Source organism: Moschus berezovskii, chromosome 26 (assembly GCF_049115385.1).
Source record: "Moschus berezovskii isolate FMDL1 chromosome 26, NW_MosBer_1.0, whole genome shotgun sequence".
Lineage (NCBI taxonomy): Eukaryota > Metazoa > Chordata > Mammalia > Artiodactyla > Moschidae > Moschus > Moschus berezovskii.
Window position 1 is genome coordinate 12219733 of NC_142485.1, and position 69926 is coordinate 12289658.

Genomic DNA, 69926 nt, shown 5'->3' on the forward strand with positions numbered 1-69926 from the left:
GAGGGAGACCCTCTCCCTACCTACGTGCTGCTTGAGGGGAGGGCAGATTAGCAAAAACTGTCTCGTGGACGGTTGGATGCTTTCGCCCTTAGTCACGAGGCTGATGTAATAGCATTCAACTGATTTCATGGTAAAGACAGCCACGGCTCCCAGTGCGGATCAGCTCAGTTGCACCGCTGCACTTCCAATCTCATCGAAGCCCTCTAGGAACAGGGGGGCGAGGCGGCCCCCTTGGTGCTTTGGGGCCACTTCTCGTCTCAAGGACAAGGAAGTCCTGGATTTTCCGAATGCCCCATTTGACCTCCTTCCTTCTGGCCCAGCCTTGGGGAACAGAATTCAGTGCCTGTCTGGCCATGGGGGCTAAAGGGCACTATCCACACACTCTGAGCCCTGCAGCCTGTGACACAGTTTGCATCTACGTGAGTGAAACAGGGTAAAAGAAAGCGAAGGGTGAGTCCAATCAGGCTGGGTTTAATTCTCCTCCCTCCCTCCCATCCACTCTACTTGGGGTTCCAAAGTTTGTTCTGCATTAAGACTTGTCGGTTCTCAACAATGGCTGCAGGCTGGAAAACATCCATTTCTTTCATGGTAAGAAGTTTCTTTTATATGACGTTTATAGGGAGGCCCTTGTGGTTAGGACTCGGAGCTTTCACTGCCGTGGGCATCGGTTCGATCCCTGGTTGGGGAACTAAGATCCCACAAGCTGAGCGGTGCAGCCAAAGAAATCAAAACAATAGTAAACTAAATGGAGCATATAAATCTAAGGATATGCCGCTCACTAATTATTAAAGGCTGAGACAGCAGAGGAGGCCAGGGTGGTGTGGTGATCAAAGTCTGGACCAGGAATCAAAGGTCTTGAGTTTCTTTCTTGTCCTGCCACCAACCCACTCTGACCTCAGGGAAGGAGCACACAGAATCTTCTCTGGGTCTCGATGCCCCAGGCACAAAGGGACACCGCCCAGCAGCCTGATTCACCCTACTGGCTGCCGTGAGGGCAGAATCAGAGGATGTAGGGATGGGTAATTTGTGTACCATGAATGATTATAAAAGAGGGTGGAGGAGGACCATTTGAATATTAAGAGGTTGCTTAAGAGATGTGGTGAATCTGTGAGGACCTTCCCCAAGACAAAACCTTGAAGGATTCACTGGGGGATCTCTGCGTGTCCAGACCTTCTGGGGCTGGTACCAGGCCCACCAGGGTCCAGGGGCTGGACAGCATCATCACAGACAGGCTGCATGGGTGGGTGTGATCCAGGACGGCATGCGGTTGTCACTCAGGAAATCTGCCATGGACGCTGTCAGGGTTTTGATGGAAATCTGAATACTCATGCCTGGCCCATATAACACAAGACAAAGTCACAACTTGGCTCTCTCTGTGAAAGGTCCCGGCCTGTAGTGGGTATATTGGACTTCGGTTTCCTTTAGTGATCTGGGTTTGAGTCAGCCTCCCAGGGTTCCCCCAGGATCCGCTCCTTAGTTTTTCTTGATCTGCAGACACGCACAAGCCTGAGGGGTCTCTTGTTCCAACTATGTCTCTCCCAAAGTTTCCACGGAACCCTCAGAACCCTCAGCTGAGTTTGCAAAGAAATGAGGTATCTGGAGGAAACTTGTGATTCTGCAGAAGTCGGCCACATCGCTTGGGAAAATCGTGTCTTCCTTGTCTTCTCTTTTGACTTAAAAAGAATGGGTGAGGGGTGACTGGAGAACCCCGGAGGGCAGCCAGGGGGAGATGGCAGATGGTGTGAGTGTGGTGGGCGGGGTGCACTCCCGACCCCGCTCCCCTCTCAGATCTGTACCCTCTCAGATGAAGTTGAAAAAGAGAAGGGGTGGGACTTTCTCTGATGGCCCAGTGGCTGAGACTCCATGCTCCTAAGTCAGAGGGACCAGGTTCAATCCCTGGTCAAAGAACTAAATCCCCCATGCCACGCAGCCAAATAAATAAACAATCTCCACTAGAAACCATTCTCCTGATGGATGAATACATTTATTAAAAACAGGGTGATGCTAGATGAGTCTCTCCCAGAGTAATTTGCCAACAGCAGCACCCCAATGCCTGCCCCTCGGGTTAGCCAATGTCGCCACCTAGAGGTAGCTTTGAGTCTCTTAACAGCAAGAGGCCACCTCTTTTCATAATTCCTGAAATGCGAACATTTCACTTTCTGGCCTTTAGAACTTCAGAATCCCTCCTTTTATCTGCAGTTTGGCTTTGGCTGCATCTGTGGCTCTTGAGAGTCCCTTGGACTTCAAGAAGATCCAACCAGTCAATCCTAAAGGAAATTAGTCCTGAATATTTATTGGAAAGACTGACGCTGAAGCTCCAATACTTTGGCCACCTGATGCGAAGAACCAACTCATTGGAAAAGACCTTCATGCTGGGAAAGATTGAGGGCAGGAGGAGAAGGGGACGACAGAAGATGAGATGGTTGGATGGCATCAAGGACTCAACGGACATGAGTTTGAGCAAGCTCTGGGAGTTGGTGATTGACAGGGAAGACTGGCATGCTGCAGTCCATGGGGTTGCAGAGTTGGACACGACTGAGTGACTGAACTGTGGCCTAAGGTGCACCCTTCTCAAAGCTGTGCAATGCCAGGATGGGTGTGGTGGCTTCCAGTTGGGTCCAAAGCCCCCTCCTGTTAGGCTCACTCACTACACCAGATTGCAGAAAATAAATCTTTTAATTGCTTTGTAATTAGCACAGAAGGTGTAATTCAAACTTACATTTTTATTTAATAGATGCTGAATTATCACGAGAGCTTTGATTGAAACAGTATAGGAATCGCAATGGTTTTACAAAATTGCATTCGGCAGCAGCATCATGGGAGTTGTTTTCATACAATTAAAAGACTGGGGTTTGAATAAATAAGAAAAACCCACCTAGAAAACAAGCGACGACCCAGACTACAGCCGTCTGTCGTGACTGCCCGAGATTTGTGCTTTCTGGGTTTTGAACTGTTAACAATCTAGAGTTGCAAAATCCTGGCTTATAAATACGGTCGGGAAGGGAAGCTATAAATGCGCCTAAAAAAGCACTCCCAGGACCCTCAAAGCCAAGACTCGTTGAACTGTGAGCCTGAACTGGCTTTGGGGGAAATCTTTAACTTCTGGGGAGCTACTGGAGATCCACTGGTGTTTGATATGAAATCACCACAGCGACGACCATGGTGGGGGAAAAATATCATTGGACTCTCATCTCCACAGGGCCCTGGGGAAAAGCTCAAAGTCCTGTCTCTGGAGGGGATGGTAGGAAGGCCTGAGGCCCACTCATGGTAGTCGCCCTGTAATTTTCAGGGTCACAGGGTGGTTGACGGATGACTCAACTCTCATCAGCCACAATATGGGTGTGCAGGATTAACTTGAGCTGGGTCCTGAAGTTACCCGAACCGCCTTCTGAAGTAGAGACCGATGTTAACTGGGAGGGATGGAAACAGGGGGGGACACAGACCATGCTGCTCCAGCGTGGCAGAGGTGACTGCTCTGTGGGGTCTGTACGGAGTTGGCAACAGGGATTTTCTATCCAAGTGGATGACGAGTGGGAATCCCTGTGACTGTGGCGATTACAGGCAACACCTGGGAAACGCATTCCTGGGCCGTGGCCTAGGCATCTGATCTGCAGAAATGTCTGGATTCCTCAAATCCAGTCCAAAGCCACTGCTTGCAGTGAGCTTCCTGTGTCAGACACTATGTAAGACGTCTCCCATCCACACACATCGCCCTGGGCATGCTCTTGCCAGGTCCCCAGGAGGGCGTGGTGGTGCAGTGACTCAGGGCTCATGGAAGGTGGAGGCCCAGGTGAGCGCACAGTGAGTCTTCCTGGATCTGGCTTCGGATCAGTGTGCCTGGGCCACCTCCTTCGGGGCCTTCAGCTCTGCTGCAGGCTTGTCCAGGGCCGCTTTCTTGGAGTAATCTCGCTCTCCAAAAATGGTGCTTCCGATGCGGACGTTTGTAGATCCCACTTCAATCTGTGGGGAAGAAGGAGGGGCTAAGTTTAAAAAAATGAGATGCAGCAGATGCTGAAGCTGTGTCTCATACGACAATGCAGCTGAAGGACTGTGGGGCAGTGGTCCACCCAAAGGGGTGGTTACGAAGTATGTAAGGATTCCCTCCGCTTCTGCAGAGACTGGGGAAGGCGACTGGCACTTAGTGGGCCAGGTGACGGGGTGGCAGCCGTGTGGGACACAGCAGCATCACAGAGAGCCGTCTTGTGGCCCACACGCCCTTTTCATATGCTGGGGTTTCAGAGATGAGCAACCCTCCCTGTGAGTGAGTGAGCACAGGATTGAATTCCATTTTACGTAGAAACACCAAGTGTTTTTGCATCATGTTAATATACTTTGTCTTCCAGTTGTGTGACTACTGCAGATCCAGAGGAAGGTTTTACAGTGTGGTTCTTGGAACTTGATCAAGTTAGCCTCCGCTCTGGAAGATCGTGTATGTGAGTCGCTAACACGGCACCCCTATCGGTGTGCTCTCAGAGCCGCTGCATCCTGGGGGAGCTACGCAGACCATCAGACATCAGACACTTCATCAGGACTCGGTGTCATGTGACCATGCCCAAGCATGAACACAGGGAAACGCCTCTTTAAAAAGCTGCAGTTTAATTTCTTTCGATTTTCCTTTAGATCCCACTTAGGGAATTAAACTGAGTTGTTGTATATATATATTTAATGAGGTGTCAAGCTATAATTTTTACAGTTCATTTGAAAAAAAAGAAGGGGCTGGGGACATCAGCATAGGTGAGAGACATGGCTGTGTGGAGCCTCGAGGCGATGGTGAGGCGTTGCCTTTGGACCCATCCTGGGGGCACCCGAGAGACACTCACCGCGTGCTGGAAGTCCACGGACATGCCCATGCTCAGCTCCACCTGCTCGGGAGGGGCGCCCAGCTTCCTGCACAGCTCCTCCCGCAGGGACAGCAACACCTGATGGAGAGACAAGTGTGGCGTCATTTTACCCCTGCCTTCTCCGAGGACGGCTGAGAGGGGCTGAGTCTCAACACCTCTGACAGAGACTACTTCTTTATTCCTCATGTCTTCGAGGCCTGTCAAAATCACCAGAAGCCACTGCGAGGGTTTGTAGCGAACTCTCCCACTTTCAAGAAAACTGTCACTTGTCGGGGAGGAAGCCAGAGCTCCTTTTCTCTGAAGACCGTGTGTCAGGCAGGTTCAGGCTGAGTGGAGCAGGGTCTGTGGGGGTTCGGGGGACCTGTTCCCATTTTCCATATGAGGAGACTTTAAGAAGCGGGTTATCAAGTAACATGACAAGAGACACCGGACAGCCTGCGGAGCTGCCGGCAGCAGCCAGCCCCGGACACCCCCGCCAGACGTGAGTGGTGCCCCCACCCCGGTCCCCGAGTACCTGGAAGTCCGGGTTTGGTCCCTGACTAAGATCGTGCCCGAAGCTCCCGATAGTCATCAGCCCCACGAACTCCAGGCCGGGGCACTTGGTGTTGATGTGTTCCACCAGGGCCGCCGCCTCTGCAGGGGGCAGGCCGTGTTTGCCTTCACAAAAGAGACAGAAGACCGAGAGGCTCTAGGAAGCCAGAGGAACACCCTTCCCTAGGACAGGGGAGGCGACTCTCAGGCAAGAGGACCTCATCCTCTTGGAGAACTCGTCCTCAAGACTGAGATGGTGACTTCACACTGAGGTGTCTGTGTGCGCTGCTCCCCTTCTGACCCGATCCTGAGTGTCTCAAGGGAAGAGCTATAAACTGGATTCTCTTTATTCTGTCTCTGAGGACAGCTAGAATAGAGGGAAAAGGAAAAAAAACAAAAACACAGCTTTTCTTAAAATAGAAAAAAAAATTAATCTAAAAAAAAAATTATCTGGAACTTTCCTGGCGGTTCAGTGGTTAAGATTATGTGCTTCCAGGGGGAAGCCATTGGGTTTGATATCCCTGGTCAGGGAACTAAGATCCTGCATGCTGAGTGTGCAGTGGAGCCAAAACATTTAAAAAGAAAACCAAAAAAACACCAAGAAGACTCACATTGCCCAAATGCCAGATTATCCAGAGAATTATTTTTCCAAATCTGGTACTGCTACATTTCATTAATTTATTAGTGGAATTGTAAAAACAAATAAAAATGAAGTATATATCATCCAGTTTTTACTAGAAGATTGCAAAATTTACCTGATCTTGCTCATTAAAAACCAGAGAAGGAGTCTGTGGCAAAACATGACTTGTTATGCAGGTATGAGGACAGATTCTGTCCTTCCCTCATTTAACTGAGAGAGATGCTAGTAACACTCCAATCTTTAATTAGGGCAAATGATAGCCACTGATCAAGAAATGCTGTCATGGACTCCATCTGGAATCTGTTTCAGGTTTACTTATCCAGATAAAGTAATGTATAATCTAGGTACACGTGCTGCTAAGTCACTTCAGTTGTGTGCGACTCTGTGTGACCCCATAGATGGAAGCCCACCAGGCTCCCCCGTCCCTGTGATTCTCCAGGCAAGAACACTGGAGTGGGTTGCCATTTCCTTCTCCAATGTGTGAAAGTGAAGTCGCTCAGTCGTGTCCGACCCTTAGCGACCCCACGGACTGCAGCCTACCAGGCTCCTCCATCCATGGGATTTTCTAGGCAATAGTACTGGAGTGGCTTGCCATTGCCTTCTCCGAGGTACACGTGCTGCTGCTGCTGCTGCTGTGTCACTTCAGTCATGTCCGACTCTGTGTGACCCCACAGACAGAAGCCCACCAGGGTCCCCCGTCCCTGGGATTCTCCAGGCAAGAACACTGGAGTGGGTTGCCATTTCCTTCTCCAATGTGTGAAAGTGAAAAGTGAAAGTGAAGTCGCTCAGTCGTGTCAGACCCTTAGTGACCCCACGGACTGCAGCCTACCAGGCTCCCCCATCCATGGGATTTTCTAGGCAAGAGTACTGGAGTGGCTTGCCACTGCCTTCTCCCAGGTACCCGTGCATATAATGCTAATTGTTGAAATTTAGTGGATGCTTACGTACCAGGCGCACATGCCAAGTCCTCACAGTCTTTTATTTAATGCAGTAGCTCTGTGAAGTAACTGCGCTCACTCTCTCCAGTCTATAAAAAGAGGAGACTGAAGCTCTGGGAGGCTAAGGGCCTTTCTCAAGGCCACAGGAAGTGTGGAACTGGGACGTGCATCCCAGCAGCCTGACTCCAGGCCCCAGGCTTGTTCCTTTAGTTTAAGCTCTATTAGCAAACGACTGGTCTGTGAACACGGATTCTTAGCAAACAGCTAACAAGTAAGACACACAGGGTCCTGTACCAACAGCTTTACCGCCATCTCCACATTCAAGCCTCCCAACACCCTCGGAACTACCGCTCTGCTATCACTGGCAGGTAAGGAAAGTGAAGGGCAGAAAGGTCAGGTACGTCACTCAAGGTTCCAGCGCTGGAGTGTGGTGGAGCTCAAACCCCAGGTCTGCCTGGTTTCAGGCCCAGGCTCTGATTTCTGTGCTACACTGCTAACCCAAGCCTTGTCAACATATTCACTGGCTGGTGCCCACAGTGAGTTTTGTTCGATTCTCTCCCAATAATGGAAACATGATTTCTTTAAGGTTTGAGAAGTATTACACATATAAATTTGCAATCTCTTTCAGGAGGGAGGGTGACCTCTGGGAATTTTCAGGATCAAAGTCACACAAGCCCCTTCTTGAGTCTCCTAAGAATGCATTAAAGAATGAGACGTGGACTGGCTTGGAGGTCCTTATGCCAATGAGACCCTACATACGACAGCTTATTTAACGGCCCCGCGAGCTCCCTCTGTGACCTCCTGCATCGGTTGTTCAGGCCTGCCATCCGTCCTGCGCTCCACCATATCCTAATGGGTAAAAGTCTGCCATCCCCGTCTGCTCACTTACTCTCCTCTCCACTGGTGTTTATCTGGATCATAACCTTTAACCTTTCGGGGGAACCTTTTTTCTGCCACGCACTGTTCACTTTGTCGGCCAGCTTCACAGAATCGACCGTCTCCAGCATGGAGAGGTTGGGGACAGCTGTAAATGAGAGGGAGGCGAGGTTATAGTAGCCACAACTGCTGAGCCTGTGCTCCACACCAGGAGCCACTGCACCGAGAAGCCCGTACGACGGAATAAAGAGTAGCCCCTGCCTGCAGCGACGAAGGCCCAGCACAGCCAAAAACAAATAGATAAAAAGAAAATTATGTTCATTACACAATAAAATGAACCTCAAACAACAACAACAACAACAAAAAAAGTAAAAGAACAAAAGTGTTTCCTTTGCTAGCCAAAAAATGTTATGGGCTTCATTCCTTCTAGTTTATTTCAAAAACCGCCTCCAAAATACATAATGTGTGGTACGGTAGGTTTCCAAGTATATAATACCCAGCCAACTGTGAGTTCATTTTGTTCTTATCAGGATGTTTTCCCTTTAATCAAGAACTAAGATTTCTTTCCCCAAGGAATCCCCGAAGCACAAATAGTGACTGAGCAATAATCTAAAATATTTTCTTTTCCACAGAAGGGACTGTATGTGATACAATGATGAAAAAAACCGTGTCTTCATATTTAGAGTTTTATCTTACCCATCAATTTGCTGACATTCTGTTTCTGTAGATGGCCAATGAAGTGCCATTTGATCTCAGGACATGAAGACAGAATCTGAAGAGAAAGAGGTGGTCGCGTTTAACTCAGAGTCTGTGGAGGGCTTGCCAGCTCAGACACTTCACACGTTCCCGTCTCACCATTCCGGTCTAAGCGATAAACCACTACTGCATCTTCACTCAGGCCCTTAAAGACACTTAGAGAAAAACTGAAGACTTCTGTTTCTCTTCCGTGTTCCTGTCAACTCTCCCCTTTTTTCAGATACTTCCCCTTGAGAAGAAACTGATCAAAGCTTTCAAATCTCAAAAGGATCCAAGGTTACAGCAAGCTTCTAAAATCACTATCTTCAAAAAGCCACAAAGGAGAAAACGATGGTCTTAAGAGAGAAAATCTAGATGAGAAATATTTGGGGCTCACGGCGAATGCATGAGTTTCTACCATCAGCCTGGCCTCCTGCTCTGAAACTCAACTACCAGTTCAGTTCAGTTCAGTCGCTCAGTCGTGTCCGACTCTCCGCGACCCCATGAATCACAGCACGCCAGGCCTCCCTGTCCATCACCAACTCCCGGAGTACACTCAAACTCATGTCCACAGAGTCGGTGATGCCATCCAGCCATCTCATTCTCTGTCGTCCCCTTCTCCTCTCGCCCCCAACCTTTCCCAGCATCAGAGTCTTTTCCAGTGAGTCAACTCGTCGCATGAGGTGGCCAAAGTATTGCAGCTTCGTCTAATTTCCAACTGAACAGTCAAGATTTATATTTTTAAAGTATTTCCCCGGCCGGCCCAACCTCCCCTCCCTCTCCCCTCCTGCCTCCTCCTCCCGCCTGGCCTCCGCTGCTCACTACCGGCTGGACCCCAACAGTCAAGATTTAGATACAAAGAATTCAGATTCCACTTACTTGAGGATTTGATGCTTTTTCAAGCAGTTCCTGAACCTACAGGGTGAAAAATAGAGTAAGTCAGGGGCCTGGCACATCTGACTCTTCCGAGGCAGCTTACGGGCAGGAAAAGGGCCCTCACATACATAATTCTCCCCAAAAGTGCGTTGCCCGTGACTGTAGGCCTCTATCACCATGTCTGCAGGTTTGGTTTTGCTGACCGCTACTAGACGGGGCTGGATGGCTGGGAGATCCTGCAAAGAGGAAAAGAGCCAGATGAGTCAATGTTTGGACTTATTATCCCGATAAGTCCTGTAGGGCATCCTGTAGGATAGATTGGCAGAGATCTTTACTTGGCATTTGATAAGATCCACTTTTCCAATACAGCAGGGCTATCAGTATCAAATGATGTTGATGAAATGTCTTTTGTATGCATGGCATCTAAATCTAATATGTTAACCACCTTAATATCTAGCAGAGCAGAAGGGACTACCCTGGTGGTCCAGGGGTTAAGACTCTGTGCTTTCAGGGGGCGTGGGTTTGATCCCTGGTCGGGGAACTTAGATCTCACATGCTGCACTGCATGGCCAAAAAATAAATATATGTAAAAACTAAATTAAAAAAAAATCTAGCAGAACATCTTTCTCTCAGGAGAGCTAGGCAGGTAAGTGAAAGCTTTATTTCCTAGGAGTGTGGTCTTTAACCAATATTACCAGTATCCTCTGGGTCCCCTCCTGACCCACTGGGTCCAAATCTCAGGATGGAGTCTGAGAATCTCCTTTAAAACAAACTCTTCAGCTGAGTCTCTCGCATGGCAAGGTTGGAGGTTTAAGAATCACTTAGTTAAGAAAAGGCATCACTCTCTGACTAGAAGGGAGGCCACTTCCAGCTCCTAAAACCCCAAGGTCAACAGTTTTGGAAACTCATCGGGATCCTGGGGTAATTATCAATACTGCCTACAATCTCGCCTCTCAGAAGCAGCCTTAGGGTAACTCTGCAATTTATGTGACAGAACCAGTGGCAGAGGGGCTTCCCTGGTGATCCAGGGGTAAGAATCCACCTTCCAATAGAGGTTCCATCTCTGATCAGGGAACTAAGATCCCACATGCCTTGGGGCAATTAAGCCCACATCACAACTAGAGACAAGGGGGCGTGCCACAACGAAGATCCTGGGTGGTGGACTAAGACCTGATACAGCCAAATAAATAAAATATTGAAAAAAAGGAAAAGACCAGTGGCAAAACTGAAGTTTCCCTCCCTCAGTCGATAAAGAATCCGCCTACAATGAAGGAGACCTGGGTTCGATTCCTAGGTTGGGAAGATCCCCTAGAGAAGGAAATGGCAACCCACTCCAGTATTCTTGCCTGGAAAATCCCACGGACAGAGGAACCTGGCGGGCTACAGTCCGTGCGGTCCGAGTCAGACTGGTCTGAGTGACTTCACTTTCTTTCAAGGTAACATCTACTTAACAGCCAAGCAAAGGCTACGTTAATGCAGGTCTTCTGTTTCCCGGCCAGCACTCTGAGCTCTGATACCATAAATGCTTGAACAAAGAACTTTGACTTCTCTCCATTCAAGCCTGGCTCACTCCACACCATTCAAAAACTTGCACTGAGGGAGGCAGGTACTGACCTTCAGTCTAAATAAATTCCAAGAGAAGACTAAATATAAATAAGGGAGGAAAAAACTCCCCCATAAACTGCTTGGGATTGGATGTCAGTTCCCTACTGCCTCAAACGTGCAAGAGCAGCTCTGGGTGCTCCTCAAGTCGGGTCAATTCACCCTCTCCTTCGCTGGCGGGGGCACTGACATTTACTTTATGAGCAATCTACCGGCTGAGACGCTGCCACACACGTGATACCCGGCAGACCTGGGCTCCTTTGGGTGCTCCTGTAGCGGGCGTCTTCTCCTGCAGCTTCTGGACACAGGCCTGGCCCCTCTCCCCTCCGCCAAGGCTGCTGACCCCTACCACGAAGCGGGATGGACAACGGTCGCGCTGTCAAGAGACTGGTCTTTTCCTGGGATCGCTAACGTGCAGAAAACCTGACAGGAGCTGGGGAACCCCGTAGTCTTCGCTAGCCTTTTTGGGGGGCTCCGCAGCTTGCGCCAATGCCAAGGCAGCGGGCAGGCCCCGCCCCTGCAGGAGCCCCCTCTGCGTCACCGTGACGACCCGTTCCCACGCAGGTGTCCCCCTTTCTCGGCGCGGCCGCCCACCGTCCCCGCGCGGCCCCCTTCCTCACCCGCGGCCGCCGCGCCACCGCCTGCTGCACGCGCTCGTTCACTGCTCGCAGGGCGAAGCCGATCCCCAGCTCCGCCGACATGCTGCCAGCTTTCCACATGCCCCAGGGACCAACGTAGAGCCCCGGGCCCGCGCACCCCGGGCAGAGGCCCCTTCCGGTCCCGCCCAGCGCGGGTCTCCGTGAGGCCCAATCACCACTAAGCACCGAGTCGCTTCAGCCAATCGCCAGCGCGGGGTGGGACGGAGGCGGTGTGGCGGGCAGCCCCGCCCCCTCGGCGTCGCCATCTTGGGGAGGTCGCCGCGCAGGCCCCGCGAGACTCTAGGGTGCCGCCGGCGTCCTTTCGGGTTCCGCCGCCGCCGCGGAACCCAGGGGGTGCAGAGAAGCTGGCGTGCTACGAGGTCTTACTCCTCTAGCGGGGAGACGTGACTTTTATCTCAGATGATTCTTGGGAGGAACCGTTAAGACAGAGAAAGCTGTTACTGAAGAACTTGGCAGGATTTACAAGCATGGCTCTTTTCCTCTGGTTATCCTTCAACTCGGTGCTGCCCACTGTAAGCCACATATGTAATTTAAATTTTTCGAATAGGCACATAAAAAATACATTTGTCCTCTAAAGATGTACAATTTGAGAGTTGCAAATTTATCTGGGGCAAGATGAGGTGCCCAGGAGATAGCTGAGCTGCTGCTGCTTCTGCTAAGTTGCTTCAGTCGTGTCCGACTCTGTGCGACCCCATAGAGGGCAGCCCACCAGGCTCTCCCGTCCTTGGGATTCTCCAGGCAAGAACACAGGAGTGGGTTGCCATTCCCTTCTCCCAGATAGCTGAGGGACTGCTCCAAAGAGGTAGTGGGGGAAGGTCAATATATAAGATTTTGGTGAAGGGGAAATTCAATGCAATCAGGTGGTTACTTTGTAAGAGTTTTTTCCCCTATTCAGGAGGATCTGATGCCACCATGAAGGGATTTTGTGCTTTTCTAGATAAGAGGAGATGCAAGGATCAGGATCATAAAACCTGTTCCTGAAAATATCCACCTATCTAAAGACCTGTGCCAGCAGATTCCCTGCAGTACAGAGTACCTCACTCCACCCTGAACTCCCTTGGGTGGTGAAGGTCAACAGCATCTCATCCTATCCAGACAAGCACTAAATCCCTTCATGATGACAACAGACACTGGCTGAATATCTTTTGTAAAATGAGTGCTAAATTGTATTGAACTCCACAAAATCTTATATATTGAGCTTCCCCCACTGCCTCTTGGGAGCAGTCTTTCAGAGCTATCGGAAGTACTGCCTCCCAGGCCTTAGTCCTCATTTTGCCCCAAATAAAACTCAACTTGTAGCTCTAGAGTTGCGTGTCTTTTTAAGTTGACAATCACAACCCTTAGAAAGTCAAGTTACCCTAATTTGGAGTGACTGTATTAGACGGACATTCCTAAAGCATAATTATTCTTAATAGAGTTTATCTAACAGCTCATTGTTGCTGTTCAATTGTTAAGTTGTTAAGTATCCAACTCTTTGCCACCCTATGGACTACAGCACACTAGGCTTCCCTGTCCATCACTAACTCCTGGAGCTTGCTCAAACTCATGTCCATCGAGTCGGTGATGCCATCCAACCATCTCATTTGTCATCCCCTTCTCTTGCCTTCAGTCTTTCTCAGCATCAGGGTCTTTTCCAATGAGTCAGTTCTTCTCATCAGGTGGCCAAAGTATTGGGGTTTCAGCTTCAGCATCAATCCTTCCAATGAATATTCAGGACTGATTTCCCTTAGGCTCGACTGGTTGGATCTCCTTGCAGTCCAAGGGATTCTCAAAAGTCTTCTCTAACACCACAGTTCAAAAGCGTCAATTCTTTGGCCCTCAGCTTTCTTTATCTCACATCCATACATGACTACTGGAAAAACCATAACTTTGACTAAAGGGACCTTTGTTGGCAAAGAGACATACAAATAGATTTAAAAGATACTTCACAGCTTTGTTTTCCAAACTTAGTTATGAATCAGATATCACAATATAAAACTCACTAGTTGTGAATAACAGTTGGAACAAAAAATTTTTTAAAAAGCTTCCTTCCCTTTTTTTCTCTTTTGGTTTCAGGAATTAGATGGTCTAAATAAGTAATCCAGAGAGCTCTGGTCTCAAGGCGTGAAAGTGAAGTCACTTAGTCATGTCTGACCCTTTGCGACCCCATGGACTTTATGTAGCAAGCCAGGCTCCTCTGTCCATGGGATTCTAAGAATACTGGGGTGGGTTGCCATTTCCTCCTCCAGGGGATCTTCCTGACCCAGGGATCGAACCTAGATCTCCCACATTGCAGGCAGACGCTTAGCCATCTGAGCCACCAGGGAAGCCAGGTCTCAAGGCGTCAGTTCATTCAGTTCAGTTCAGTCGCTCAGTCGTGTCCGACTCTTTGCGACCCCATGAATCACAGCACGCCAGGCCTCCCTGTCCATCACCAACTCCCAGAGTCCACTCAAACTCGTGTCCATTGAGTCAGTGATGCCATCCAGCCATCTCATGCTCTGTCGTCCCCTTCTCCTCCTGCCCCCAATCCCTCCCAGCATCAGAGTCTTTTCCAGTGAGTCAACTTGTCACATGAGGTGGCCAAAGTATTGGAGCTTCAGCTTCAGCATCAGTCCTTCCAGTGAACACCCAGGACTGATCTCCTTTAGAATGGACTGGTTGGATCTGATATAGTTTCAAGCAATTTCTTGTGGTTCCTGTGAGCTCAGTTGCTTTCAGTCGTGTCTGACTCTTTGTGACCCAAGGACAGTAGCCCACCAGGCTCCTCTGTTCATGGAATTCTCCAGGCAAGAATACTGGAGTGGGTTGCCATGCTCTTGTCAACTACAAATTGGCACTTACCAAGAGCATTGCCAAAGAGTGAACAACAAAGGCATTTGCCATCTGCCTCTACGGAGATTGAACCCCATGCTGCTATAGCTGTTGACCTTCAACAACCCCAGAGCAAGTTCAGGGTGGAGTGAGGCTCTCTGTGCTCCAGGGATTCTGGTGGGTCAGGTCTTTAGATAGTTGGCTGTATTTAGGAACAGATTTTATAATCTCAATCCTTTCATCTTCTCATATCTAGAGAAGCACTGAATTCCTTCATGGTGACATCAGATCCTCATGACTAAAAAAAAAAAAAGAAAACGTTTCGTAAAATGAGTGCTTCATGGTATTAAACTCTCCCTTCACCCAAACCTTATATATTGAATTTCCCCCACTGCTGCTTTGGAGCAGTCTCTCAGAGCTATCTGAGATGCTGCCTCCTGGGCTGCAGTCCTCATTTTGCCCTAAATAAAACTTAACTTGTCACTCTCAAGTTGGACATATTTTTTTGTTGATAACCTCCTCCAGGGGATCTTCTTGATGTGGGGATTGAACCCATGACTTCTGGATCTCCTGCATTGCAGGCCAATCCTTTACTGCTGAGCTACAGGGGCAGTTGGTTTCCTTCAAAAATGTTACTCTATCATTTCCTCTTTTAGCAACTTCTAGATATCAATCAAAGTAAGCAGGGCCAGGCTTTTCTAATTGTGTGCGCAAAAGTATCAGTTTTGAAATATCAAAGAGCCCCAAGTTAGCCGTTTTAGGTTGAGATCTCTTTTAGGTATAGTTTCCCCAGTTAACTAGGTACTTGCAAGTACGTGCACCATATGTACTGTATGTAAATCTGGTTGGAGTGTGGGTTGGTTTTCTGATCGTTTCTGTTTTTGAGAGATCCTGCTCCCCACTTTAAATTGATTGGGGGTAAAAGTCACTAGTGAAGTTCTGTAGTGGGCCTGTGTGCTTCTTGTGAGCTTAACTCCCCCAGGAGTCACCCCAGAATCGTTGCTGCCTGTCTTACGTGTCTTGAATTCTGCCTCCAGCAGTCTAAGACCACTGTCGCTGCTCAGATGGCTGAATGGTCGGTTCTTATGTGTCACCCCTGGACGAGCAAGTTAGATTCATTAGTGAGTGGGTTTCCTTATGGGACCGCTGCACAATATGAGGACTAGGCCTCCACCATCCACATAAATTTCTCAGTCCCCTGAGAAAAGCGCAACCAGCCAAGAGGAGTCTTGTTCCTTTTTTTCACAGCAAAGCTCTCATACATTCTCATTTTTATCCCAACAGATTCTGTAAAGGCAGTTGAATTGAGGTAGTCAGATCAGCCTCTTATCTCCCCACTCAGCCAAGACCACTTAGTCCCCTACAGAGGAGTGACCTTGGCATCTTTCAGCTGAGCCCTGGGTATTCCTCGATTTTTTTTTTTCAGTCGAGCAACCCCCTCCGCCATACACATGCCCAGTACTTTTCCACTGGGTGGGTAATTCCCCTGGCATCTTTCAGCCAACCTCCCACTCAGAACCTCTCCACTGGGTGGGAATTTCTCAGTATCTTTCAACCAAGTCCCGCTCAATGTCTAGACCATGAGTGGGTAAGCCCCGGATGTTTCACCCGCTCCCCGCTCCCCCAGTATCTTTCCAACTGGGAGGCGGCAGGTAACCTGCTCCACTGCCAAATGAAACTCAGCATCTCAACCAACACGTGAGATTTGAGAACCAGGAGAGACTTCCCCAAGTTTGTTTGGATTCCCCGAGGAGGCGGATGGGCGTAAGAGGCCGCTGCTGGAACCAAAGCTCCAGTTCCTCGTGGAGTCCAGGCCAAGGAAGGCAGTCCACTCTGGGTCGCTTTGTTGGTCGCTCTAACTGTTGACTTAAAAAAAGATGCACAATGTGAGAACTGTGAATTAAGTTTTATTTGGGGCAAAATGCAAACTGCAGTCCAGGAGGCAGCACTTCAGATACGTCTCTAGAGCAGTCTCGCAGAGCTGTGATGCCTCCCTGACGGCAGTCCGCATCTTGCCCCAAATAAAACTTAACTGGCAACTCTCAGGCTGTGCGTCTTTTTTAGTCGATACATTCTACATAGTCCAGCAAATCCAAAGTAAGGTTTCAATATGTAACCAATAGAAAATGAGATATTTGGATTCTTTCTTACTGTACTTGATTTACAAATCCCAGTGTGTAGTTAGGACTTAAGGCTCAGATCTGACTGTCCACACCGCAGTCTCCCCAGTGGCAGGAGCCAACTTCTGGGAGGAGGGCCCAGACAGCTTCAGACAGTCCAGCCTGGGCCCCGCACACATTCAGCCTATTTCTTAGGTCTGTGTGTCCACATCTGGGTTATATGAAGGTAAGAGACAGGATGAGGCGCCAATTGACACAGAAGTTGACTCCATAAAATACTAAGTTTAGTAGTCGGATGGTGAAATGCTGGGTGCTTTGGGCAAGTAGAAAGAGATGGATTTTGTTAAGGAAAATACTCTTGGCTGTATGGCTGGACTGTTGAAAGGTTCTTAAACATTAATTCAGCTTAATGAATGAGATGCTATTTTGTTGGAGAAGGGTCTAGAATTTGCTCTCCAGGTTGTCTTGTGACTGGGCTTACTTTGAGCCTTCTGGAAAGAAAGGGCAACATTCATTCTTCTCTGTCTTCCTGGACCCTAGGAGACTAAGGTAGTTTCATGTCTGCTCTGGGAAGATTTCTTTAAACAAAACCTAGGGTCCTTGTCATCAAGGACTTCTTTTGGGGAAGTTTCCATTTACCAGGTACAAAAAACTGGGTTTTCTGTAAACGGGGGGTTGCAGTAATTGTGTTCAAGTAACATGTCTCTGGACTTGATAATTTCTCCTCCTGCCAGAGTGATAAAAATTAAAACATGACTCAACTAGCCCTTCACGGGGTGAATATACTTCTAGATGCTTGTTGTAGAGATGCAAATTTAGAAGGTGCTAGCCAGCAGTCAGTGGTGGGAGGAGCATAGATTACACGGTGATGAGGGTTAAGGGTTGTATGGAGGAAGGGTTGGGTGAGCATAATATACTTAAATGGATACGCTTTTTATTTTTATTACTCATTTTTTGGGGGACGTTCTGGGTCTTCGTTGTGGTGTGTGAGCTTAGTTGGCTTGCAGCATGTAGGATCTTTGTTCCCTGACCAGGGATTGAACCACCCTGCATAGCAAAGTGTTCTTAACCACTGGACCACCATGGGAGTTGAAGATATGCTTTTTAGAAAACATTTTAAATACCATAAATACTCAACAGACCGGGTGATAGGTCATCATGACACTAAGTAGAAGAATCTTCATTTAATAGGTTGGGTCTTTGAACTGCAAGGTCAGCCTCCCCTTCTCAATGGTGTATGTGAGTGTGGCTCCCCCAAAAGTATCAGAAGAGTGATTTAAACTTTGGAGTTAATGAGGAGAGTGGTGGCAAGACTGGGCGGCAGCGGCACAAGACTGACCGAAGTTGAATCTTGGTTTCATCACTAAACTGTGATCTTGGGTAAGCAACTGAACGTATGTTTTTCGTGAATAAAATGGAGTCCGTCTCTTCTTCAAAGTTGCCGTCAGGATCAATCAAGGTAACCCACGACACAAGCTTAGCAGAGTGCTCCCTCAAGCGATTGCTCGATGAACACACGTCTCGCCCCTACACCTTATCCATTAGACAACCTTTTTTGAGACATTTTCTCTGTAGAGGAACCAGAGAAGACCAAGGTGAGTAGGACAGGATTTCTTGCGGATTCATTTCTAAGGGACTTTTCATCTCTAACATTTTGTGACCTTATAAAAACAGAAGTAAAGACAAAAAAGGATTGTAAAGACAAATGAGGATTCCAGTCTCATTATCATTTTAGTGTCCCTTTTTTAAAAAAACCGCTGTATTTTTGAGTGAATTTTATTCCACCTTTTCCTCCTCCTTTTTTTTTTTTTCTTCTCTTCCTCTTTCTGGGACTTCGATCATCTAATTTAACCTTTCATTTTTCCCTACTATGTGATCCTTGAAAGTCACCTCATCACCAGTAACTGTCTTTAAATCACTCCAATGGTTTGCAAGGACAGAGGAAAAGAGATTAGAAAATCAAATACCCAGAGGAATAGGTTTTATAAACAACTTTACAAAAATCTAGTATATGTTCTTACCATCAAGCTTTTAAAAATTCACCTCTGTAGTCAAAGACCCTGAATTCTGGGGGGAAAATTACGGGTTTTAAAATTGTTTCCCTTTGAGTTTACTGTGATTCTTTTGGGAGGATTTTTAAAAAAAGATAACAAAATTTGTTGTTGCCTGGTTACTTGACGCTGAAGAGAAATGGACAAATAACGCCCGTGTTCTGGTTTAAATAAATTCAGGGAGAGAAGCTGTGACAGCAACCCCTCAGCAAACATGCTGTCACATTTGGCTTTTGAAATGGCAATACAGACTCTAGAACCCGAGGCCTGGGGAGGAACCTTTAGAGACCATGTGGTCTTTCCTGTGGAAAGGTGGATATTTAAACCATCCCAAACAGCATAGAATGACCCCAATTTCTCAGACCATCAGAAAAGATAATGATATCTGTGTTAATCTCTGGGTTTGTTTTCTGTGTGCAGATAACCGCTTCTCCGTTTCAGATATTGTTCAGTTGCTAAGTTGTGTGTCCGACGCTTTCCAATTTTAGCCAGTCTTAAGTAAAATCTTTTAAAATGCTCTATTCTGTGAGCCAATTTCCTCCTCTTCTTTGGTTTCTGAGGAGCTGGAGATCACCTAGCTGACAATGATGCAACTTTTTTGGACTCTCAGCATGTCATGTGGGATCTTAGTTCCCTGACCAGAAATTGAACCCAGGCCCCCTGCAGTGGAAACTCGGGGAGTTTTAACCACTGGACCACCAGGGAAGTTAGCGCTGCAACTTTTAGCTGTTGGACAATATTATTTGTTACAGGTGTATAGTATAAGTGATTCACAATTTTAAAAGGCTATGCTCCATTCATATTCATTTTAAAATATTGGTTATTCCCCATATTGTACAATGATGCCATTTTCATAAATTAGCTGTGTTTATTATTTCTACATTGATAATGGGAATAGATATTCATCAGAATATATTTTGGGGTCGTGACTTAACTCACTAGGCAGAGATGCTTTATCTCTTTGTACCTCCTAGCCTAATACCTGCTACTGCTAAATTTCACTGCAATAAAAGAAAAATAAATACAAAGACTCATTTTATTTAGCAAGACTGAAAATAAAACTAACACATAAAATCACACCTTTAGGGCTGTCCAAAACAGTTCCTCCATCTATCAACCCAGGGCAAATGAATCCAGCATATTGTCTGTAGAATGATTAATGTAACAGGAATCATTTCTCAGTTACAAAGGGGGTCATTCAGTCCTCAGGGCTCTCTGCCAGGAGAATTGGTTTTGACCGTTCAATTATCAGCGTGCACAAAAGCAGAAATAGAGAGGAATGAAAATACAAAGTGATTGGCTATCACTTCTTTTAAAAGGCAACAGAAACAGTGACGAGAACCTACCGAACAGAACTAAAGCAGCAGTGGTTGGTGGACAGAGTAGCCACTAGTCAGGATTCACTTATCCTCAATCAAACCTGGGTAAGTCAGTAAATACGCCAATCTCACTTCCACCATGTACTCTATAAATGGTGAAGTCATGTGTTGAAAGATACAGAGACCCACAAACTGCAGCAGATCATTTAAAAAAAATCCCACTTTTTTTTCTTTTTGGATCAATACAGTCAGCCCTTTGTAGCTGTGGATTCACGGGTATGGAGGGTGGTTGTACGAAACCGTTTTATATAACGGATTTGAGCACCCACAGATTTTGGTATCCTCGGGGCTCCCAGTCCCCTATGGATAACGAGGGATGACTATATTGTTAAAGTTCTTCCAGTAATTTCTGCCCTCCCCTCAATTTATTATGATCACAGATCCCTCCAGATTTAGTCAGATAAACAAACCGTGGCTTCCTTTCATTCTGTCCTGATATTTAAAAAGTGATTAAAAACAGGTACTGAATATGGATCACTTCTGCAAAGTTTAATGAGTGAGAAACATTCAATCAAGGTGACTTTTCCTTGGAAAATCCTACAAAAGCTGAATTTTAGAAACAGTTCCTTATTTTGATAGAGGTTCCATTTATCAATAGCAGCCATGAGTTTACTGCCTACCAAATGGCAGGCTGTCATATTTTACATGTTTAGAATTCAAATGTTTTCACATCAGTTTCTCTAGTAAGCATTTCTGAAACGAAGTCACACAGACAGACTGGTTAGTTGTCCTAAGCCAAGGAAACAGCCTATTCTCATGATTTTCCTATTCAGGCAGGTACAGACAACCATTGGAATTAAACGAATGGGAACTGCAATACTTGTATTTTTTGCTTACAGAAGAAGGGACGTTGACATTGGGGGCAGGTGTAGCAGGACTTCACTGGGGCTCTCCTGTGATCTTGTGCGAGGGACAGGCCATCACGGGACGCCAGTGTTAGAGCAGTGCTCCGGTTAGCCACCCAGGCAAATGCGCTACGCGGACAGGCTGAGATGCCCATGCTGCGCATCCCTTTGGAGAGAAGTGTGCTGAGCTCAGGCAGCCAGTCTCAGAGCAGAGAGCAGGCAAACATGTACATCAGGGATGCCGGACGTGAGGGTGCTCCTGAAGTGGCTCATGGCACTGAGGTGAGAGGAGGGTGAGTGTATCTTAATGATGGATGCTCTGTGTCGGTCTCAGGAGACTAACTGCCTTCTGCAAAGACGCCTGAACACATTAACATCCATCACTCCTTGGACATTCTGGATCCCTGCACAAAGTGTGACCAGGACTGGTGGTTTGAGAATTCAGAGTTCCAGAAATTAGAACAGAGAAGGGCAACATTTAAATTAAGACAAGTTAACCCTTTGTGTCTTCCTAGGCCGGCTGAATGCTCCCCCAATTCCCAGCTTTTGGGACCATCCGATAAATCAGAAGTCTGGGTGTGGGGTCAACAATGACATGGAAATCTGCCCCAGATATCACCATGATCTACCAAGAAGAGGGGCGCACAGTGGGAGTTTCTCTTGGTGTGGGGGTATGGGGGCGGGGGCAGCTAGTAACAAATCCTAAGCCAGGGCTTGTCGTGGATGAAATCAACAGGCTTGCAAGTTCACTCCAGACAGCTGGCCTCCATTTGGTGAACTGGTACACGACCCCGCCCCTGACTCCAACTCCACAATGTAAGGAAACCTCTGTTTCTGGTTTGTGCTCCTTCAGCCAATTCCCCAAATTAGTAATGAAAACACATTTGATTGGATTCTGATGTGGCCCTTCTGATGCAGGGACTTGGGCAGGACTCTGACTTGAACCCAAACAGCTGTCTCTCTGTGACCCCTGAACCCTGGATCTAAAGATGCGAGTTGCTCAGAGAATAGGTTCCCTCTTATCACTGTATCAGATGAACTCTCAGCACAAGTCACAGGCGCTGAGACTGGGACAGCTTTTGGACAACCCATCCTTCTCACCCAGAGGAGCTCTTCAATGCAGAATCTCCACAACAATACAAAAAGACACTTGATCTCAAGGAACAGACACTGTTTGCCAAGCAGGGACCACAGAGGCGAATGGGTATTGTGGTCCCACTTCAGCAGCTTTTAAGACACCGGAGAGTTCTTTGTTCCTGTCTTCTTGATGCTGAGTGGAACCACAGGTGGAGAAACAAAACAAAACAAAATCACGGAATAGGTGAAAAGTTTTAAAAAGAACTGGGGGTGGAGGCCAAATCCTGACTCAGAAATGAGGTCAGAAGCCACCATGCTCTGAGCCCTGGGGCAGGGAGGGTGGTGTGTAGAAACGCTTGCAAAGCTAGCACCAGATCACCCTCACCTGGCCTGAGGAGGCGCGCCTGGGTGGTGACTCACGGATACTTGGCCGGAAACGCCAGGAGAGCCAATATCCTTCAAGGCCGCTTCTCTACTCTCTGCTGGCAAACTCACAAGCACGTGTTTGCTCAGGAGCTGGGCCTCACCCATGAGCATCTCTCACTGTGGAGGCGGCTCAAGACGGCTTTGCTGCCTTTTCCCACTCCAGGGCAGTCAGATCACCTGCAGGCGACCTCCTGCACTTCTCCCACTTGTTGTTGATAGCATCCCTAATTAAGCCAGCCTCAGAAGGGCAAAAATCAGTGCCTGGAGGTCAGAGATCTAACCCACCTTTTCCAAAGCTTAACCTAAGTCACATAACCTACTTACCTGAATAAACCCCAGTTCATCAGTCCTTGCCCTACCCTTCCCAGGAAGGAAAATAGATTTAGGTCCGTTTCTTCTTTTTTTCACCACGGTATGTGGAAGAGAGTCAAAGAAGGTAGTGTGGAAGGGAGGGGATGTCCTAGTTCCTTATTAAAAAATAAAGCTCTCTCTTGGCGTGTCATCAGAGGTTGTGGACATAATATTCAGTTCTCGGAGTCTGCCTCCATGGGCTCATCTTCCAAGTCAAAGCTCAGTTTGTCAGCTAGTCCCTCAAACTGCTTGCCCACGCCGCCTGCGGAGTCCATGAACATGTTAGGGATGTCTTTGCCAAAGTAAATCTTGCTGTTGGAAGCAATGGCCTTGTACTTCATCAGCTGCAGATACTCAGGGGTCAGCTTCAGCTGGAAGCAAAAACAGGAAAGAAGACAGTGGTGAGGCCAGATCAGGGAAAAGCCTGGGGGGCCACCCCTTGACTTTTCACAGGGACAGGATCTCCGTGAGAACCACACCCCGTCTCCTCTCCCTGGTCTCGCTGTTATATTAGTAACCACGTAAGCACGTAAAGACCTGAAGTTAGGAAAGATGGAGTGCAGGAGAAGGGCGCGACAGAGGATGAGATGGTTGGATGGAATCACAGATTCAACGGACAGGAGTTTGAACAAACTCCGGGAGATAGTGGAGGACAGAAGCCCGGCGTGCTGGAGTCCTTGGGGTTGCAAAGAGTTGGAGATGACTGAGTGAACAGCAACGATTGCATAACCACTTCTCTGGGACAGCGTTAATCGCAGGTATTCAAGGTAAGAACCGTGAGAATTTTAGGAATTTCTGTGTTTAACAGCAAAATTAAGGCATTCCCTGATGGTCCAGTGGCTAAGAATCTGCCTTCCAATGGGGATGAGGGGGCATGGGGTTCGACCCCTGGTCAGGGAACTAAGATCCCACACGCTGCGGGGCAACAAAGCCCATGCACGGCAACTACCGAGCCTGAGCACTCTGGAGCCTGAGCGCTGCAACTAAGGCCTGATGCAGTCAGATACATAAATCAATATATTTTTTTAAATCAGCACAATTAAACTTCTATCAGGGTCCAAGGGAAAGGGAAGGCCCTGGCCCACAGGGCCAGGCTGGAAGCAGTGGTCTCCCGCAAACAGTGTAGCACACTTTCTCTTCGCCAGGCGGCACTGGCCCTTTACCTTATTTGCTTCGGCTATTTTCATGGCAGTGTAGCACTCGGCATCCGCCTTGGCCTTCTCCCGGGCCAGAAACGCAGCATCTTAAGGAAAGAATGCAGAGAATCAAAGCACAGAGGCCATCAGAAAGCGGGTCCCTGCAACTTTGCCCGACTGGCCCCATGATCGTGGACACACTGCTCTGGTTTCTCTGGGCTCTGATCCTCTTATTTACGAAACTGGAGAAAAGGCACTTTCTACTTTCTCCTGTTTTGCAACTTGTGAAAATTGTCCAGGATGCAAAAGTGCTGTGCCAGCATCTCCCGGTGGCCGGGACTAGCTGACCACGGGCAAGACTGTTGCTGTGCCTGACAGAGGCTTCTCTGATGGCGTTATGGAAGCACATCCTCTTTCCACCCGCTTACCCCTTCTGGGGCCCCACCTCGGCCTCCCGTCTCTGAGCTCTCTGCCCAGGCCCTCTCCCCCTGTGCCACACAGCAAGAGCCAGAGAAGCCCGAAAAAGGTTCTGGCTGCGGCCCGAGGTGGAGCTGCCCTGAAACTGACTGGTGTAAACAAAACAGTACAGCTCATTTCCAACTTCACCTCTCTATTTCCATTGGTCATTTCAGAAAGGCTCTTGTTAGCAGTGGTTAAGCTGGCCCAATTCAAAGAGAATTACAGGCCATGGTCCAGACTAACACCTGTTTGGACTAAGACGGATTTGAACTTCTAATAGGTAAACGATCCCCTTCCTTATCTACTGAGACCAGCTTTAGGTCAAGAACTGATACAGGTTGTTGATATTTCCTCCTGTCCTTGGGGATGAGGCCAACCTCATGTGAGCAACAGCTGCACCGAAACTGGGGAAGCACGGTGGGATCTTGCTGTGCAGCCTCAGCAGGGCCCGGGTGGCGGGGGGCTGCAGGGCGGCTGGGGAGCAAGCGGCCGACTCAACTGGCCTTAGCACCTGCTGACTTGTGTTTATGAGAAACAAAAATGTGCTGCTCGGCTAGGAGCTCCCTGTGAGGAACCACTGATCCATAAAATCCTCACTGGCTTCTCCATGGGCCCGCTAAGCCCGACAGGCCAGGTCAGGAGCGTAACTGGGCACCGCGCTGTGGAGCCTGGGGCTGGGCCCTGAGGTTGTTTTTGGCCTACAGTTTGCTCGGGGAGGAGGAGGTGGGCGGTGGGATGAGGGGAGGGCTAAGCGCAGGGGCCAGAAAAGCCAGCAAAAAACACCTTCTTCCAGCTCGTGATTCCGCTGCTGACAGGTGTTTTCTTCACACTTGGCTTAGCGTCTACAGGGGCCCCGAGAGGCCAAAGCGACAGAGTTCACAGGCCTCTGGGATGAGGGTCGGGGCAGGCCGGGGGGAGCGGGCTGCTGCTCCGACCTGGCTTCCTGGTTTACTTCCGGGCCCAGACTGTGGGTCCAGAACAGCTGGGACCACGTGCTTCCCCTTTTTCCGAAGCCCAGCCCAGCGGAAGGGTCCTGAAGGCACCCAACTCAAATCTGATGAATGACTGAAGTGGAAAATTAATCCCAGGCTGGCCTGCATCTCCCCAAAACTTGAGTCAGAGCACAGAGAATGAGGGATGTTCGAAAGAACCCGTGACGTCTGAGAACAGAGAAGGCAGAGCAAAGGAAAGGACTCCTGGGCCCTGGGCCGCACGGTGGGGTCTGAGGGAGGGGGAGGCAGGGGTTTCAGGCATGCTCACCTTCGATCTCTGAGATCCTCTTCTCTGTCTCCTTCTCCATCACCTTCTGCCCAAAGGTGATTTCCGCCACCTGCGCCACCTTCTCTGCCTCTGTGTTAGTGGAGAAAAGCCTCAGAGCTCTGATACTTCAAAAGCGCGCACCTTTCACCCGATCCGAGGCCCTGAGGCAGGGCAGTGGGTGGGCCCAGGTGAAGGGCCACTGGCCCAGAGGGCAGTCATGCAGGTCCCCCGGGCAGCGGTGGGACACCCTAAGGAGCACAGGCCCACGTATCAGTGCAAGACGGTGAGTGGGGGCGCTCGGCCCCAGGGGGAGTCACTCCTCTGACCAAAGGGAGGAGCCGGCTCCGACCTCTCTCCTAAGTCACAGGGTGTTCCTTCCAAAGGAATATTTTCCGGGTTCAGGTACGAGTTCCCTCCTGCCGCTGCACTTTTAGAAGTGGCCACGGCCGTGGCTGGCAGTCTGGAGCAGTGGTGGAGAACCCAGGGTCGGGAGGTGAGTCCCTGGATTTGAACCCCATTTCCCTCGCTCCCCTACCATGTGATCCTGGGCAGTAATTCAACCTCTCTGAGCTTCGGCTCAGTGAGAGAAGGTTACGGATGGTGGCTTCCTCACCCGGGGAGTGGGAAGGGGGTGTGAGGAGTGGGATGAATCGCACACAAGTGTTTAGAAAAGCCCGAGGCTCATTGTAAGGGCTCCTCAGCGTTACTATCTCTGTGCATGAAGGGTGAGCAGGAAGGGCTCCTTTCTTAAAAGGCTTGTGGAAACACGAAGCTCGGCCACGATCGGACCATTTCAGCTCTGCTCCCGGGGGACGAAGGCTACTCCTGCGTGGGGAAAGGCTTCGGGGGACCGTGTCCCAGGCTTCCTGAATTGCCCTCCCCACCCCACCAGCCCCTCTGTCGCCTGGACCCCAGAGGCACAGTCAGACCAATGAGGGCCTTCTTCCGCTCTGTCTCGGCTTCCTTCTCCACCACCTTCTGCTTCTGGGCTGCGATCAGGAGCTTCGTCTTCTCGCTTTCCCTGAAGGGGAGAAAAGTGTGCAGCCGTGAGGCCGCTGGGGACGAGCTTTTTCAGAACTTCCCTGGCCCCCGGGAAGCCAAGCCCCCTGCCCTGTCGTGAGAGGTAAGCTGTCATTCCTTCCACCCTCGGGAGGTCTGGTCTTGTTTGTAAATCTGCCTGTGCCGAACGGCATGTGGAATCTTAGTTCCCTGACCAGGGATTAAACCCACGGCCCCTGCACTGGAAGTGTAGTCTTAACCACTGACCACCAGAGAAGGCCCTGGAAGGCTCCTTAAGGTCCCAGGTGAAGGTGAATATACTGCAGACAGTAACACAGCTAGCCTTCTCCTTCAAAACCCACTTATGAGAAATAAAGCATAACTGACTTGAGTGAAAGGCACCCGCCTGCCCACTCAGTCTCCTTCCCATCTTCTCTGGCTTGAGCCGTGAAGGGAGCACAAGACTCCCTGACCCTCTGAAGAGCATCTGTGCCCTCTGGTCACGGAGCTCAGTGAGTGGCCTGACATGCCTGCCCCGCCTTCCAGGGCGACGGCTGTATAGACACTCCAGAGGGGACCACGCGCGCGGCACAGCTCGGTCAGCCCTGGGATGGGATGAGCGGGAGGCGGGCAGGGCGGTGGTTCCGCCCAGGCGCGGGGCCCACTCACATCAGCTCGTAGTTCCTGCGGATGGCTTCCGGGATATTGGGCTTTGTCACCCGCACAGCCTGGAGAGAGAGAGACACAGCACCTGATGGGGATGTGGGAGCAGAGGGACTGGCTCCCACGGATCCCTGGTCTTCCTGCATAGACAGGACAGCCTCTGGAAGAGGGGCAGTGCCTTCCTGGGGGTGGGGGCGGGGTGGGGGGTGTCCCACCAGGGTGGTGCTCACTTGGATGACGAGCCCGGGGGCCATGGAGGTCAGGTCTTGCTGCAGAGCCAGTTTGAGATTTTCATCAATCTGATCTGGAATCAAGACAGACACAAAACACAGCTGAGGTGGGTGGAGAGCACTGTGAGACGCCAGCTCAGGATTGCGCCCAGCGGGCCACAGCTCTCCCCGAGGCAGAGCGCTCAGCGGGGCTCCAACGCCTGAAGACTCCCTGCAGGACTCTCATGGTGGACGCCCACTGGGCCCTCTCTGTGGCCAGATGGGTGTGTCCCTTCCCTGGGGCCTCAAGAAAACATCAACCTTGCCCTGAAGGGAACCGAGCTTTAAAAGAACAAACAACAACTCCAGCACATTTCTTGAGTCAGGAAGCAGTCCTTCCCTACAGACAGCAGCCAGAGAAGGTGGCCGCCCATCTTTCACAAAGAAGGAAGGTGGGACGGCCACGTCAGGTATTTTGAAAGGAGTCAAACACACTAAATCTATTAATAAATTTCTAAAACAAAACCAGACTCTGACATCAAGAGAGGCCCCAAGGAAGACTAATTCCATCAGGAACTCCATCAATGAAGGGGAAAAGGACAATGTACAGTTCTGAAAAGGAGTCTTTTTTTTTTTTTTTAAACATTAAAAAAACATAAAAAGAAATTTTTGGCTGAGGCACTCAGCTTGTGGGATCTTAGTTCCCTGACCAGGGATCGAACCCACGCCCCCTGCCCTGAAAGCGCAGTCTTAACCACTGGACTGCCAGGGAAGTCCTGAGCCCGAGTCTTCTGATGTGTTATTTGCCTTGGTCCTGATTCTTCTGTCTGTGAGTAATTCTATGGGTAAGTGTCGGAAGACCTGTAACTGATCTCTGCTCTGGCTGTGACCCCAGAACAGGCTGGAGGCATTGGCCTGGGCCTTCCCTTCCCTGCCCCCACCCACGAGATCCTCAATAAGGTCCTCGAAGGGCCCTGAGAAAAGGACACCCTGAAACTAGCCTGGGACAACTATATGGTTTACTGTCAGCGGCCAGCTGCTTTACATGGCCATTCTTGGTCCAGGAGCCTTTAAGGAACAGCAAGTTTAACTCCCTGCCTGTTATAAATGCTCAAACTGAGGCCCACAGAGGTTTGGGCTTAAGCTAATCAGTAGTCAAGATAAAGAACTTGTTTAATTATTATGTTTTGATCGTTAGGGTTTAGAACAGTACTTTCTTCAATAGTCATATCGCTAAGCAAGGGGTATTAATGTTTCGACATATGCATATGCTCCCACCAGCCTCTCAGCACTGAGGCAGAAATGCCCAGAAGAGCAGCACCTCACACCAGACATGGGTGTAACAATTTGATGGCTAGAGATGAACATGACATTCCATATTTTCTATTTTGAATAAGAAACTGGCCAAACTTTAAGGGAGATAGCTCATACCCTCCATAAGCTAGTAACATGGTTGTTTCTCAGATTAAATTCTATCTGAGTCAAGGAAGACACCCATGGCCCTGGGCTAGTAACTTCCCAGGAAAATCTAGAAGAAATATTTTACAAGATACTTTTACTAACAAATTTACACCAGGACCAGGTTGTTTATGGGTGATGGTTATGCTGACAGACGCTGATTAAGTGACTCACTGGAAAAGACCCTGCTGCTGGGAAAGACTGAAGGTGGGAGGAGAAGGGAACGACAAAGGATGAGATGGTTGGATGGCATCACTGACTCGATGGACATGAGTTTGAGTGAACTCCGGGAGTTGGTGATGGACGGGGAAGCCTGGCGTGCTGCAGTCCATGCGGTCACAAAGAGTTGGACACGACTGAGCGACTGAACCGAACTAAGTAAACACAAAGTACTGGATAACATTTTCATCAAACGGGAAAACATGGATGCCTCGGAGTAAGTGGTGATAAAAACTGCATGAAGCCAAAGTTTGGGCTACAAGTGCTGGAAGGAGGGGACCAGAGAAAACCTCTTCATTATCAGGACCCAGGATTAGAGACGTGAGTCTCTCCTTTGCATATGCAAATGGATGCTAAGCAAAACAGTGCTTGCTGGCAAGAACGAACTTTAAAAAGGAAAATATTCCAAGGCAAACATAACGCTTTACTTCACTGTGCTGCCAAGTTCGCCTGCAATACAAGACAGAAGTTTTCTAATGCAGAACAATTTCACATCTTAATTCTCTCTTCACAGAAATTAGAGACCTTTCGTTGTTGCAAATGCTTTGTAATGTTCATTTACTGGCACTAGTTCTAAAACGATGGCTAGGACTGTAAGGAGATTCAACCAGTCCATTCTAAAGGAGATCAGTCCTGGGTGTTCATTGGAAGGACTGATGCTGAAGCTGAAACTCCAATACTTTGGCCACCTCATGCGACGAGTTGACTCACTGGAAAAGACTCTGATGCTGGGAGGGATTGGGGGCGGGAGGAGAAGGGGACGACAGAGAATGAGATGGCTGGATGGCATCACTGACTGGATGGACATGAGTTTGAGTGAATTCCGGGAGCTGGTGATGGACAGGGAGGCCTGGCGTGCTGTGATTCATGGGGTTGCAAAGAACTGAACTGAACTGAACTGAGAGACTAGAAAACTAATGATATTTTATGAAATTCTATTGGGTTGAGGTAAAAAAAAAAAAGCAAAGTTACTGAATTCTTCTAAATATCACACCAAATCCAAACGTGGGAAGAAACTTCAAAGTCTATAAAGTGAATTTAGACCCATTTTCTTCTGCAGAAAAGTTTTTCCCAAATTTGAAACACAGGGCAAGAGGCTGTTTGCCTAGTTAAGACCACTGGTGTCGCCAACGACTCCACCTCTGTCTGCAGGATATTCTCACTCCAGGTCCTGCAAATTAAGATTCCTGGGAAAAACCACTGTCTGGTCCTGGCTTTAAGAACAGTGGTACCACTGGTTGCAAAGTTCGTTTGCTTTTAGCCCTGGCTTCTAGAACACTCTGAGCAGTGAATTTAACAGAATGGTTTACCCCAAATGAGCTATAACAGTGACTGAAACGCTTCTTTTCATGGTTGCTGAAGTTAGGCTATGTTTTTGTTGATCAGGAAAAAAGGACAGAAAGTGTCAATTTAAGACAAACGTGGGTCCTTTCTGTTTTAAGCGTTTTCCTATTCTTCTGTGTGGGTACAGGGTAAAAAACCATCACTAACAACAAACAAAACCCATGCAGGTTCTAGGAACTCCAAGTAGTTACAGTCCTTGTCCCACTTCTAGAATTAAACGCGACCCCTTGGGACTTCCCTGGAGGCCCAGCGTTGAGGCTTCACGCTTCCAGTGCAGGGTTGTGCGTTCGATCCCTGGTTGGGGAACTAAGATCCCACATGCCTCGTGGTGCGGCCGAAATAAAAACACACTAAAGCAAACAAGAACAAAAACGTAACCCCGTGGTTCTCATCACCCTGTCCTGGCGCCCTTCATCCAGGGTGAGGTGGATGGAGCCAGAAGCCAGGGGAGGGAGGTCTGGACTTCACCTCTGCTCCCGGCCAGCTCTGGACTTTCTCCCTCGGGACCTTAGTATCCTTATCTGGAAAGGAGGATGCCGGGCTGGGTAATCTCTAAGGTTCTTCTAGAACTGACCCCTCTTCATTACAGAAGGAAGTTTAGGGACATGGGAACGTTTCCATCCCAGGTCTGATGCAGGGCAGGAGTGAGACCTCTTGTTCACTATGACTCCCGAGTCCGACCCTCCGCCGCTTTCACCGTCTTCATCCACAGGCACCCGTGTTTCCCGGCAGTGCCCGTGTGACTGCCTGCTTCCTGGGCACTGGATCTTCAACACTCTGGTCCCTTGGTACCCACCCTGCCCCGTGGGCAGCTGAATCAGGCAGCAGGTGATCATCCGAAGAGATTTTCTTACCGAAGAGCTCGATGTAGACCTCCTGAAGCGTGTGGACACTGCAGAACTGGTTCAGCTCGTGGTGGATCTTGTTGAAGATGAGGGCCTTGTCGTAATCGGCTGTGTAGTTCTTCACTATGTCATACACTGTGGGGAAGGAGACGTTCAGAGTGAGGAGGGTGGGGCCTACCACCTTCTCAGACACACGGGCTGTCCTTTCCCGAGATGCTACGACAGACACGGGGGTTGGGTGGGGGAGGGGAGGCGCACTGCAAGCAGCTACCTGCGTGTGGGACCAGGAAGTTCACCACCTCGATTCTGTCGAAGTAGATCATCACACCACCGCTGTGGGAGGAAGCGCAGACAGCACGGTCAGTGCTGAGCTTGGGAATATCGGGCCTCTCCCGGGGTGGTGGCACGTGTATGTGTGCGCGCGTGTGCGACTCGGCAGGAAAGGAGGAGGGTTCATGGGGGTCACAGGTGTGTGGATCTCAAGGCAGGAGACCTTCTGAGTTTCTATCATAATCTCCTGAGAAATCACACCTCCTAAAAACATCTCCACGAGGACGAAAGTGAAACTTTTGGGATACAAGAAGAGTAGTTCATATGTTTTGACTCTGCAATGACTTTTGAATAAAGCTACCAATCGCAGGGAAAAGACTAAGGAAGGTCACGGGGTTCTCAGAACTTTAAAATGTGGAATGTTTTGGTCAGTGTTTCTGTTTTCACCATCATTTTAGTTCAGCCCCCTCCCCACTTGCCCTTAATATTCACTGGAAAACACTTTCAAACATACAGAAAAGAACAGTATAACTAACACTCATATACCAACACCTGAATTTAACAATCATTAACATTTTATTACCTATTGATTGATGTGCTTTTTCTTTTTTTTGCTGAACACTGCAAAGCAGGTTGCAGTCAGGATACTTTACCCCCTAACACTTGGCAAGCACCAATCACCTAAGAAGGATGACCGTCCCCTACAAAGTCACAATACCACTCCTAGAGCTAGGGAAATTAGCGGTAATTCCTCTTCATCTAACGAGCCCTTCTCTGACTTTCCCCGCAAGTTCCCATCATGGACTGAATTGTGTGCTCCCCAAAATCCACATGCTGACACTGGAGCCCCCAAAGTGAGTGCATTTGGAGACAGGGCCTTTACAAATGTGATTAAGGTTGAACGAGGTTGTCACGGTGGGGCCCTGAACTGATCGGACTGGTAAAGGAAAGAACACAAAGGCACCAGAGATCTCTCTCTCTCCACACATGCCCAGCGGAAAGGCCATGTGAGGACACAGGAAAACAGCCACTCGCAGGCCAGGAACCAACCTTGCTGGCACCCTGATCTTGAACTTTGAGCTTCTGCAACTGTGAGAAAAATAAATGTCTATTGTTTCAGCCACCCAGGCCATGGTATTCCGCTATGGTAGTCCAAGATGACTAACAGTTTCCGTAACATCTTTTAGAGCTGTTCTGTTGGAACCAGGCTCTAATCAAAGTTCACTACTGCATCGTGTACGTCTTCATGTTTCTTTTTCGACCCAAGGGCCCTCCAAATACAAAGCCTTTGTGATGTGATGAGGCCAACTATCCTGCGGGAAGGTCCGAGTCCATATCTGTCCCAGCGTGTGGTTTTCTTCGTTGCTCTGTCCCTGGTGCTCAGAACGACCACCTTGACTTTTCACTTGGGCCACTGCAGTGCGCTTCTCTTTCACTTCCCTGCCCTGCAGTCGTCTCCTACCACCTTTCCAACCTTCTCCATATTTAGTTCTGTTAAAGTTATCTCTTCTATCAAGTTATTGACCTGCTAAAAGCCTTCATCATGGCCTTCAAGGCCCTTCCAAACCTTCTCCACCACCTACTCAACTCAGAACACAGGGAGCTTGGGGGCAGAGAACTTGGTGAAACCACCCAGGGGGGCTTCCCTTTCCACTGTCTCTTACTGCAGCCAGTCAGGTGGCCCTGCCTCTTATTTGGTCTTCACAGCTTTATTCTGGGCGCCTTACCTTGTCCCACAAGGTACATTCTTCACCTCATCTGTCTGGAGTGTGGTCTGGAAATAGGAGAGACAGAAGACGCTGTAAAGTGAGATGTGACCAAGAAAGTGACTTCTTTTAGGAATCCCTTGGCCTTGGTCTTGAATACTTATTTGAGTTAAGCTTTGCCTCTGTTAAATGTGAATACCCCTAGTGAATCCTCCTTATTTGCAGTGTGTGACTAAACCAGGCAAAAGTACCACCCCAGCTTCGCTGTAAATGAACCACCATATGAAAAAGCTGAGTAACAATGGTTTAGCGGAAAAGACCCTGGACTAGGAGTCCCACGACCTGGGTATACTTTCATCTCTTCCATTAACCAGTCTGGGAACAGCAGATTATTTAACCTCTCAGCTTGTAAAACCTGTTCAGCCCATTCTCAGGATTACTGGGAGACTCAAACAAGATAACATGCATGAATGCACTTTGAAAACCATAAAGCATTGAAAATGGCAGAAGAAACCTACAGGGCAAATGCTGATGAGGTAACCCAGGATACTCTCCTGGGTTAGTTTAAAAGTCATTCTCTAAATCTTCTTATTCCTCTTGTTGGACACACTTCAAAGATGACTAGTCTAACTCAGCCTGGCTTTAGATCTGTCATAGCTAATCCTATCCCTATTTTAGATGTCATTTCCCTTCATTAAGTTCAACAACCCACACCCCCCACAAGTTATGTTCACATCTCTCATGTTCAAATAAGAACCAACAAAATTACCATGTTTTCTTTCCATCTATCTTGGGAGCCTGTGGTTTATCACACACACACACATACACACACACGCGCACATCCTACTTCTGTGCATTCAGAACAGATTCTTCTCTGGCTCTGTCTTGAAGTGGAGACATACTTCCCACCTGGGACTGATGGGCCAAGGCATTGACCCCATTCAGCTATTTCAACAATTAAGTAAAACTCCAGAGTAGATGGTTTCATGGAGCCTCAGACTTTTTATCTGTATTATATATATATATGATCTATTAAATGAATTCCTTGAAAAGACATCATACTTATCCGCTCATCCAAGGGCTAAATCCTTGTAAATCATGCATTAATCACCACCCCAAATCTGCAGCCGTCCAACCCTGTCCCCCCAAGCCCAGTATACCTGTACAGACTTATATGATGTGATGAAAGGAAGCATGAGATGGAAGCCAGGGCCGCTGGTGGAAGTCAGCAGGGCACCACCTCTGCAGTGGAGGGAGAGACAGGCAGGCTCAGTTTAGCAAAGACGTGTCTGTTATATCGATACGGTTTGGGCCCACTTTCTCTGCAGCTCCATAAGCATTTAAGACAGAGGGACAGGTGCCAGAGTCATGTCCACGGATCTGTTTCTTCCTCTCAGCTCAACCCTAGTAGTCTAAGAAGCCTGATGGTGAAACCTAAAACCATTATTCATGCTTCTGCAGAGAGAAAAACGGCACACAGGCTAAGTGGAATAAAGACGGTAGAGTCCTGGCTGTGCTCGAGATGAGAGGGGTGCGTGTGCTCAGTCGCTTCAGTCGTGCCTGATTCTCTGCGACCCCATGGGCTGTAACCCGCCAGGGTCCTCTGTCCACGGAATTTTCCAGGCAAGAATACTGGAGTGGGGTGCTATTTCCTTCTCCAGGGGATCTTCCTGACCTGGGGATCAAACCCGTGTCTCTTGCAACTCCTGCTCTGGCAGGCAGATTCTTAGCTAAGAGAGGAGGTGTGTTTTATTTTTGTCACATCTGTTGAACTTGTGAGGATCCACAAGGTCAGTTAAGTTCACTAATACAGTGACCAATTAATGGTACTAATGTTGGAATTCAGTGACACAACCAACCAAAAGGATAATTTTAAGGAAACTTTATAAACCATCTAAATATTTTTTGGGGGGCAGTGGAGTTACCTTTGTAGTCATGTTATATGTGAATGGTAATAGAATTAAAAGTCATTTTGGGAGACATGCTTCCTTGGCGGCTCAGCTGGTAAAGAATCCACCTGTAATGCGGGAGACCTGGGTTTGATCCCTGGGTTGGGAAGATCCCCTGGAGAAGGGAAAGGCTACCCACTCCAGTATTCTTGGGCTTTTCTGGTGGCTCATCTGGCAAAGAATCCACCTGTAACGTGGGAGACCTGGGTTTGATCCCTGGGTTGGGAAGATCCCTGGAGAAGGGAAAGGCTACCCACTCCAGTATTCTGGCCTGGAGAGTTCCATGGACTGTATAGTCCATGGGGTCTCATAGAGTCGGACACGACTGAGCGACTTTCACTTTGGAAGACATAGAAGCAGAAAGTGGGAAGACACAATTAAAGGGGAGATCGGAAGCCAATCAGACTTCCAGAACTTGCTATTGGCAGCTAGAGAAAAAGCATCAAAGGGCTTTAAGAAGGAGTTCATAAAGGCATATAAGAAGGAGTTCACAAAGATTTAAAGCAAAAACTTGGTTATGGAGGTTACTCAAAGGAAAGCAACCCAAGATTTATACGTGCTTCTTTGCTTCATGTTATTTAAGTCACAGATAGATTTTTTTTTAAGAGCAATCAAAATAAAGTGACAGAATAGATTATTTAAGAACCACTATCCTAGAGCTTGCCTCGATGGGTACAAATCAACCTGCAGGCTCTTTCATATTCCCTGAAATGTTCATTTTAAAGTGTAGGTCCAAATTATATCTCAAGTTGCCATGAAGAACTGGCAGTCCTCAGAGGTGAGCTTGTGGTACCAAGATGCCCAGAGGGAAGTAGGAGAAAACAGTGTTTCAGAGATGATCTGAAGCATGGCTGCCTTTACGCTTCTCTCTAAACCTAACACAGGTATCAGTTACCATCCATGGCATCAGACTAGTAAGTTTCGTATTTACATTTCTCTTTATGTTTACGTGTGTGAGTGTATTCCCCTTCCATAGTCACTGACACAAAACTCAGTCTGAAGACTTCCCTATTCAACACAATATAAACGCAACGGGCCAGCAGCACCTGTTACACATTGACTAGGAGCCAGTCACCGAACAGGAAGTTGCAAGCTTCTCCCTGTCGCTGCCTTACCTGTAATACACCCCAATGTGTCCCTCTTCTATCTTGTGCACCGCCGAGAAGAGAGATGCACAAAAGAAACTGGCAGCCACAGCCACAGCCGCTCCCAACTGAGCCATCAGCCAACGTTTACCCTGGGGGAGAAGACACAGGAGAACGTGTGTGCCCTGACTTGTGGGAGGAGAGCTCTGGCAGCCAAAGTAGCTCCCCAAGCTGAGCTCCTGCAAGTGGCTCATGTCCAACCTGGAGTAGTGTGAACACCAGGCTAGATCTACACCTCTTCCTCCTTGCTCTTGCTCTCAGTCGACACCCCCAAGCCTCAGCTGTGGAATTACACTCTCCACCTTCTGCAAGAGGCAGTGGCTCCAGACACAGCCCGTGCCCCAGGGGAGAACCAGTGCCAGGTGGGCAGTGTTCACAACACAGCCCTCTCTTCCTGTGAACACCAACGGGCTGTCACTGGAGCCACTCATGTTAGCAGCAGGGAAAGCGGCAGCTGCAGTTACGTTGGCCCCAAATTACAGAGGATGTCAAGTGACAGGCAGTTGCGGCTGTTGGTCAGAGCCTCCCAGTCCTAATTGCCTGCCATTTCAAAGGAAACCATTATTGACTCCTTTCGGGTGCTGGAGCCACAGAGACAGCCTGCGAGCAGAGTTCAGAAGGGCGGGATTCTCTGGCCTTTCGCCACCTTCTCTGTTCTTCCTTTGGCCCTAGCCAGATACAGGGCTCTGGGCAAGGATGAAGCCACGCTCCCGCCCAAATGCTTGACTGGCACGTTGCACTTGACACGTTCTCCCAGCCCACGTTGGTGGGGTAGGAAAGGGGGTCCCCCAGGCTGGGAAGACTGGGGCTGCTGGGTCGACAGCATCCAGGCACCGGGACGCGAAAGAATGAGCATCCAGAGGCTCGTTTCCTGCACCCCGAATGATCTGCAAGAAACGGCAGTAACAGCGCGCGCTGCGTGCTCAGCCGCTTCGGTCGTGTCCGACTCTGCGACCCCACGGACCGTGGCCCGCCGGGCTCCCCTGTCCATGGGGTTTCTCCAGGCAAGAAGGCATGAGTGGGGGTGCCGTCTCCGTCTCCGCACTGACAGCGAGGCTCCCGACTCTGCGCGCCCCGGGGCCCGCAGGCGCGAGGCGTGGACTCTGCCCCCCGGGTCTGACTGTCCGCGAGGCTCTTCCGCGCTCCCCTCGCAGCCTCGGGCTACCGATCGGCAGCGGCGCGGAAAAGCCTTTCCTCCCCCGCCCGCCCCTTCCCCTCCCTCTTCCGAGAGGGGGTCGCGCGGCCCCTCCGGAGACCCCGCTCGGCCCCGCTGCGAGGCTCCAGCGGGGCAGCAACGGGACGGGAAGGGCTTGCTCGCCCTCTCCCGAGGGACACAGCGCGCTGCGCCGGCGACCGGGAGGGCCGCTCGTCAGTCGGCTCCGGCCCGGGGGCCTCAGAGAGGCCCGGCGCGCGCGCGAAGGGGCGCGGGCCGCGTACCAGGCCGTCTGTCCCTCCGGGCGCTCCGTACTCCGCCGAAACCCCCAGTGCGACCGCAGAAACCGCCACACCCCTCCGCACGCTACTTCCTTCCGGGCCCGTCGCGCCGATGACGCCATTTGTTCACGCGAGAAGACCACTCCCCCAACCCCGCGACGGCCGGCCCCGCCCCCGCGCCCCGAGCGGGCAGCGTCCGCGGATGGCCGCCAGGGGGCGCTCGCGGCTCGGTCCGGGCGCTCGGGACCCCGATCTGGGATTTTCGGGGTGTTGGGGTGTTGCGGGCGCCCGGAGGGTGACCGCCGGGAACCAGCGGAGTGGCCGTGGGTGCTCAGACAGAGACGTCGGTTTCCGAGGATTTGCGTTTGGAGTCTGCTCTGGATTCCCCTCCACATTAGATCAAGCTTTTTTTTTTTTTTAACGCCGGAGCAGGTTACGAGCATATTGCAACCGTTCTAGCTCTCCGCGGCACTTAACCGGTAGCACCGCTGAATGAAACATCCTTTAAATGTGCAGATTAGCACCATTACGTCGCTAATCAACAGTCCCTACTGTGAACTGCCCTTTATGCTTTTCTGGGAGCTTTCGTCTCTGAGGTCCCCACAGCACCGTAAAGTACATTAAGCAGGAATTATCTCAATTTTTCATGAACAAAATCTAGGTTGAATGAAGTAAGAGGGTAACTGGATCACAGTCGGCTTTCAGTTCAGTCGCTCAGTCGTGTCCGACTCTTTGTTACCCCATGGGCTGCAGCACGCCAGGCCTCCCTGTCCATCGCCAACTCCCAGAGTTTACTCAAACTCATGTCCATTGAGTCGGTGATGCCATCCAGCCATCTCACCCTCTGTCGTCCCCTTCTCCTCCTGCCTTCAATCTTTCCCTGCATCAGGGTCTTTTCTAATGAGTCAGCTGTTTGCATCAGGTGGCCAAAGTATTGGAGTTTCAGCTTCAGCATCTGTCCTCCCAATGAATATTCAGGACAGATTTCCTTTAGGATGGACTGGTTGGACCTCCTTGCAGTCTAAGGGACTCTCAAGAGTCTTCTCCAGCACCACAGTTCAAAAGCATCACTTCTTCAGCGATCAGCTTTCTTTACAGCCCAACTCTCACATCCATACATGACCCCTGGAAAAACCATAGCCTTGACTAGATGGACCTTTGTTGGCAAAGTACAGTCTTCACTGCCTTGTAACTCATGTGGCTCCTCACAGGGTCCTGTGCTTGCCTGTATCTTCCAGCGAGAAGTTCTCTGAGGGTGGAGACAGGGTCTTCCTTCAGCATCCCGGGCGCTTAGGTGCTGAGTAAAATCAGACTGCAGCACAGTGGACCCAGAGCCGACATCCAGACCTCGTGGCTCCCAGTCTGCAGCCTTCACTGGTCGGCAGCATCACACCGGGACCTTTCTAATTCAGCCACTGAAGTTACTGTGTTCGTGGAAGAGAGAGTCCACTTAATTACAGTCTTCTGTACTTGGAAAGCAGTTTACACAGGGAAGATGGCAAGCTGGGGGTGTTGGACAGATTTAGGACGCAGGAAAAGGAAAGTGTAGGTTTTCCAGATATGGCTGCTGGGGACTGGCCCATTTCCTACCTCCTCTCTAGCCACCTCCTGGGGGATTGCGCTGGGTGAGTTTGTGTTGAGAGGTTTCTTTGTATGTTAAGTCCACAAGTGGGCTGCATGGCGCTGCCTGGATCTGTGTGCCCACCTCGGGAAGTGAGGGTCTTCTCTCTGCCCACCCTGACACTGCAAGGGCACCTCCAACACACACAAATGCACCTCCAACACACACAAGTGCATACAGGCTTGGCCAGTTTCCCGATTGATCCGATCAGAACTTAAGAGTGTTTCCTCTCCAAGTTCAGTGATAGAACTGGGCCCCACATACTTAATAAAAGTTTTGTTAATAGTTCACACTTAACAAATGTTTCCTTAACTGTTGAGTGAATGAATAAGAGAAATGGAAATGTTGGGGTTTATCAGCCTGAGGAATGGGACTTAGCTTGTAGATAAGAGAGTTAAATTAGTTGTCATTTAAGAATTTCCTGACTATTAAACTTTGGAATGATCTATGAACGGAAGTGGTGTGGTTTCTTTCTCAGGAGACTTTTACCAGGTCTGGGTTATTTACTTATGGCCCTGCCTACAACTGATCTAATATTTCTGAGAAGGGCACGGCAACTCACTCTGGTATTCTTGTCTGGAGAATTCCACAGACAAAGGAGCCTGGTGGGTTACAGTCCACGGGGTCGCAAAGAGTCAGTCACGACTGAGAGCAACACAGTATTTCTGAAAACTCCTTAAGAGGCCCGTGATTTTTATGACTCAATACTCAACATTACCAAAGAGGTAGGTCTGTGTTTAAAAATCCATTAAAAAAAACCCCTTGCAGTAGAGAGGAGTGCAAAGAGCAGATACGCCACGGTGAAATTGTGTGTATTTAAATCTGCGCCCCCTGCTCTCCCTGGCCTCCTTTTAGCTGTGGGACCTTGGCAAAATGACTTTATCTGTGCCTCAGTTTCTTCATCTGTAAAATGGGGGTCAACTTTACAGGACTATTGTGAGGATTAAATGACAAACCGAGAAAAGCATGTACAACAACTCTTGGCCCATTTTAAGTGTCCAGTAAGCATTAGCTATTGCTGGTTTAAATAGGAAATTTCCTTAATGTATTCTTATATGTGAATTCAGATTATTACTGTAACTAAAAATTTTTTAAATGTGCCTGCATTGGGTCTTATTTGCGGCTGCCTGTGGGATCTTCATTTCAGCTTGCAGCTCAGTAGTTTCAGAGTGAGGGCTCAGTTGTCTCGAGGCACATGGGATCTTAGTTCCCTCACCAGGGATTGAACTAGCATCCCCTGCATTGGAAGCGTGGATTCTTAACCACTGGACCACCAGAGAAGTCCTGGATTCAGATTATTAATATGACAGAAAGTGAGAGAAGGATGAACTCTAAGGTCTACAGTTTTGAATTGTAACTAGATGAAGGCTTATCAGAGGAAGTGATAAGGGATTCCAAAATGATACCTCCATAAATGTTTACAATACAGGTTTCATAAAGCACGACTGAATGTTTTCCACATACCAGGCCTTGTGCCTTTCCCATTTTATAGAGTCTTCAACTTAGCCCTTTGAGTTCAACTCTATTTTAGAGAAGCACGTTGAAGCCTGGAGAAGTTAAAGGAGTGTCCAAATCACAGAGCTTTTAAGTTGCCAAGGCCAGATTCAAATGAAGTGAGAGTGTTAGTCGCTCAGCCGTGTCTGACTCTTTGCGACCCCGTGGACTGTAGCCCTCCAGGCTCCTCTGTCCATGGGATTCTCCTGGCAAGAATACTGGAGTGGGTTGCCATTCCCTTCTCCAGGGGATCTTCCTGATCCAGGGATCCAACCTGGGTCTCCTGCATTGCAGGTAGATTCTTTACCTTCAGAGCCACCAGCGAAGCCAATAAACTCAAACGACCCCAAGTCTATTTCTTCATTATAGTAAATGAGTTAGAAATAATGATGCAACTTAAAACACACACACACACTTACCACGTTTATTTCAGATGTAAATTTTCAGGAATGTAGATCAGTGGTCAGAAATTGTGGAACTTTAAGTTGGGCTGGTTCATTTTGGAAGTTGAAGCAGGATTTTGAAAAAACATGCTCACCTCAACCATCCACATCCCCCAATCTCTGGATGGCTGTTTAGTCCTCCAACAAGTTAATTGTTGGTGAGGGTGCCACTCCAACGATGGAAGAGACGCCTTCTTTCCACATTAGAACCCTTTTCATCAATAACTGGGTTAGCCCTGGAGCAACCAGGCAGCTCTTAAAATCTTTGGCTTCAGTTCTTCTATATCACAAGAGTGGAAGTTGCTGGAAAAAAGTATTTTTTTTAAATTTTGATTTTTCTTCTTTAGCTAATGCCTTAAACAGAGAATAGAGGTCATCTTTTAGGGCATTTGATCCCAGTAAGATTTTTGTTGGGGAAGAGGAGTGAAGAAGTGCAACCTTAATTATTACGAGGGCTACTCAGAACTTTTCCAGCTGGCAAACCTAGGGGTGGTGCCTTGGGACAACAAAAGGATATTTGCTTGGGGCTAATGACATTTCTTCAAGGGAGTTCTGTAAAAGGATCAAAGAGAAATCATGAAAACAAAATTGAATTGGAAGTCCCCTAGAGATCATTCTGTGACTGTATGTTTTTACAGCGTTACTGAGGTATAATTGACATACAATAAAATGCACATAAAACATATAGTTTGATGTTCTGACATCCATACATACCCGTGAAACCATGACGACAGTTAAGTTAATGAACGCATGCATCACACCCTAAATTTCCTCATGCCCCATGTAATCTTTCTCTCCCAGCCCTCTCCATGACCCCTAATTCCCAAGCCAACTCATCTACTTGTTATTCTAGCTTAGTTTGTAGAATTATGTATGTATGGAATCATGTTGTATGTACTCCTTTTGGGGGGAGGGGGATGTCTAGCTTTTTTTTTTTTTCTAACCCAGAATAATTACTTGGAGAGTCATCTATGTTGTTAACTAGATGGAGAGGTCATTCCCTTTTCATTGCTGTGTAATATTCCACAACACAGTTGCACAACAGTTTGTTTTAGCCACTCAGCTGTTGATGGACATATACACTGTTGCCTGTGATTTTAATCCAACCTTTTAATTTCACTCCTGGAAAAACAAAGGGCAAAGGGGAGGATGTCTTCAGAGAGTCAGCTCGATCAATGTCCACAGTGCTTTGGGGAGTGATGGAGTGATGAGAAAGGAGTCAGCTACCCTGGGAAACTATGCTGGAGGCCTGATGGCATGAAGTGTGGCTTGGCTTGGTTTGCCTGGGGTATGCCTTCATTTGAATCTTTGAATCCATAATAATATTAGGAATTTTTAAAAAGACTGTATGGCATTTGTTCTGCATATATTTATCTATGTTCTCAATCACTAAGTCGTGTCTGACTCTTCTGTGACCCCATGGACTGTAGCCCACCAGGCTCCTCTGTCCATGGGATTTCCCAGGCAAGAATACTGCAGTGGGTTGCCATTTCCTTCTCCAGGGGATCTTCCCCACCCAGGAATCGAACCCATGTCTCCTGCCTTGGCAGGTGGATTCTTTGCCACTGAGCCACCAGGGAAGCCCACAGAACTATTGGTGTACATGCTTGGAATGTAGATCTCAGCTCATCTTACTGAAATGAATTCCAAAGAGGGAAATCACTTGTTCTTCAGAAGATAGGAGAGGCCGGGCTGTAAATCTTGGAGGGGAGGACTTTAATGCCACTTAGAAATCAGGCCTGAAACGCCTGTAATGTTTGTCAGTTCACATTTTAGCGTTCTTGAGTAAGTGTGCAGGGTGTGGGGCATGAAATATGGCAGGTATTTGATTTAAAAAGCCTGCCCAGATTTAATGTCCTGATAAAATGTATTAAATCTTTTAAGGTTTTAATGAATCTAGTATGTGTTTCATAAATCAAGAACTCTGCTAAGCCGTCTCCTGGTTTAATAAGAGTAAACTCGGAAATTGCTCTGAGCAGAAGCAAAATACATTTATATCACATTGAAAAGTAATAGATTTTTAAGCTGAGGGGGTCTTTCTGGGCCTTTTAAGCTGTTTGCTTATTACACTGCTCCAACTCCTTCAAATATTAAACCCCAGGCAAACACGTGCTTAACCGTATCAAGATGTGAGCCAGCACAAAGGTAAAGATTATTTGAAGGAGAGCAGAAAACAAAACCAGCATTTCCTGACCTGGAGCCCTCAGACCAAGCTGCTTTCTGCACGGAAACCAGGCTTTGTGTATCTAGGCTTATGGTGGTTGGCTAAAAATCATTAGGAACTGTTATTAAACTTACTTTCCTAAGTTCTCTAACTCTTCCATCCTCACCCCAACACATTTGCTGGACTCAAGTGGTAAGTATGTAACACCCTTCTCGGGTTTTACAGCTGTCCAGGGAAAGGCTTGTGAAGGTCGCTGGTCAGACTGTCTACATAACAGGCGTATAGAAGCCTCTTCTTGTCTTCAACCTAAGGGCCCTATGGTACTGTGCTTAGTCTCTCAGTCCTGTCTGACTGTTTGCGACCCTGTGGACTGCAGCCTGCCAGGCTCCTTTGTCCTTGGGATTCTCCAGGCAAGAATACTGGAGTGGGTTGCCATGCCTTCCTCCAGGGGATCTCCCCGGCCCAGGTAAAGGTTTGCTTTTGTTCCTTTCCCTTCCTTTCTTTCTTGAGTTCCTCCAGCATTCAGGGCTCCAGCTCCAGCAGGGGTAGGGAGAGGGCTCCTGGGGGAGTGGGTGTAACAGCTGGGTCTCTCTGAGCAGGCTGGGATGGGAACCCCCTGGGACCCATTTTGTGGCTGGGGCAGATTCTGGGTGAGATGGTGGTTCAGGACACTTGTGTGGAGGGGTGGCGTTGGAAGAATGAAATGGGGGTGGTGGGGCTGGAACATTCCAGCGCACAAAAGCTGGCAGGGCTTGTGAGCTCCGCAGGGGAGGGAGCCGGGCCCCATAAAGCTCAGTGTGGAGAAGCCTGTCCAACCTCATTAGCTGTCAGGGGCAACAATACTGATCTGGCAATAAAGGCGATTCCAAACCTGTTGGTCATTAATCACCCGCCTGACAGTTGCGAATGGAAGTGGAAAAACCTCTTCCCGCCGGCCCCCATCCTCCTCCCCGCCCTGGCCCAGCTCTGGGGTTTCAGGTTACCTCTCGGTATATATGGGGTTCGTTGCTGGGGGATGGTCCATCCCCCTCCGCTTTCCCAGGGGCCGGGTTCCGCGTGGACAGGCCACAGGTCGGCCAGAGCCTATTCCTGCCCGGGGACCAGGAAGCGAGGAGGTGCAGGGAGGCGCCCCCCACCCCTCCCAGGTCGGCCCCCTGGGATCCAGGCTGGAACTTGGCCAGCAGGAGCGTGGGGTTGGGGAAAGCTTGTCATCAGCGCTCCAGCCTCGTCTGTCCACACTCCCTCGCTCTCCCTGGCACCCCCTCTTTCTCTCCCTCCTGCAGCCTCCAGGTGCCAACATTATTTTCCCTTCTCTTCCTTTTCTAGTCTTCCCACCCCTTACCCTCCGATGCCCACCCCCGCCCACCCCCAGGCAGATCTCCGCTCGGGAAAAGCTTTCATCTCAATCCTTTACACCCTGTTCGCCCCGTGTCCTTTCCCAGAGGCACTTATATGGCCAAGCCTCTTTCTGAGCCGTGGCATTTGGCGACAGGCGACTTGGTTGACAGTGATGGTTTGTGCGTGGGAGGACCGGGCGGGTCTGTCCCGGCGCCCCCTGAAGGCAGCTTTCGGGAAGTGCAGCTGAGTCGCCTGGTCCTCGGACTGGACCGGGAGTGACCAGCTCGGGATAGGTGATGGGCCAGGCCAGGTGAGGACTCGCCAGCTCTGCAAAGTTCCTGGCCTGCTCCTCAATACGCTTGAGCCACGTGACATTTTAGAGCCAGGCGGTGCAACTTTGACTCCATTTCAAAGGACCTAGAGGAAGAGGACGGAGAAGGCAATGGCAAGCCACTCCAGTACTATTGCCTAGAAAATCCCATGGATGGAGGAGCCTGGTAGGCTGCAGTCCCTGGGGTCGCTAAGGGTCGGACACGACTGAGCGACTTCACTTTCACTTTTCACTTTCACACATTGGAGAAGGAAATGGCAACCCACTCCGGTGTTCTTGCCTGGAGAATCCCAGGGACGGGGGAGCCTGGTGGGCTTCCGTCTATGGGGTCGCACAGAGTCAGACACAACTGAAGCGACTTAGCAGCAGCAGCAGCAATTTGGCTGTTAGCATGGGCAGGCACCAGAGAGAGAAGGCTAAAACCTGGGACGGGGAGAAATTACAACATAGAATTTCAAGTGATCGGAACTGATCCTCTAGTTTCCTCATACTTTTCAGACTCCCATGGGCAAAGATTGACCTGGCCTGGCCCGCATTAGCTGGTACCGTCTGTTCTCCCCACAGCAGAGAACAGCAGAGTCTGTCCCCAGCTGATCCCTCCAGACTACTGTGACAGAGATGAGTTCCCATGACCAACTACCACACGGAACAAAGTGGAAAAGAGCAGTTTGTAAGGTCTGCTTCATCATTTGCTTCACATTCCTTTCTTTTATTTCCTTCTTTTTTCCCCCTAATACTATGGCTGTTCTTAATTCTACCTACACATTAAAATCACTGGGGGAGCCTTTAAAGAGTAGTGATGCCTAAGCCACATTCCCTGATACTTTTTTTTTCCCTAAACAAGTGACATTAAACATTTTTTGGCTTCTTTATTTTTGGCTGCACTGGGTCGGTCCTCTTTGTTGCCGCTTGCAGGCTTTCTCTAGTTGCGGCGAGTGGGGCTACCCTTCGCTGTGGTGTGAGGGCTTCTCGTTGCGGTGGCTTCTCTTGCTGCAGAGCAGAGGCTGTAAGGTGCCGAGACTTCAGTAGCTGTGGCATGTGGGCTTGGTCATTGCCGTGCACACAGGCTTAGTTGCCCCATGGCATGTGGGATCTTCCCAGACCGGGGATCAAACCCGTGTCCCCCGCATTGGCAGGTGGATTCTTAACCCCTGGACCACCAGGGAAGTCCTCTCTGATACTGATTACATTGGTCTGGGATGGGGTTCCCCCATGGAAATACCTTCAGGTGATTAAAATCTCTGGTTGGGCTGAGAACTATGGGTGTAACAGCTTTACATTCATCACGTCGATTCCCACCATGAGGTCTTCGCTTCTGATGTTCCTCTGCCTGGAATACCCTCTTCTTTTCTGTTTTCCTGTTGACCAACCAGCTGTGCCACTCAAGTCAGCTGCTTCTACTGTCTTATTCGAGAGAGGAAAGCAGCAAAAGATGTAGTCCTGAGCTGGGGAAATAATACACATTAGTCGCACATAACGTTCCTATGTGAAGACAAAATGGTCTAATACCAGAAGTAGGTGCAGTCAGAGCTCAGAGGAGGGAGAATTCAGGGAGGGCTGGAGCAGTCACGGAAATTTGTGTAGAGGAAAGGGCTGGACTGAGCGTCCATGGGTGTTGGGGTTTGGGGAAGGAGGCGAGGATAGGGGACTTCAGGCAGAGGGATGGCGTGAGTGAATGGGTACAGGCTGGAATGATCCGGGCATGTGCTGGGGGCAAGGAGAAGATTTGCTTGACTAGACAGAAAGTGCAGCCCTTCCCCCTCCTTCTGCCTCTCACTCATCCCCACCAGGCTTCCTGGAAGGTCACCGTGGATTCCACTTCATCAGGAGCTGTTCTGTACTGTTTGGTCATTTTCTCTGTCTTCCTTTCTTGTCTTTCAGGCTTTTATTTAAGGGCACTGATCCACGATGGATTTTAGATCTTGTTGGATGCAGCCACGTCCATAGATGGCCCGTACTTGTCAAAAGCAGTGATCTACTCCCCTAGTGTATCTCTTCCAACTTTGTTGTCTTCAACTGCACACTGTATGTGAAGTTTTTTAAATTCCGTACCCCACCAGAATAGTTTAGAAGAGCCCCAGACCAGGCCAGCTGCCTGTGTGCTTCTGACGTGCTCCTCTAGTTTCGCCATATCTGTGTCATCACTCCAAGGTCTCACGTCTAGTAAGAGGGAAGACTTGGCAACAAGGGCTGGGTTTTTGGCTTTCTTTGACTCGCGCTGTGCAAGGCATTCTTCTCTTAGCCTCTTGGCTTCTTCCCTTTCCCCTTCCTCTTCAGACCCAAAGAGGTCACTCTCATCACCATCTTTACTATCTGTAGCTCCACTTTCTATGGTGTCTTCACACTAGTAGGGCCATACTTGCCCCAGACTTTCTGCACTCCTGGCAGGCTGACCTTTCGTAAGACTTGATGTGACTGTGACCTACCACCATAGGTCATGGCACAAGGTGACAGGTGGTGGGCCCGAGATGGCTTCAAATACTACCCCATTGGCTCGTGATGGTATATGTCTCTTGATGTAGATTTTGTCTGCCGAGTAAGTCACCGAGCACCTGGCAGCCGATGGGGCGTCTCAGGTTTCCAATATCCAAGGCATGGGCTGATGGGGGCCTGGGCAGCAGTGGAGGAAGAGGGGAGCTCAGGCGGTCAGCACCAAGTGCTAAGACGAAAAAGGACGTTTGGTCAGTTTCATGTGTATATCTCTAGACCCCACCAACAAATCTGTAAGCAATAGGAAACTGGGACTATATATAAGTTGGGACTTCAATTCAGTTCAACATATTACTTACTGAGTGCCAGTTCTAGGCTTTTGGGATTCAACTAATCCCAAACAGAGTATCTACCTCTTTTGAGCTGAGATTCTAGGCAGGGGTGATACAGACAACAATAAACACTATAAATAATATATGTAGGTAAATTACATAGTCTCTTGAAAAGTATAAGTACCAGGGAAAAAAGAAAAAGAACAGGGTAAGAGGAACCAGGAGCGAGTAGGTGAGTGTGCATGTGTGTGTTTGTGTGTAAAGTTATTAAATGGAAGGTGTTAAATTCAAGGTCTGACAAAGTCTCATTGAGAAGGTGAGTACCGACCGAAGACTTGAAGGAAATGTGGATCTCTGGGAGAAAAAGAGCCCTAGACAGCAAAAAGATTTCTGTGTTGCAGCAGGCCTGGCCTCTTGAGAAGCACAGAGGCCATGTGGATGAGGCCCAGTGTTGGAGGAGACAGTGATGGGAGAGGAGGCCAGAGAGACAATAGAGATCTGGACCATGTTGGGGTCTCAAAAGCCACCCTGTGGGCTTTGGCCCTTGTGGGTTTCAGGCAGATGAGTGACATGATCTGAATGGTGTTTTTAAAAGATGTCTTGGGGTGCTGGATTGAAATAGACAATGGGGGTTGGGGATAGAGCGCCGGCAAAGGTATAAGCCAGGAAGTCCATCGTGAGATCAGTGTTTCCAGACATGGCTGAGCCCATGCAAGTCAGTGAAAGAGGACCTTCAAAGCATTCACATGGGAAGGCATTATCGTATGTGTGATCAAGAGTTTCATTAGAAGATGCCCATTATTTCCGTTGGGCTTCCAGGATAGCTCAAACGGTAAAGAATCTGCCTGCAGTGCAGGAGACCTGGGTTCGATCCCTGGGTTGGGAAGATCCCCTGGAGAAGGGCACGGCAACCCACTTCAGTATTCTTGCATGGAGAATCCTGTGGACAGAAGAGCCTGGTGGGCTCTAGTCCACGGGGTCGTAGAGTTGTACACGACTGAGCGACTAATACAGCAACATTATTTAGATTCTCGACCAGACTGAATAAGCCTGACCATCCAGCTTGGCTTCAAGAGACAGTTCTCTCCCTTGGAATTGCCTGGCAGTCCAGTGTTAAGACTCTGAGCTTCCCCTGCAGGGGGCACAGGTTCGAGTCCTGGTTGGGGAACTAAGATCCCACATGCTGAGCAGCGCAGCGCCTCTACCCACAAAAGGGACATTTGTCTCCCCTAATCAACACACACAACTTTGTCACAGATGGTAAGGTATGCGATGGGCTTTGAAGATGATTTTAAAAGAGGTTCACGGCATTTCAAGCAAGTAAGAGACTAAAATATAATGGATGTCATTCCAAAGTATCCATTTTGAGTGGGACAGTATTTTGATGTCTAAGCCCTGTTATGTCTGTTAAAAAAAATTCTGTTACTTTATAATATTTCTTCCTCTGTACTCCCCGCTTCTGCTGAGCAGGGGCTTGGCACTCAGCACGCAGTACACTCAGTAAGCACTTGGGGAATGGAATTAAGCCTTGGGCATGCTGGTATGTGCTCATTTGCAAGGCAGTATTAAAAATTCCATTTGAATTTCCAAATCCAGCTAGTTTCAATGGGGCAACGTCTTTTTTTTTTTTTTCCCTTAAAGAGAAGTGAGACCTGCATATTTAAAAGAAGTTCTTTACCTCCACCCCGCCTTCCCTGCCCTCCCCTCCCACCCACCAACGAGAAGCCAAGGTGACCACTTTCTGTTCAGTTTCTTACAAGTCCATTTAAATGAACATGCAGCCAGGGGGGTAATCAGCCTGTCACCCGGTCAGCAACACTGTTGAGTGGTTTCTCTGAGTATTAGTCACCAAGAAAGGATACCGAAGAAATTGAAACCATCAACTTTGTCCTCGTGTTGCTCCGAATCTGCCAAGGAAACCAGGAACCATGAAGGCAATAAAGACATTTACAAAGACACGCTAGTGGGCGATTCCAGGAAGGAGACTCCTTATTGCCAAATGTGCGTGTATCATTGTAAATCCCTCAATAGCACGATGTTCGTTATTCCCGTAACGAACCTCTGAAACAAGATCACAGTGTCCTAGCTGCAAAGAACCCTGCTAAGAACCCATCTTAGCCAGACCTCTCCCTCTGTGAGCTGGAAACCCGAGGCCCAGGTATGTGAAGTGCGTCACCCTGGGTCACCCAGGGAGCAGGAGGGGCTGGAACCAGGTCTCTGGACTCCCAGTTATTTCCTAAAGTTCAGAGTGAGAGGAAGCTTGATGAAGCTGGGAGAAAAGCTTGATTTGGCAGGAGGAGAAAGAACAGGCAGCTAGGGGGAAAAGTACATAATGGTTTGTCATTTCACAGAGGAGGGGACCAGGCAGGGAAGATGTACTTGTTCATCTGAGGGATGTGGAAGGGGAGGGGGTTCACAGCAGGGGGACCCCTCGGTCCAGAGTCACAAGAACATAAGCTTTTGATTATTATTTTCTGAGCTGACCCTTCCACAGCTGAGGAGGTGGTTGGAGAAGTCAGGAGTGCCAGACTGAATGAAGGCCAGCCGGGCGGTAATGACATGGTGCAGGCCTCGGTGATAAATGGGATTTTTCAGCTGGTGTGTTTCAGTCCCAACCACTGAGCTGGAACAAAGACCCCAGACGAGGGACACCCAAGGGAGAGATTCACCTACTCCCATGACCCATTTGCTTCAGCTCACAGCAGGGAGCAGATGGGGGTGAGCCTTGCAAAGCCATCCAGCCAGGACCTTCCCATTGTAGCAAAGCCTGAAAACGGAGTCTGTCCAGCTGTCCATTTTGGGTCCCTGCTCCAAATGGAAAAAAAAGCAGCAGGACCTATGCTGGTGATTCTCTGCAGTGTTCTGGCTGTGGTTCACTGGGGAGTGAGATAGTGGGGAGGTGGGAACCCGGGTCTTTACGATGAGCGGCCCTGTGAACAGCCCTGCCAGGGGACTTGTTGCTGCCCTGAAAATAGTTTAATCGATACTGTCTTTCTAGATTCCATATATATACATTAATGTACAATTAATGTATTAATTATTACTTATTAGTTAATAAATAATGTATTAATTAATAAAAAATATTTATTATCCTCTTTCTGACTTACTTCACTCTGTATAATAGGCTCTAGGTTCATCCACCTCAGGACTCAAATGCATTTCTTTTTATGGCTGAGTAATATTTGACTCACTGGAAAAGACTCTGATGCTAGGAAAGGTTGGGGGCGGGAGGGGAAGGGGACGACAGAGAATGAGATGGCTGGATGGCATCACCGACTCTGTGGACATGAGTTTGAGTGAACTCCGGGAGTTGGTGATGGACAGGGAGGCCTGGCGTGCTGTGATTCATGGGGTCACGGAGAGTCGGACACGACTGAGTGACTGAACTGAACTGAGCTGAATATTCCATTGTGTACACGTACTACAGCTTCTTTATCCATTCATCTGTCATGATGGGCATCTAGGCTGCTTCTGCGTCCTTGTTATTATAAATAGTGCTGCACTGAACATTGGGATACATGTGTCTTCTGCAATCCCACTCCAGGCACATACTCTATGTTTGAATTTTCTGGCTCCGAGGCACATGGGATCTTAGCTCCCAGACCAGGAATCAAACCTGCACTCCTGAGTGGAAGGTGAAATCTTAATCACTGGATCGCTAGGGCCGTCCCAGGGCCCACATTCTGAGGAGCAAGCCTTTCAAAGGGAATTCATGCAAGTCCAACTTTCTAAAACCCTCGCCTGGAGAACGGCCTTCCCAGCTCTTTCTACCTGAGGGCTTCCATCTTTTAGAGTACTTTGCATATTCTCCGCCTTTTCTAGACATTTCTAGCCCTTCCTCTGAACCAACCTCTCCTCTGAAGGCTGGTGGCCCTGAGCATCTGTGCTGCTCCTTTGGCTTCAGCATCCGTGGTCCATAGTTCTCCTATGCTTGTTATTTCCCCAACTCGATTGCAGCTACCTGGGTTTCCCCTCTGGCTCCCTCCCTCTGTCTCGGGATAGCCAGGATTCTGTGAGTACAGAAGCCCTGACTTGATCTGCCCTCTTGGAGCCTGGATCTTCTCTCCTGTGCCCTTTGTCACCTTGCTCAGTTGGCCCCAAGAATCCTCGGTGGGCGCCATCTCTCTGTCCCTGTTGCCCAGGACTCTGTTTCTAGAACAATAGGATGGAGTGTGTTCCTCTCCTAAGAGAGGGCTGAGTTCCGGAATGGGGGTAAGAGTTCCCTCTTGGCAGAGCTGGGCCGGCCCAGTCAGGCGGCCAAGGGACCATTGATCTGAGTCCAGTGAAAAAGTGGCTTCTCGGGAGCCCTGGATCCAGGCCCACTTCCAGACAACTTCTTCTTTCAACGCGCTTTCATGTGTTTTAACTGCACAAACACACCAGTTCCCCGCTGTCCCTGAGAGATGCGATGGTGGTGGAGATGACCACAGCGGGGGTCAGGAGGAAGGGCCGGTGGGGAGGGTGGGCTGGGGGCGTCTTGCTGTATTGAGACCTTGCCGTGCTCAGGGCTGAGGTGACATTGTGGGTCGGCAGATACAGTTGTTTGGACGCTCTGTCTCCTGCGACAACTTGGTGACACCTACACATAGACGTGAGTGTAGGGCGTATTCACACACAGACATCTCACCTCTTTCTTCTGCCTTTTATACCTCCCTCTGATTTTCACACACACACGCACACACACACACACATACACTCACTCACAAACACTTAACCAATTAAGTCCGTCGAGCGCTATTTGAGGATGATGGTGTGGAATTGTGCCGGAGTCGTGTCCGGCGTCATTAAATGTCAGCATTAACAATACGGCACTTGGCAATCAAGGCCGCTCTGTGGCTGTTAGTCATTAATCACCATCTGACAGTCCTGAATTGGAAACGAGGAGTCTGTTCACATGTGCTCTGTGGACCCAGTTACCCTCTCGGTAATCAGTCTTGGAAAACTTTTCTTTGACTCTCTGCCTGTGAGGGCCCCTGTCCTGGCGAGGGGACGGGGGTCCTTAGGCTGAGCCCCTCTCCTCCCCTTCTTCCCCCTCCCCTTCCCCTCCTTCTTCTCCTCCAGCTGCAGAAAGGAGCCCAGGTCCTAAAAAAACAGGGGAGAGAGGAGCATATTGTTTTTGGCCGAAGCTTTCCCTCTTAGGCCTGTTTTATGTAGCCTTGTTTTTCTGTTTTGGCCCCACGGCCAGGAAAGTTCTTTTTCTCCCTGAAGAAATCCTGAAAGACAGCAGGGAGCTCGGTTCTGTTCCAAAAGCTGGTGGGGCCAGTTCGTCAAGTGCGTCCTCAGGTGTGGACCCTGTCTGGTAGATGCGAGGCGGGTGTTTGACGAATTTGGGGGCTCGCTTCCAGCCACGTGGGTCTGAATTTCCATGGGTCTTCTGGGTCCCTTTGCAGAATTGAGACGGAAGACTGTTTCTCCTTGGGGTCCAATCTCAGCACCTCGCTACAGCCCTACTCATTTGTTTCGGGAACATCCACTGAGCGCCTGGGATGAGCCAGGCATGGGCTGGACCCTCGGGTGGCAGCGGTGCACACAGACCCTGGTCCCTCTCTTGGGGTGGCGGCTGTGAGTGGGTGAGCCGGGGCTCAGAGACAGAGCCTGTGTGGCCCCAGGCTTGCTCTCTGTCGGGGAGTCTCTTCCTCTGCATTCTTGCGTGTGCTGCGAGCCTGCTGGCTCCTCCTCGGGCACGAGCATCTGGGAAAATGGTCCCGTTCCAGAACTTTCCCATCCGACGTCTCGTTCCCAGCAGCCCCTGCTCTCTGCCAGGTGGGGGCTGCTCCCCAACAGGTGAGCACTGATGTCTTCAGACATGTCGCCTTCTCCCTGGACCCCTTTCACAAACACATCTAATGATGTCTTTTCAGGATTTTGTTCCTTAACTCCAAGGAATGAGTTGAGTGGGAAGCCACCGTGGCGAGTTGGTAGAAGAAGCAGGTCAGTGATGGCCTTGTCCCCACGTGGGTCTCCTCTGCCTGCCTTGAGGGCTCGCCACTGCAACCAGGATTCCCCAGGGTGACCGCCGTGTCCCCAGACCCACCTCTGTGCTGACGAGAAGGAAAGATTTCAGGTATCAGTGCAGGGCATGCCTCCTCTCTGTCTTCCCTGGTGGGGTCCCTCCTCTCTCACCCAGTGAAGGACTTCAGTTTATAGATGCTGACCAATGCTTAAACCCTTTCGCTGTTTTCCAATTAAATAGAATTCAGCAAACTTTCACTGACTGTCCATCACATACCTGGAGCTGTCCCAGGCACTCAGGGAACACAAAGATAAAGAAAAGATCCTTCTTGCCTTTAAGGAATTTATGGGCTGGCAGAGGCATGGAGAAGGCAATGGCAAGCCACTCTAGTACTCTTGCCTAGAAAACCCCATGGATGGAGGAACCTGGTGGGCTGCAGTCCGTGGGGTCGCTAAGGGTCGGACACGACTGAGCAACTTCACCTTCACTTTTCACTTTCACACATTGGAGAAGGAAATGGCAACCCACTCCAGTGTTCTTGCCTGGAGAATCCCAGGGACGGGGTAGCCTGGTGGGCTGCCGTCTATGGGGTCGCACAGAGTCGGACACGACTGAAGTGACTTAGCAGCAACTTAGCAGAGGGCTTCCCAAGTGGCACTAGTGATAAAGAACCACCCGCCAATTCAGGAGACCTGAGAGATGCAGGTTGGATCTCTGGGACAGGAAGATCCCCTGGAGGAGGGCATGGCAACCCACTCCAGTATTCTTGCCTGGAGAATCCCATGGACAGAGGAGCCTGGTGGGAGCTGCAAAGAGTTGGACATGACTGAAGTAACTTAGCACGACTTAGCATATATGGAGGGTGATGAGGGGTCCTCTTATAGCGAAGAACTAGAAAGAGGATAACATAAGGGGCTCAAGGGACTCAGAGCGAGGGAAACTGACAAGTGGCTGGGGCCAAAGGACCATCGAACTCGTGGGGAAGGGAAGAAGGAACATCTGGATGGACTGATCTATATCGGTCAATTCATGGCAGACTTGAAAGCCAGATTAAAGGTTTGGCCTTAGGTAGATAAGACCTATGGGTTTCCAGGAGTAAGAAACACACCCTTGCCTATTTCATAAAAAATATATCTTTCAGATAGAGAGAAGGCTGAGTTCCCCCTCAAGCTTTACATTCCAGGCCAGAACCATGTAATTATAGGTTGATTTGAGTGATCATCAGTTGAATTTTTGTCTCTATCAGCAGTTATTCATGCCACAGCTCTGGGAGCTGGAAAAACCTTGAAGCCTTGTCCTGGGGTGTCCCCGTGACTCTGAGAGGTCCTGGCAGCGCCAGCTCTACCTCCGTCTCCCTCTGGCTTGCATGGGTTCGCAGCCCTGCCTCGCTTCTGTGGCTGGTGGCCCTGCGCGCAGGGTGACTGAGTGGTCTGGTTTCTTAGCCCCAGCATCCCTTCTTCTCCCAATTCACCCGCTCCTGGTTCTTCCAGGGCCCAGGCTGCATTTTTGTCCTCTGTGGGGGCACAGCTACAGGGGCTAGTGTCTGCATGGCAGGGGAAAACCCGGCTGCTGATCGGGTGTGAACTTCTGAGCCCGAGACAGTCTCCCTGCGTCACCTGCCTGACTGTACTCAGCCTTCATGGCATGGCCGCAAGGTCACGTTCCCAGAGACTCTCCCCAACCACCCATGAAACAGTTTGTCATTGCTGCCACCACAGTTTATAATTATTTTTTCAGAGGTTTATTTGTTTGGCTGTAGTGCGTCTTTGTCACTGCACTTGGGTTTTCTTTGGTTGTGGAGAAAGGGGGCTACTATCTAGGTGCGGTGCTCTGGCTTCTGCCTGCAGGGGCTTCTCTTGTTGCAGACTCTAGAGTGTGCAGGCTTCGGGAGTCATGGTGCATGGGCTCGAGAGCCGCTAGCTTGTGGAATCTTCCTGGACCAGGGATCAAACCGGTATCCCTTCCATTGCAAGGTGGATTCTTAACCACTGGACCACTAAGGAAGGGCCTCAGTTTATAGTTATATATTGATCGGTTTTGTTTTCTCCCCACATTAGTCTGTAAGCGCCGTGAAGGCAGGTGCTGAGTGTCGTTTTGCTCACAATTGTATACCCGTGTGCCAGGTGTGTCTTGGGTGCTCAGGAGGTGATGTGGAATGAATGCCTTGGGTCTGTCTGGTGCCTGGATGATCTCACAGCTGGCTGGGCTTTTACCCAGTGGCCTGCTGCTGCTGCTGCTAAGTCACTTCAGTCGTGTCTGACTCTTTGTGACCCCATGGACTGTAACCCACCCGGCTCCTCTGTCCATGGGATTCTCCAGGCAAGAATACTGGACTGGGTTGCCATTTCCTTCTCCACACAGTGACCTAGGGATAGGGAAACTATGGGATTTCTCTCTCTTTTTCAGAAGGAAAGGGAGAGCAGAAAACGGGAAGTGAGCAGCCATGAAAATGAATGAAATAGTACCATTTGCAGCAACATGGCTGGACTGGAGACGATCATACTAAGGGAAGTGAGCCAGAGAAAGACAGATATCATATGATATCACATATGTGGAATCTAAAAAAAAAAAATACAGGTCAACTTACTTACAAAATAGAAATGGACTCACAGACATAGAAAACAAGCTTATGGTTACTAGAATTGGAGGAGGATAAGTGAGAAACTTGGGATTAACATACACACCACCATATATAAAATAGCTAAACAATGAGATCCTACTGTATAGCACAGGGAACTGTATTTAGTATCTTGGAAGGACTGATGTTGAAGCTGAAACTCCAGTACTTTGGCCACCTGATGCGAAGAACTGACTCATTGGAAAAGACCCTGGTGCTGGGAAAGATTGAAGGCAGGAGGAGAAGGGGACGACAGAGGATGAGATGGTTGGATGGCATCACCTACTTGATGGACATGAGTTTGGGTGAACTCCAGGAATTGTGATGGACAGGGAGGCCTGGTGTGCTGTGGTCCATGGGGTTGCAAAGAGTCGGACATGACTGAGCAACTGAACTGAACTGAATAACCTATAATAAAAAAGAAGCTGAAAAGGAGTATGTATATGTAACTGAGTCAGTTTGCTCCATACCTGAAACTAACACCACATTGTAAATCAACTATATTTTAATAAAGAAATGAGGCCTGAGGAGGGTAAGCATGACTTGGCATTCTTGGGGACCACCCCCACCCCGGCCCCGCTCATGATCTGGCCCCATGGAGGATGCTTAGCTTGTTCAATAAGAGACGCTGGGAGATGGCCCTGGTTTCAGAGACCAACTTCTCCTTAGATGGAGTCCCCAGACCTGGGAGCCTGGCTTGAAAAAAACACCTATGGAAGTTCCAGAAAGAACCAAACAGCCCATTCCTGATCCCAACCGCCCTCCACCAGCCTGTTCTTAACAGCTTCTGAGCTTGGAAACCCCAAAGAAGTTTTGGGGACCATTCTTTTGCTTTACCCATGGACGAGCCACAGGGTGCTGGGGAGATGGGAGAGGAGAAGAGGAGGGAAGAAAACAGAGTTCAGAGCAGGGCTGGCCTGCGGGGAGCAGCGGGGGAGGGGTGGGGGGCACACCCACTTCCTCTTTCCCCACTTTCAAGGGGTCTCCCTGCTGAGCGGGCTTGAGGGTATGAGAACTGAGGAATCAGGGCAGTGGGCGAAGCCCTCAAGGCCCAAGGGATGGGGAGGAGACCCTTGACCCCAAAGGTGGTCCTCAGCCAGGGCTGGTACCACCCCAGGGGCGCTGGGAATGTATTTTGTCTCCACGATTGGTGGGCGTGGGCTGGGGGATGCCAGCAAGTAGTGTCAATTTTTTAAATTTGTTTTTGATTGGAGTATGGCTGCTTTACAATGTTGTGTGAGTCTCTGCTGCACTGCAGCATGAATCAGCTATAAGTACACAGAAACCCCTTCTCTTTTGAGCCTCCTTCCCACACCCCCCACCCCGCTAGGTCATCACAGAGCACTGAGCTGAGCTCCCTGAGCTATGCAACAGGTTTTTTGTTGTTGTTATTGAGTGACTATGTCGTGTCCGAGGCTTCTGCGACCCCATGGACTGTAGCCCGCCAGGTTCCTCTGTCCGTGGGATTTCCCAGGCAAGAATACTGGAGTGGGTTGCCATTGCCTTTTCCAAGCTGCAGCTTCTCAAGCTTCCCACCAGCTATCTATTTCACAGGTGGTGAAATATATGTGTGTATATAAAAATGCTACTTTCCGAGTCCAACAGGTAGTGTTTTGAGACCAAGGATGCTAACCTTTCTGCCCTACATGGGAGACACCTTCCCAGTCGGGAATTGTCTTGTTCCCAGGGTCCCATCTGAGAAACACGGAGATGAGAGAAAGATAAGGACTTTGATGCTTCCCTCTTGGGGGTATAGGATGCCCCATGGTTTCTTTCCATCCCCAGAGCTCCTGAGATCCACGGTGGGGAGAGTGGACAGGCCCACCCCTGACCACGGGGGCATGTGACACGGCCCTCAAGGACAGGCTGGATCACCGCCTCCTCATCCCCTCTTCACCCCCGCCGTATCCCACAGGCCCACAGGGCTCCCCAGCAGGCCCTGTGCACCCCGCCCCAGGCCTCTCCGGCTGTGACGGCTGTGACGTCTAACTTTTTCCATATGCGGGGCTGCTCCAGTATCAGAGAAAGGGGATATGGCCTGGAGAGCTAGAGGTGGGTGTGGGTGGAGATGAGGTGGTGGTGTGTGTGTCGGAGGGTTTGGGAAGAGGCTTTTTTTGGGGGGCTGTATTTCTGGGAAGGGGGCGGGGCTGGGGGAAGTGGATGGCCGCAGCCTCTGGCCTGTTGGGACGACGCCGTTGGCACCCAGAGAAATCCATCCAGCGGAGCCAACCCTCATTAATCATCCGGGCGGCTGAACTGCCAGCTCCTTTCAAGATCTTTCAAGAAGGGTTTTCACCCAAAATAGAGTTGAAAATGTGCTGGGCCCTACTCAGAATCCCATCAGTCTGGGCATTATGGAAAGTGTCGGGCAGGCTGTGACGGACAAGGCACACTCTGTTGCAGGGGTCCTGACTCCCACAGCCTGTCATATCAAGCGCCTGATCAAATTTGACAGCTTCATTTGTACCTACAGAATAGATAAAAGGGGCTGTTCATTGAAACAAATGGAGGGGAAGGGGTGGGGGAGGGACGGGAGGTGGGGGGAGAGGGGGCGAGTGTGTGCAGTGCTGGGGGGACGGATGGCACCAGGGACGGGGCGGGGGAGGGCCATGGTTATAGGGGCAAGGGGGTGCCAAGGAGGATGCTGCCAAGAGAGGTCTTTCCTGCAGCACCCCCGGAGAAGGGGGAGGGGTCAGGAGGAGACAGGTGAGTTTTAAGAAAAGGGGGCTGGCAATTGAGACCCCCACCTGTCAAGGTCACAGTGAGGGGCTCCCCAGCCCCTTTTGGGGGGTTCCAGGCCCCGAGGCTGTAATTGGAGCCAGGAAGCTGGCCCTGGAGCAGGAGAGTCCAGGGTGACTGGCTGTGATGCCGGGATGTGGGCCAGCACGTGGGAGGCGTGTCTCAGCTCCGAGCCCCAAGCTGAGGTTTGCGGGTGGCCCCCAGCACTGACTTCCTGAGGGTTACATCCGTAGGTGCCTCTGTGTTCCTTGCAGATGGCAGCTGGCCTGGAGGACATCCCCGTACCCCTGGCACAGTCCGGCTGTGGCTTTGTTCAGGCTGCCCCGCTGGCCTGGAAAGATCCCTTCTTCCTCCTTCCGGGGGGTTTAGTGAACAAGGGAGTCCTCCCAGACCCCCAGAGTGCTCCAAATGCCTCACAGTCTTCACAGCTCCCCTTCGTTTGTTAACGTCAGACTTTATGTCATGTTGTTAGTATGTGTTTATTTTCAGTTAATTTTATTTCAGTTTAATTTTTAAATTTTGGCTGTACAGGCTCTTCAACTGGGGGCTTCCCAGGTGATGCTAGTGGGAAAGAAACCAACTGTTCACGCAGGAGATGCAGGTTCAATCCCTGGGTTGGGAAGAGCCCCTGGAGGAGGGCACAGCAAAGCATTCCAGTATTCTTGCCTGGAGGATCCCACAGACAGAGGAGCCTGGAGGGCTACACGCCACAGAGGGTGCAGAGTCAGACGGGACTGAAACGAGTCAGCCCACATGCACAGGGTCTTGCTTGTGCCGTGTGGGGGCTTCTTGCTGGTTGCGGCCCGCTGGGCTGAGCCGCCCCGAGGCACATGGGATCTTCGTTCCCTGACCTGGGATTGAACCCACGTCCCCTGCACTGGAAGGCACAGTCTTAACCACTGGGCTACCAGGGAAGTCCTACTTGTCTGCGTGTGTCCTGGTTCTCCTACCAGGTCGCAAGCAGTTTGGTGCGAGGGTTGGGGGTGTGTGTCTGACGCCTCTTCTGTCCTCTGATAGCACACTTAGCAGGTTTTCAAGGCATATTCCCACAGGAGACTCCACAAAGCTCAGTGGAAAAGGCTCATTGGGAAGCCAGCCTGGGATCAGGGGGTTCAAGGTTCCTGTCTGACCTCTGGTCTTCAGAGGAGAGGGTCAGAGGTCAGCAAGGCTCTCCCTATCCTGGCCCCGCCCACCTGGGGCCTTTGGAGGACTTAAACGCTCCCTTCCAGGCTGATGCAGCCCAGGCCAGCGGTCATGGGTGGCCCCCAGAGCCCCCTCAGGCTCCTGTGGCTGGACAGCTCTGCTGGCAGGAACGTAGGTTTCTGGAATCGGATAGACTTGGTAGGGGGTCTTGCCTTTTCTGCTTACTGACTTGGTGATGTTGGGCAAAGGTGTTTAAGAGTAGATTTACTGCAGAGAAGAGGTGCTAGGATTAAGTAAAACCTTGTGTGGAAAGTACTTAGCACAGTGCCTGGCATACAGCAAACACTCAATTAATGTTTGAGAAGGAAGAAGGCTGGGTCTGGTCCTGTTGTCAGACCTTTTTCCTTTGAACTTAAAGGCCATCCTGTTGATGGCACGTGTTTGTTAGTGACCATCGATTCTTATCACTTTGAATTGATCCTTAGTTTTTCGTAAGTTTCACAGATGGAAGCTTTGCCTGAATGCAGTGCACAGAAGTGCAGCGCACATCTGCCCCTCTTGTCGGGAGTGGATGTTAAGCTGCTGCCTCAGGGTACTTCCCTCATGGTCCAGTGGTTAAGAATCTGCCTTTCAATGCAGGGGGCGTGGGTTTGATCCCCGGTCAGGGAACTGAGATCTCATGTGCCTTGGAGCAACTAAGCCAGCATACCACAACCATAGAGGCCCTGTGCCACAATGAAGATTCCATATGCCACAGCTGAGACCCAGTGCAGCCAGATAAATAAAAGATAAATGTGAAAAAAAAAAAAGATGCTACTTCAAGATTACAAGGTATGTGGAAGGTCACGAACCTCTTTGAACTTCAGGATCTCCTAGCCCTGGGATGTCTGTCCTACCAGAGCGAGGTCAGCCATGTCCGGCTAAAGCATTCCACCCTAGTGCCTTTCCTGTAATTTCAGACGTAAACTTTCTCCAGGTGAACAGGGCTGTGTGAGCTTGGAAGGGCTTCTGTTGGGGAACGTCTGGGGAAGGCGGAGTGAGGGGGAGGTGAGTTCTGTCCTGGCTTCCCCCGACACACTTTGTGGCCTGTGGCAATCTCTGCATGCCCTCGTCTCGCCAGAGAGTTAGTTTCGCCCTGATTATGGGACAGGCAGGGTGAAAGCCGGTCAGAACGCTCAGAAAGCACCTGGGGGGGGTTCCCCTCCAGCTCCCCTCTCCTTGTGGCACAAGGGAGGGTCGGTGACTTGCCCTCACAGTTAGGAGGGGCCAGAGGATAATGAGCAGAGGTTATGTGGGGGCCTGGTTAATTATGTGCAACACTGTGATGCTTTCTGAGGTTCACCTTGGTTAGACTGAACCGGAGTCCCAGTTATTTAATCAAACTCTGCTTCCGAAGGAATTCTGTGGTTGTGATTGAAGTCCTTAATCAGATGACTTCAAGTAGCTGAAAAAGGAGATGACCCAGGGTGAGCCTGACCTAATCAGTTGAGCCCTTTAAAAGACGCTTCCCTGAGCTCAGATACTCTGTAGGGCTCATGCCGGTAGAGTTTCAGCCTACTTGTGATCTTGACTTCCTGCCTGCCTTAAAGAATTTCCAACTTGCCACCATGATTGTTTTAAGACCCTACAGTAAAAGCCTTGATATTAATATATTACTGGTTCTGCTTCTCTGGTCAAATTCTAATTTATACGAGATCCCTGTCAACCCATGATGGAGATGTAGTATAACTGAAAAATAAGCTTTTGCTGTGTTAAGCCCCCAAGATTTCTGGGTTAATTTGTTACTGCAGCGTAATCTAGCCTATACCGACTTTTGCAATAGCATTAATAAATCCTGAGTCCCTCATATCTTACTTAGCTTATATCGATCTCCTGCTAGATTGAAGCTCCTTGAGGCTAGGGCCAGGGTCGCTGTCATTTTTTTAGTGCCCAGAGGAGACCACAGTACCTCACATGCAGTGGGCACTCTGTAATGTTTAACAGAAGAATCAAACTACTACACTCAGCAGTGTCTCAGTTCTTGGAAGGAGGGACCCATGTACCTTCAATTGCACGATGCCCAACAGGGTCCCAGCCCATGTAGACACGCTGGCTAAGACATTCTGATGGGACAGTTCCCCTTATTTTATCCATCTGCAGCATCTAAACCCAGCTGGGTACAAAGTCTGAAGCTACTGGCTCAGTGCAAAGAGTTTTTATAGTCAGGACTGCATCTGTATCCTGATTCCACAGCTCGTTCACTGTGAAATCGTGAGCAGTTTCCTTAACCTCTCCAAATCCGTTTTTTCATGAGAGTGAACTGCAGGTTTGTTGTAAATATTAAATAGTTAACTGTGCCATGGCATACACAAAACGATGCTTATAGAGATGCCACAAGGCAGCAGTCCCCAACCTTTCTGGCAGTAGGGACTGTTTTCGTGGAAGAAAATTTTTCCACGGACCAGGTCACGGGGATGGTTTCGGGATGACTCAAGTGCGTTACACTTATTGGGCACTACTTCTATTAGTATCACATCAGCTCTGCCTCAGATCATCAGGCATTGGATCCCAGAGGTCGGGGACCCCTGCTCTAGGGTGCCTGGCTTATTGTGTATTTGTTTGGTGCTGCCTGTATTTGAAGTTGTCAAAAGTGAGAAGGATAAGTGTGACTGTGTAGTCATACTATTCCCTTTATGGACTAGGTACGAGCCTGTAGATAACTCACCGCCCCCCCCCACACAAATTCACACATTCACCTACCCAGGAGAACAAACAGGACGTGGGGAACGTGCAACGACATCTTCCAAGTGACAGTTTCCATTCTAAAATCTGGCCTTTGATTTAAACGCCAGGAGGATCATTTTATTTTATGTTCCAGAGAGTGATGGAGAGCCCCACTGCCCCCTCAGAGCAAAGGTCCCCCACTGTGGTTTGATTTTCCTCTGCTTTTCATTTCTTCCCCCGCCAGTTCCATTTTCCAAAAGCAATTGGCTGTAGGCTGTGAAAAATAAGATTCTTTACGTAGACCTTGGTTTAACCTCACAGGATTCTCAACACTATTTTAAATAATAATGTTTGACCCACTTAAGCATCCAAGCAGCCTCCCAAATACCCGCATCACTGTATCCTCAGCATTTTGTCAAATGAACAAAGTATTTTAATGCTTCCTCTTTCCCTGGATGGAAAGTTCACACTTGTGGACCCTCCACCTGCCCTCTATCACGGAGGTGAAGTCACAAGTTTTCTTTTTCTGGATCTTCCACATTTACCGTCCTGATGGGAACTTCAGAATTGCATTAGACTGGGGACCACTGTCAGAGTCAACTCCAACCAGCACAGTGCATCACCCTTGAAACACTTAAAAGCTCATAGACTATTTCGGTTAGGAAGAGCTTAAATGTGGAGGAAAGGGAACTCTTGTGCACCCTTGCTGCTCCTGCGTCACTTCAGTCATGTCCAATCCTCAGCGACCCCATGGACTGCAGCCTTCGAGGCTCCTCTATCCATGGGATTTTCCAGGCAAGAACACTGGAGTGGGGTGCCATTGCCTTCTCCACTTGTGCACCCTTAGTGGGAATTAAATTGGTGCAGCCACCATGGAAAAGAATATGGCGGCTCCTCAAAAACCTGAAAATAGAACTACCATATGATCCAGCAATTCCACTCCTGGATATATATCCAAAGAAAATGAAAACATTAATTCAAAAAGATACATGCATCCTTATGTTTGTAGCAGCTCTATTTACTATAGTCAAGATATGGAAACAACCTAAATGTCCATCAACAGATGAAGAGTGGATAAAGATGTGGGGTACACACACACACACACACACACACACACAGAGGAATACTACTCAGCCATCAAAAAGAATAAAATCCTGCCACTTGCGACAACGTGAATGGACCTGGAGAGTATTGTACTTAGTGAAATAAGTCAGAGAAAGACAAATGCTCTCATTATCACTTATGTGTGGAGTCTAGAGAAATTAATGGATATATAACAAAACAGACACACAGAGAACAAATTAATGGTTACCGGTGGGGAGAGAGAAGGGAGGGCAAGATAGGGGTAATGGAGTAAGAGGTACAGACCGCTATGCATAAAGCAGATAAGGTATGAGGACGTATTTTACGGCACAGGGAAATATAGTTATTATTTTACAATAACTTTAAATGGAGTACAATCTATAAAAACATTCAATCGCTATGTTGTATACCCCAAACGAATATTGTAAGTCAGCTATACTTCAACTAAAAATAAATAAAGTAAAATGCTTCATGATTAAAAAAAAATGCTTAACGATGATAAGGACCAACAGTTGTACTTCAGAAATGGGAAAAAAGAGACTCAGAGAGATTAAGTGACTTCTCCAAGGTCGCACAGCAATAAACTTCAGAACCAGAGAAAAATCCAGGTTTTCTGGCCCCTGCTTCAGGGCTCTTTCTAACTATATGTATGATGACTACACTTTCTGGACTTATCAGGGGCCAGGGTGCGCCTCTGCTGACCTTGAATCTGGGGACGACCGAGGGGAGGCAGTTTCCTTCTCTCTGGGTTGCAGGTTGTTAATGTCTCCTTGTTGGTTTGGGGCCCTGGAGACTGCGCTGAGGGAGAGACTTTCGGCTGCTCCCTCAAGCTACCAGAGGGCACTCACGCCCCGGGTCTCTGTTTTGAATCACACAGTCACTTCATTTCCACTCAGCTGGCAGGTTCCATTTCTTCTCTCTTAAGAGGTTTCTGAGCGCCTCTGTGATCCAAACCCACCGACAGCTTTTCCTGTCTTGGGAAGTATTAATAAAGCTGGCGATAGGCCACTGCCCCTGGGAAAACTTGTAAAGGCACTTCATCTAGGAAGAAGCATAAACCATTTCCAGGTCTGGAAGGTGCAAGCATGTTAAGGGAAGCCTGTTCCTTGTATTCCAAGGGGTGGTTTCCAGACCAGGGATTGAACCCAGGCCTCTGCAGTGAAAGCACCAAATCCTAACCACTAGGCCCCCAGGGAACTCTGGGGAGCCTGTTCTTTGATCTGCCGGCTTGGAGCTCTGACTCAGCCTGCTCATCACCATGGAATGAAGGCCTCATCCATCTTCCAGCTTTCAGAAGAGGACAGGCCTGAGGGGAACTGGGGAGCCTCCCAACAGATCAGGGCTCCCATGGGAAGGTAGCCCCAGCAAGTTCTCCCTCCAGCTGCTGCAGCCCAACCACTGATGTGCACAATTATAAATGACCTTATTATAAATGGTCAAGTTCCCCACTGTCTGCATTGCACAACTGAACACTTACTAGATCAGCATAAATGCAGTGGTATAGAATACTACCTCATTCTCCACCTCGTGGGTGTGTCTTGTCTCCCCCAACTAAACTGGGCAGGAATCTGGTCTGAGTTTTCTGTGTCTCCTGGCATCCGGTGTTGCCCTGGTCACGTAACAGGAATCCTGTAACCTCTGCCTGCCTTGGTGATCCACCTCCTGGAGGTCTGACTCTCCAACACCAGGTCTGTATTTTCAAGCTGCCATTTCCGTGCTGGTCATTAGGTACATCATTTGTCAAAACAAACTGTGCTAGTGGAATGAAGCCAATAGCACTCTTGTGTCGGCTGCCCACTTTTTAAAAGTTGAAATCAACCACGTTGTGGTGGTTTGGTTGTTAAGTCATGTCTGACTCTTTTGTGACCCCATGGACTGTAGCCTGCCAGGCTTCTCTGTTCGTGGGATTTCCCAGGCAGGAATACTGCAGTGGGTTGCCATTTCCTTCTCCAGGGGATCTTCCTGTCCCAGGGATCGAACCTGAGTCTCCTGCATTGGCAGGAGGGTTCTTTACCACTGAGCCACCAGGGAAGCCCCCAAAGGAACCATGGGGCTCCATCAATTTCCCGCAACCGCCCTGACCTTGTTACCACCCCTGGATGGCAGGGTGGCTTCGATTCTGTTTTTAGCTTGGCCGAGCCCATCGACCCCCTCCCCAGCCTCCCTGCTCTGCTGGGTGCCTTTCCTGTCCTTGGATTCAGTGGCTGACAGCTGGTTTGGGGGGACCGGAGGAGAGGATTCAGGCACGCTGAGTGTGACAATAGGGCGGGCTTTGTCGGGGGGCCAGGGTGCGCCTCCGCTGACCTTGGAACCACGGACAACCGAGGGGAGGTAGTTTCCTTCTCTCTCTGGCCTGCAGGTTTTTAATGTCTTCTTTGTTGGTTTGGGGCCCTGGAGACTGCGCTGAGGGGAGAGACTTTCGGCTGCTCCCTCCCTCCCGGACAAAAAAACGGTGCATGCTTTTCCTGTTTAAACAGGGCACAGTTGTGAAGTGCCCTGACTGCACACACCGAGGCCCGGCAACGGCTGCAATAAATCAATAGGAAAATAGAAGCTGCCAGTTAGACTAAACAAGTGCATTTGCAAAGACGGCTAGCTCTCATTAATCACTCTGACAGTCCTAAAAACACATTTCCCCTTTAATGACTGTATTTGGATAATCAGTGCTTTTTCCTCCTCAGAGTTTGAGTAACAGACAGCTGGTGTTATTACCGGCCATCGGGGAGGGGGTGCGGGGTTTAGGGTCGAGGGGGAGCCGACCACTGGAGGTCTCCTCAGAGGGGCCGGGCTGCCATGTGATAATGAGGGGGAGCTTTTGTGCTGCCATTGATGGCTCCTGGGCAGCCATGTGCAAGTTCCTCCCCAAACTTTGACACCCACCTGCATTCTGCGGACACAAAAGCCTCAGGGGGCGGGGGTGGGGTTTTGGCAGGGAGGGGTTGGCAGGTTTCACCTGGCTTGGGGAGAAGGCAGCCAGGCGAGGAGCTGGGTCCATGTGATCTGGCTTTGTTTCCGTGAGGTGACTTTGGCTTTCAGGAGGAAAGTTTGAAACCCGGGACATTCCTCTTTATAAATGATGTAACACATTAATGCACAGCGCATTATGAAAATGGTAATTCAAACCCATAGTGCTCCAAATTAAACCATACATTATCGGATGCACTCAACCATCTATTTCGCAAAAAGACAGGATGAATGAAATCAAGTCAAACAGAAAACTGGAGTGCAGCTTCCCCTGCAGAATGATTAATACAAGACAGAGTCACGGCATTATTGGAAGACGGATTCCACAGAAACCCAGACATCCATCAGGAAGGGGTTAGTTCATGTACTGAAAGACACATCCCAAGATGCTGGAGAGGCCAGGGCAGCTAGGGCTGCAAAGGATGGAGGCCCCGGCACTCCACAGCTGCCCCATGGGCTGCAGATTCTCCGAGGATGGGTTTGAGGGGTGACTGGGAAATTAAAAACAACCCCCTGCAATTCTGTTTAGCAATATCTGAGGGTGAGTGAGGCCTCCCACCCCCCTTCCTCTCCCTGCTGTCCATGAGGCCACAAAAATAACCAGGCAGAAGGTGTGAAATTATGACCCCGAGCCAGGAACGTCCAGTGTCTAAAGGTCCAGCTGTGTGGCTGTCACCCTTCCCAGTGCCTTGGGAACACAGGCCCCCGGTTCTGGGGTTCTGGCGCCTGGAAGAGATTAGGAGGAGGGCGGGAGGAGGGCTAGGGAGAGGAGGAGGAGGTGGAGCGATGGAAGGTGGAGGTGATGCTGGAGCACAGAGTTGCTGGATGAATTAATTATGAAAATGAGCAGCTGGTGGGCAGCATTATCTTTAGGAAAACAGCAACTTTGTTTCTGTAGCTCCTGCAAGTAACACACACAGCCCCCCCACCACTCTCAGCCCCAGTGAATGAAAACAGCCACAAGTCTTGGGACCCTCACCCTTTTATGGTGGGGAGAGCTGACTTCCGGAGGTGAAACCTGGGCCACTCCAGGCTACAATGCCTGCCTGCCTGCCCTTTGAGTCACAGGGGGAGCTGGCACCAGCCTTTTCCAGTCAGGCCAAAGGCATCCTTCCTGGTCTGCAAAAGCCGATGATACATTTTCTGGGGGAAACCTCCTCCTCTGAGGAGTTTCTAATGTGCATTCTCACACCTTTCCTGTAAGCCAAGCACCTGGAGAGAAGTTTCTTTCACTTTATGGGGAGATACCAAGTCTCTTCCTTTCTCCTGTCCCAGCAAGGGGAGCCTGTGGTCCTTAGGAAGGTTTGAAGATCATAGTGTTAGGTGCTCGGTTGTGTCCGACTCTTTGTGACCCCATGGACTATAGCCCATCAGGTTCCTCGGTCCATGGATTTCTCCAGGCAAGAACACTGGAGTGGGTTGCCATTTCCTTCTCCAGGGGAATCTTCTCGACCCAGGGTCTCTTGCATTGTAGGCAGATTCTTTACCGTCTGAGCCACCAGGGAAGCCCCTGACCATAGTTTAAGAGAAAAGTTTAACTCCCCCTGCAGAGGGAGCAATTTCCAGCAGTCTTAGCAAGCATTAGAAACAAACAAACAAACAAAGGTACCTGAAAGAGGGAGATTTGAGAGGAAGGGAAGATTAACCAAGAGCAAGCAAAACAACAGAGATAAAGAAAAAAAAATAAAGCAAGTAGCTACAGTTCAGTTCTTTTGAAGCTTCGGGCCAATTTGAACTCTGAGAAGTCCGGTAAGGTTGGTCCCCCAGGAAGACTCTGAGCTGCCCTCAGGGGCGACTTCTCCAGTGCCTCCAGCCTTTCCCTTACCCTGTTTATCACTGTGAGCAAGGATGCCAGCAGACCAGGTTCCTTCCCTGTGGACACATATAGGATCTTACTCCAGGCGTACTATTTTCTGCAGAAGATGACTGAGGTTCTCTTGACTAGGGAAGGAATTTTGCCCAGAAACAAAGCTATAGGGGCAACCCCTCAAGTTCCAAACCCCACGAAACATCTTATGCTGAAGTTCTGTCCAATCCCGAGGGGATGACGCCGGATGAGGCTAAGACACACCCTGTGATTCTCTAAAGGAGTTTGGGGCCATTTGTGGGCTGAATGAGCGCAAGCAGAGAGAGCACCCCCTTCCGCACTTGGCCTCCGGGTCTCTGGACATTTCTAAAGCACACAGTTTGTGGAGCAGGAATCGCCCTAAAGTCGCATTCCTCACCGAGAACATCAAGCAAAACAACACGAATGGCAACAACAGCAGCTCGCAAAGCTGCGAGGCACCTGACGCAGAGAAGCGCGGCTCGGAGGGGGCGAGGGGGGCATTTTCCAGCGCGCCCAACAGGTTGCTCCGCGCGCCCTAGGCGCAGGAGGCCGAGCATCCGAGCTCCGCGGCCCGCTGCACCCCGAGAGGTGGGCGCCGGGCGTCGTGCATCAGGAACTTGAGAGGGGCCAGCCTCAAGGGGCGCGCCCTGCCCCGGGGAGGGTGGGGTGGGAACGAGAAAGCACCAGGGAAGATGCGCAGGTCCCGGGGCCCCCGTGGTCCCCGCCTCCGGACCCCGGAGACTCCCAACGCAGTAGAGGGGTGCTCCGGCCCTTTCCTCATCATCCGGAAAAACAGCACCCCCGCTGTCGCTTGCTCAAGGATCCACAAGCCAGTATCTATCGTGCCAGCTCAAGAAAACGGGGAAACCGAGGGTGGCTCCCACGTGCCGAATCATTGCCGCGCCTT

The 69926-nt window shown here is 49.6% G+C and overlaps 2 protein-coding genes and 1 pseudogene across 5 annotated transcripts; all 3 read right to left on the minus strand.

The window, feature by feature from the left end:
* Positions 1-2705: 2705 nt before the first annotated feature.
* PLPBP (pyridoxal phosphate binding protein) lies at positions 2706-11825 on the minus strand. The gene is made up of 8 exons (XM_055416587.2): positions 11660-11825; positions 9566-9673; positions 9441-9476; positions 8523-8598; positions 7840-7974; positions 5356-5498; positions 4821-4919; positions 2706-3960 (listed from the first exon to the last, which is right to left on the minus strand). Exons 1-8 carry the CDS (start codon positions 11756-11758, stop codon positions 3829-3831), a joined length of 828 nt encoding a protein of 275 aa, XP_055272562.2. The 5' UTR covers positions 11759-11825; the 3' UTR covers positions 2706-3828.
* A 7857-nt stretch (positions 11826-19682) lies between these two features.
* On the minus strand, positions 19683-37971 carry ERLIN2 (ER lipid raft associated 2). 4 transcript variants are annotated; one of them, XM_055416585.2, is made up of 12 exons: positions 37840-37971; positions 36373-36494; positions 34469-34550; positions 33330-33376; positions 31604-31665; positions 31342-31467; positions 27488-27561; positions 27264-27322; positions 26525-26616; positions 25596-25685; positions 23904-23983; positions 19683-23111 (listed from the first exon to the last, which is right to left on the minus strand). In XM_055416585.2, the coding sequence occupies exons 2-12, from the start codon at positions 36477-36479 to the stop codon at positions 22914-22916; spliced, it is 1017 nt and encodes a 338-aa protein (XP_055272560.1). In that variant the 5' UTR covers positions 36480-36494; positions 37840-37971; the 3' UTR covers positions 19683-22913. The 4 variants fall into 4 exon arrangements, with proteins under 4 accessions (XP_055272560.1, XP_055272559.1, XP_055272561.1 ...); XM_055416584.2 differs by lacking the exon at positions 37840-37971 and adding an exon at positions 37049-37833; XM_055416586.2 differs by lacking the exon at positions 37840-37971 and adding an exon at positions 36604-36953.
* An 8130-nt stretch (positions 37972-46101) lies between these two features.
* LOC129549255 (elongation factor 1-beta pseudogene) lies at positions 46102-53797 on the minus strand (annotated as a pseudogene).
* Positions 53798-69926: the final 16129 nt, after the last annotated feature.

Bases quoted from the DNA above. Each gene is read 5' to 3' on its own strand.
- PLPBP (XM_055416587.2), bottom strand. From the start codon at position 11,758: ATGTGGAAAGCTGGCAGCATGTCGGCGGAGCTGGGGATCGGCTTCGCC. The intron at 7,975-8,522 runs GTAAGATAAAAC...TCTCATTTACAG, and splicing joins GAATGTCAGCAAATTGATGG to CTGTCCCCAACCTCTCCATG. The intron at 4,920-5,355 runs GTACTCGGGGAC...TCTCTCCATCAG, and splicing joins GACCAAACCCGGACTTCCAG to GTGTTGCTGTCCCTGCGGGA.
- ERLIN2 (XM_055416584.2), bottom strand. From the start codon at position 37,393: ATGGACAGGGGAGCCCGGCGGGCCACGGTCCGTGGGGTCGCAGAGTCG. The intron at 34,551-36,372 runs GTAAGGCAGCGA...CCTCCACTGCAG, and splicing joins CACATTGGGGTGTATTACAG to AGGTGGTGCCCTGCTGACTT. The intron at 27,323-27,487 runs GTGAGCACCACC...CTCTCTCTCCAG, and splicing joins CCCCCGGGCTCGTCATCCAA to GCTGTGCGGGTGACAAAGCC.